Source organism: Schistocerca nitens, chromosome 3 (genome assembly GCF_023898315.1).
Source record: "Schistocerca nitens isolate TAMUIC-IGC-003100 chromosome 3, iqSchNite1.1, whole genome shotgun sequence".
NCBI classification, from domain to species: domain Eukaryota; kingdom Metazoa; phylum Arthropoda; class Insecta; order Orthoptera; family Acrididae; genus Schistocerca; species Schistocerca nitens.
In genome coordinates this window covers 164,333,163-164,405,251 of record NC_064616.1, presented here as the reverse complement: position 1 = coordinate 164,405,251, position 72,089 = coordinate 164,333,163, and the positions used below count along the sequence as shown (strand labels likewise).

Below are 72,089 nucleotides of genomic sequence, written 5' to 3'. Positions count from 1 at the left end.
ACTCGAGTGTGCAACAGAATTAGGTAAAATAGTTATTGCTGGAAAGGATACAATAGTTTTGGGATATAAAAGGATAACCTGAGTGTTTAATCGGCTGTCGATCGTTACTTTCAAACTTTTCTTTGGGAACACAGGTACGTAAGTATTTTTATATTTATGTATTTACTTAATTTTGACCTACCTGATAGGGCTGCTTACGCTGCTCCACGATACGTTGCATTCTCTTCATTTTTAAACGATTTTCGTTGTGTTTCTTTCAGACACTAGGAATTTAATTTTTGGTATGTTTTTGTAATTTTCTGGTAGCTAGATCACAACTAGACATCGCGCGGCTTTATTTAAGAGTGGTTCTGTTTTGTGTCCGCTCAGTTTAAAAAATCTTCCTCGATTTCATTAAAAACTTCGTATGTGCTAATACAAAAGTAAATCTATTGTATGAAACGGATGAAATGGTAATATTATTTATTCAAATGTAAGCAGAGCTATAAACTCTTTGGATTAGAGATACTCATATGGATGTATTACTTTTACACTGAAAAAATGTTGGGCGTCAAACTTGTGTACTCTTTGACTTCACAATGACTCATTCCGTCAACGACTCTTTTCCCAGCAGCCTGAGACAGCGTAAATGCACAGCTTCAATTGCTAAAGCCCGCCTACTTTGTTAATCCTGGTGCTAAGGAAAGCTGTTGCCCAATTAACGTGTTGGAAGCTGAATTTTAGCCAAACTATAGTTCTAAATTTTGATCCATACATCCTTCACCCATGTGTTTTTAACTGCTTTATCTCTGGGAGTGTTGTGTCCAGTGCTGGCCCTACAAAAAGCCACATCGTATGTGTTCTAGTAAGTTTCTGAATTACTTCGCGGGAACCATTACAAGGTTCCAATGCCCCATTTTAAGTCAGAGATTATTAATTCCTCGGATAATATATTTTAAATTAATGTTCAATGAGTACAAATCTTAATTTTATCCGCTCCAAAATTTAATTTATGCACTACGAAAAGATATGTTTTGGTTTCGGTCCGCCTTTGTAGCCACTGTGCAGGAGACGGTGAGATAAAACCAGTAATTTGATTACAGTTAATAAACTGTCAAACATAGTGCAACAGTTTTAATATCTGTGTTTTTTACTATTTCACTGACTGTATTGTAAATTATACAGTGTCATTTGTGAAATTGGGTGTTACTGGCATAAAGATGTGGATGTATCATATTAGATTTACAAGACAGTGTTTATTACAAACATGCCAGTATGAAATCTAGTCTATTTACAGTAATTATAATCACACTACGAAAATATGCGCCATGTCAGTACTTTTCTTGGTAGAAACAAGAATGTCCGCAAAATAAAGCGAGTATACTTTCTAGCAATTGTTACCGCAAATACATCGATGCTCATGTATCTTCTGTTGCTATTGCTTAGAACTGTTATTGACAATTTATCAACTTATACACTTTTCTAGCCGGCCCTGGTGGCCGAGCGGTTCTAGGCACTACAGTCCGGAACCGCGCGACCACTACGGTCGCAGGTTCGAATCCTGCCTCGGGCATTGATGTGTGTGATGTCCTTAGGTTAGTTAGGTTTAAGTAGTTCTAAGTTCTAGGGGACTGATGACCTCAGAAGTTAAGTCGCATAGTGCTCAGAGCCATTTGAACCATTTTTGAACACTTTTCTAATATTGTTGAGTACATTTCAGAAAGGTTACCCATGATTCTTGAGTTAACACCGTGCTATATCTGACTCGTATCTTTAGACCTGTTTCCTGTGTTGGTAATTAGTTTACGTTTCCTAAATCTTAAGGGTCAAATTCGAACTTCAGCATTGTATCTTGTGCTCCATAATGAACTTATTTTCTAGTGAATTACTGAGTTCTGAATTTATTTTGTATGTTTCTTCTGGAAAATATGAAGGAAAGAGATGGTCTTAACGTTTTCTTCGTGACTGAAGCTATTTTCATGTAATATGTCTCAAACAATTTCCTTATTTCTGTAATACCTTGGTGTTCACTTACTGATGTAGCCTTTGTTACAACATCTCTTCATATCATATCTTTTCATATCAGACTTTTGAACCACTTGAAATGTTAGAAGATTACATGTTATAATCAATGAATTGCAATAGCTAGGCTATTACAGTGCTGACCTTATTTTCTCCATCTGTGCAGTAGCAGTTTAGGCGACAGTCTAGTTATGTGTGCTAGTTCTCATGTTCTGGTGCGTTCACACAATTTTCGTGCAGTACGATCTTCAATGTTAGTAACAAAGTGAAGGGATGTATCGACTAACCAAATGATCAGTTCCATGAAGTCACATTAATTTTCGATAGGATTTGGACTTGCTGAGTTTGGAAATTACAGAGGCTGATAAGAGCCCTTCGAACCATTTCTAAACAGGACGCGTCTCATAGCTTGGCACATTTTTGTGTTGAAATGTGCACAAGTAGTCTGACGGATTCTTAACCTCGTGTGTTGGTAGCCAAACAATCACATACATACCCGAGACGTGATGTTGAAACTGTCATCTCACTCTAATGGACTATCCTCCAACGGGAACGTCTGTTGTATTCAAACGAGCGGTTATGGTGTGTAGCGTAGGATACTTTTGGCACCTCTATTTGCCCCCCCCCCCCTTTTTCACTTGTTCCATTCGTGAATGAATCATGGGAAAAATGATTGTCGGTAAACCGCCGTATTAGCTCTAACTGCACTGATTACAAGAAATTGTGGCACACATGGTCTTCAGGAATATGTTGTAGGGTTGACAGATAACGTACTAAATGGTAGCTACACAGTAGTGTTGTCTCCATTACGGGGACAGCCTTGATGTGTTGATACACATCTGAAATGACATGCGAAGAATTGTGCCAGTATCAGGACTTTTCATCATCTGTCGCCTTTGACCTTCGTTCGAGTACTGATCCTATAACGAATTTTTAGGTGTTAGTGCACCAAGGGTGGCCATCTTAAAACGTTTTGCCACTTCTGTGGTGTGTTTATAGCCTGGGACAGGAGTTTATTGAAGTCAACATGACGTAAACTTCAGTAATATAAAGCACTTCAACTTCTCGTTATAGACATTAGCTAATTTACTCCTTCTGTGGAATATCTGCAATTATGATTTTATGTAAACCATGTCAACATGTTCTTGGCGGTAATAACGCTACCAGTAACTAAATTAAAACCTCTGAAGGTCCCGCTGTATGGTGGTAAGACATGTAATGTGTGGTTCAAAAATGTTTCAAAGGGCTCTAAGCACTATGGGACAACATCTGAGGTCATCAGTCCCCTAGAACTTAGAACTACGTAAACCTAACTAACCTAAGGACATCACACGCATCCACGCCCGAGGCAGGATTCGGATCTGCGACCGTAACAGCAGCGCGGTTCCGGACTGAAGCGCCTAGAACAGCTCGGCCACAGAGGCCGGCGCAATGTGTGATTTTCATGAGCAATAAAAAGGGCGGAAATGATGTTTATGTTGATCTCTATTCCAATTTTCTGTACAGGTTCCGGCACTTTCGGAACCGAGATGATGCAAAACTTTTTTTTTATGTGTGTACTATTCTTCACATCCCAATATCCATGTTTCAGTACCATAGAAGACTACACTCCACACGAAATCCTACACCAAATTGTTTTCTTAGACGCATCTCTAAAGGCCCAAAGATTTTTTTATGGGAGTTTCCTTTGTAATTGGTATTTTTTATACCTGCTTCACATCTCAAATCATTGCTTATTCTACATTCCATATATTGACTATGGTTTTCCTAATTCTTGAATTTATCCATTTTTCCCCTAGCAATCAGCACTGCCTTCGTCTTCTTAACCTTTACCTAGATCCGAAATGAGAGCTTTTGTACCTCCTGAGAAGAGTGGTGAAATTTGAGTTGGATTGGATTATAAAATTTCAGTTTCTTGGTCAAATAATTTCTTATTAAAATTGATTAACGGTTTCGGTTTCGCAGCCATCATCAGATTTAACAATTTCGCTGCTACACGTAATCAGTACTGGTACCAACCACGCTCCTATAAGCTGCATCTAAATTTTTAGATTTGATAATGGCTGAAAAGCCGAAACTGGTAATTTTAATGAAACATTATGTGACCAAGACATTGACTTTCTGAGTGTTGTTCAAAGCTGCTGTCTCAGTTGCTTCAAGCAGAAAATAGTACATAAGCGGAAAAACTATCTGCTCTTAATACGTAACGTAGAAAAATTATACAGTGGTCAAAATAAATGTTGCCTATTGTCGAAAACTTAAAATTGAACGTTGTGATCTAGAAACACGTTATGATGACAATACATTGGTTTGTTTGTAATGTAACTCCAGCAGAAACATTCCATGTTTGCCGCGCGGAGTGACCACGTGGTTTGAGGCGCCACTGCACGGACTGCGCGGTCCCTCCCGCAACAACATTAACGATCGATCAGAGGTTCCGTATAAGTCACTTCTACGGGGCAGCGAATGAGTCAGGCGGACTTCGCAGTGATTGTCGCTGTAAGTCAGTTGAAGATCGTCACAGTAGTGGCCACAGAAGAAAAACGAACAGGTGCGCAGGACCGATGTCTGCGTAAAACAGCAAGCAGACACCTTTAACACAATGCGACACGTCTACAGTTTCAGTCAATTACAGAACTGCAGCTGTCATCAGAGATGATACGAAATAGGCTTCATGTGTAGGGATTACGCGCCAGAAGACTACTCAAAGCGCTCCTCCTCTAAACCGGGTCACGTGGACACGAAACCTCTCTGTGAACTAGGCAGCAGTGGGACATAACGCTCTTTTCTAATGAGACTGTTTCAGTTTCCACCATAACAATACAAATATTCATGTTTGGAGGCAACGAGGACAACATTCATACCCCAACCGTATCGCAAACCGCCACCCTTATCGTGGCGGTTTGGTCATGTTTTGGGGTGGAATTATGTGTGGCGGCAGGTCACCTCTTATACCAATACATGCGAAGATGACTGGTGTGAAATATCTGGTCGACATCCTTGCACGCATTCTGGCTCCGTTTGGTGAACATATTGGAGCGAGATTCACGTTGATGGAGGACAATGCACGTCCCCATCGTCACAATCTTAGCAAACAGTCTGATGGAATGGCTCTCATATTCTCCAGATCTCAACTGCATTGAAAAAGCATGGTCCATGCTAAAACGAGCGGTTGCCAATGGTCCTGTGCTCGCAGGGGCCACATATAGGCCGCTATGGAGGAATGGAGCAAAATCCCACTAGATTCTCTGGACAATTTGGTAAGGAGTATGTCTACTCACATTCAAAGGTATCTCCAGTTACGAAAAGGACCAGCTGTATCATAAACAATGTGTTATGTAAGATGACAAAGAGAAGGAACTGTAGTGTCTGCAGTGGAATCTTTTGTATGTTTTTTTTTACTTGTGTTTATCGAGTGGAAGTGTTTATCTTCTTTATTTTCGTTTTTTTGTGACTGTATGTGACAGAAGAAAACCCTTTTGTTCCTGTTATGTTCATTATCGATAATAAAGCAATGCGCAACATTTATTTTAACCACTGCATTTGCGTCGGCTACTGGTGGTGCTCAAAAAAGTTGATCGCGTAAGATCTGAGAGTTACTTGTTGAAAGAGTGACCTGTAACAGCCACCAGCATAGTACATATCTTAGACATGTTATACTAGACCTACTCAAGGAGCAGAAATCGCACGCGTTACTATCTCAGGAGCAGATTTGTCATGGGAGTCATGACGCCTTCTCTCCCCAAAGAACATTATACTAAAAGCGTTTATTTTTTACATACATCACTTTCCTAGTTTCTCAGCAGACATTCTGAAAAGAAGTCTATGGAAACTAAGACTCTAGTGGCCGAGTGGTTCTAGGCGCTTCAGTGCAGAACCGCGCTGCTGCTACAGTCGCAGATTCGAATCCTGCCTCGGGCATGGATGTGTGTCAGCTGGGATGTGTGTCAGCTGCTGAGAATTTTTCCGGGTTGTATGGCCGTGGTCCATGGAACTCTTCAATCCCTGACGTTTCGTTCAAGGCTACGTTGGACGAAACGTCAGGGATTGAAGAGTTCCATGGACCACGGCCATACAACCCGGAAAAATTCTCAGCAGCTGAAACATGCGGTCGTGAAACCCTTCATTGTATGATGGATGTGTGTAATGTCCTTAGGTTAGTTAGGTTTAAGTACGAGGGCCGTTCAGAAAGTAACCTCCGGTTGATTTAAAAAAATACACCAAGTTAAATACAAATATTTTAATATATACATCTCACAACTACATCTTTGCACTATTTTTCTACATAGTCTCCATAGCGATTGAGGCACTTATCGTATCTCTTCACAAGCTTTGAAATTCCTTCTGCATAAAAATCACCCGCTTGTGCCTGGAGCCAGCCTGTGACCGCATCTTGCTGTCACTATCTCGTACAAGAGAGTCTTAGAAATCTGTGGAAAACCAGTAGACAACTCCGACATTGAGAAACGTCGATTTTCACGAACTTTTGCATCAACTGTCTGAACGAGTTCGTCAGTCACCAATGATGGTCTACCACTCCTCTCATCATCAAGAACGTTTTCTCGTCCACTTTTAAATAAACGTACCCATTCACGGACAACTCCTTCACTCATAACTCTTGGTCCGTACACGGCACAAAGCTCACGATGAATAGCTGCTGCAGAATATCCTTTGGCTGTAAAAAACCTTATGACAGCACGCACTTCACATTTGGCGGGGTTTTCTATTGCAGCACACATTTCAAACTGCCACAAAAACTAAACTAGCGCAGGTACAACGTTCACTCGACCACGGCTTGATGCCGACTGACCTGTTGAGTGCGTGAACGCACAGATGGCGTCGCTACTCCCCCCACAACCCGCACTGTGACCAATCGGATGTTACTTTCTGAACCGCCCTCGTAGTTCTAAGTCTAGGGGACTGATGAACTCAGATGTTAGTGCTTAGAGCCATTTGAACTATGTGAAGACTCTAGAAAGTGGCAAGGAATTGTAGAAAATTCCAAGCTGTGTTTAACGCAAGATAGTTTCCTGTTGCTCGCCTGAGGGCTGCTCTCAGTGCATGAGGTTGTGGCCTGACTGCCTGCAAAGAATGTTCCAGGTATGTGAAGGCCTCCACTCACAGGCTGACCACACCTGCTCCAACAACAAGCGCGACACGTTTCGTTGGTCCACAGGATCATAATCAAATTGTTATTGTTGTGACCAGGTGAAACTACTTTCGTCTGGCCATAACTATGCGTTTCTTTGATTGCTCTAGGAGAAGGCTCATCAAATCACTACTCATGAAATATTGGTCGTTTCACTACACAAATGCATAAAATATTTTCTTAACTATAACGCAGTTCTTTTCCACGGATTTCCTTGATAATTTACAACAGGCATTGTCTATGAAAGCATCACTTGATGCACAGATTAACAGACTGTTCTCTTGTAGTACAAAACGTAACATGTATAAAAGAACATGTCCTCAGAAACTTGATCTGTCACTGTGCTACACGATGTTTTTGACTGCTGTAGCTGAGGTCTCGATCTGGGCAGAGTGCTTCCATGCTTGGCTCTATATTGACCTCCAGGGTGTGGGCGCCGCTGTACTGAGTGGGGAGGATGTTAAAATGATAGGCATCTGTGGTGGGTAAAAAGTAGGGGAATGGTGGCTAGTACGGGACATTTAAACCAAACCTGGTGTAATACCTTGTTGTCGTTTCGAAATGATGTGTAACTACACAAAACGTTTATTTGAACATTTTTTGCAGAGTAAATGATGACAAAAAGATTTCTTACCAATACGACACACACCTATAAAATGTTTTCTGCGACTTACAATTCGAAATGTTAATAAAAGTGTTGGGTAGTGTAAGCCATACAAAAATATAGGTTTTTAAATAAACAAAAATTCTGCTTAAAAACAAATGTAAACTGTTTAGGTGTCTAAAGTAAATATAGTAAAAAAATTAAAGTAAGAACATACAATAGAAACATAACTATTACTATGGAAAATATTATGGTTCTTTCACATGGTACAAGTTAGCTGAACAACACTAGTCTAATATACAAAGTTAAAAGTACAAAAAACTGTTTTCGTTGTAATACAATGAACCCTCAATGTCTGCAAAAAGTTCATGTGCACAGCCCTCACATCTTCCACATTCGATCCGGTTTTCTTCAAAAAATTCCCCACAAATAATGTTGGTTTAAACAATCCCATCTGAGGTCTAATAGATGTCTGATGATTCCCTGCAACGATTTCAGTTTCCTTTAAAGTGTACTTCTACGAACCTGAAAACGATCGACAGCAGCCCTTTCGGCTATTTTGCCTTTCAAAACACTTGAAGCCGCTTGCTTCATTGCAGTCTCAGACCACTCCCACCGACCTTCACTGCCAAGTTTCTTCTTAAAACTTGGCATCGTGCCATGGAAGCGAAACAGAAATTTTACGATATTATGAAAAAGATAAATTGCTACTCACTATATAGTGGAGATGTTGACTCATAGACAGGCACAAGAAAAAGACTGCTAAACAAGTAAGCTTTAGCGCAAAAGGCCTTCTTCTGAACTAGACAACACACACACACACATACACAAAACAATTCCATTATAGAGTACAATCTATATTAGACTACTTAAATATCAACACATTCACCCAACCGCAACTAAAACACGCATGACCACTGCCTGTCGAGGCCTGTCTTCAGCATGGCCCATACCCGACTGATATTCCACATTAAAATAGGGTGAAGACAGAAACCACTTCGAGCGAGCGAGATTCCATTATACAGTACAATCAATATTAGACTACTTAAATATTAACACTAATCTATCAATACTACATCTCACTTCAGCTGTATAAACCAATGTTGAAAATTCCACTGTTCACCACCTTCAGCACTCAAAAACGAATAAAATTTATTTGCGACACAAATTCAACAACTATGTCAATCAAGTTCTACTAACTGGCGGAGTGATATACAGGTATGTACTTTATTGCAAGCAGAGTATGCGTCGGCAGTCTAACGACCGGCCCGTAGTAACCGCTGGCCTGTAGCAACTGCCTTTCCTGAAACGGTGACAGAAAATTACACAGGCTAACAAACAAGTGAAGCACCCAGAAGACAAGGTCGGCTGTCAGTGGAGCTTTGTGCGCGAGGGGTATGTATCGGAGGGTATGTAAATGATTGGAGTTGCAATACCCTGTGAGAGGTAGATTGGCCATCAGAGTGTACTAGTGTTATTTGTGCTTAGTCTTATTACCAGCCCTGCTAGGGTACGTTACCGGAGAGGATGACACTAGAGATCTGAAAAGTCTGTGTACATTTCTTACGACCTCAATCGGCACACTATCTACTGTATGTGATCCTTCTTAATCAACCTTTGCCTATAACCTAGTGGACGTATCGCAGAACCTCTGACGTGGCATCGAGACAGAATGCGTTACAGTTACTGGAAAAATACATAGCGGCGGCATGAGGGAGTTGCAAATACCGGTTTCGTACCACGTTCCTTAGCCGAATCACTTTCTAAATTCGGTGATTTTATCACGAGGTTGCATCGTCGGCGACGTGTAACCGCACTGTTGGTCTCATAATACAGTATATACTCCGGCGATCACCGTTTATATTCAGTGTCGCGGTATCTGTTCGGAAAAACCACTTCATTAGGAGGTAATGCCATACCTCGATTTATAAAGCCAATATAGCTTTTAACATGAATACTTGTGTGCACCTGTAGAACCAGCATCGATTATGATAGTAATATGGTCGTGTTTTTAACATCTGGTGGTTTGCAAGGCGATTAAGCATCTCTTTCTAAGACATAGTGGTACCGCTCGCAGTTAAAACTTATGAGACATATCCACCCATCGGTGATTTTTGGTCAGTATTATTTCGTATCACCGATAATCAGTTAAGGCAAAGTATTATACTTAGTGGTAGGGGCTGCGTGATAGGTTCGCCATGAGCATCAGGCTTATAAAGTATGTGTGTGTGTCCTGTCATGTGGAAATGAAATGACTGTGTCCAGTGGTAAGGAAGGTATGGATTTGACGTGGAATACTATGATAGCAAAGGGAAAAGTACGTCAAGTCATAAGAATTGTACAGATATTACAATTTCCAGGGCCACAGCAATCAGCAGGGTTTCCGATACTTCGCTAACTGTCGAATGTTGTCGAATTGAGATCGCGATCGTAATATTTAATTGTAACTCTAGCGATCAGATATGTATGTGGCCAGTTTCCTAGTACGATTCTGTGTAGGGGTGCGTGGCGTGCGGCAATGGTGGTGGCTTGTGGCGGGAATGATTGACGTTTCCAGCTAACGGCAGGAGCCGTCCAAATGCAGAGGCCTGTTGGGATGCAGGAATGTAGCTGACTTAACCATGTCGTCCTCTAGACAGCCGAATAGCGAACTAATACTTAGTATGTGTTGGATAGCTTTAGTGATCGTGTGGAAATTAGAGAAGATTCAATATAGACGTGTGTTTGCGCTGAACCATTTTCCCACTCATGTAAATTGTCCAGTTGGCTGCATCTGCACATTTCGCGCCTTTATTTAGTTGAGGGAACATCGATTGTGGTGTGTGCATCTAGGAGGTGAAAGACGGGTGGAAGACACGTTTGCTGGTTCTCTAGATATGAGAAACACCTTAGCTGACTTCGTAAATTATAGGGATGATTTGGAATCTAAATAAATTGTTCCAAAATAAATAAATAATGTCCACTCCTTCATCTCTCCAGCAGCTGGACACAGGCTTTTCCTACCATCCTCCCCCCTCCCCCCCCCAGACCACCATGGGCCCACAGCATCCTCTGGTGGCAGTACTGTGTGCTAGGTCAGCTGGACTCCAGACCTCATGGTGAACACACTGGATGGAGCTACTGCCTCAAATTGTTTAAATAAAGACTGCATGCAAAATAAAGACTTATGTCCATCCTATCCAGCACAGGCTGTCCTTTTCCCACCAGTTCAAAGCAAGAGATGGCGGTCGGATGACTTAGGTTAGTGGAGGTAGTCCAAGTGCCCTTTTTTCCCCTCCAAAATTTGAACTTCTCGTTATTTTCTTGGGTAGAGGGGAGGGGAGGAGGTTAGGTTAGTGGAGGTAGCCCAATTGACCCATTTTCCCGCCAAAATTTGAACTTCCCGCCATGTCGTCATTGCAACATTCCTATATCTATTGTTACCACCTTGAATCTGCCTCTTGAATAAATTTGGCAACAATGCAACGTTGGGTGGTGTCCTTGTTGCCCTACTCCTTTCATTGTGGGCATCTACACTCCTGGAAATGGAAAAAAGAACACATTGACACCGGTGTGTCAGACCCACCATACTTGCTCCGGACACTGCGAGAGGGCTGTACAAGCAATGATCACACGCACGGCACAGCGGACACACCAGGAACCGCGGTGTTGGCCGTCGAATGGCGCTAGCTGCGCAGCATTTGTGCACCGCCGCCGTCAGTGTCAGCCAGTTTGCCGTGGCATACGGAGCTCCATCGCAGTCTTTAACACTGGTAGCATGCCGCGACAGCGTGGACGTGAACCGTATGTGCAGTTGACGGACTTTGAGCGAGGGCGTATAGTGGGCATGCGGGAGGCCGGGTGGACGTACCGCCGAATTGCTCAACACGTGGGGCGTGAGGTCTCCACAGTACATCGATGTTGTCGCCAGTGGTCGGCGGAAGGTGCACGTGCCCGTCGACCTGGGACCGGACCGCAGCGACGCACGGATGCACGCCAAGACCGTAGGTTCCTACGCAGGGCCGTAGGGGACCGCACCGCCACTTCCCAGCAAATTAGGGACACTATTGCTCCTGGGGTATCGGCGAGGACCATTCGCAACCGTCTCCATGAAGCTGGGCTACGGTCCCGCACACCGTTAGGCCGTCTTCCGCTCACGCCCCAACATCGTGCAGCCCGCCTCCAGTGGTGTCGCGACAGGCGTGAATGGAGGGACGAATGGAGACGTGTCGTCTTCAGCGATGAGAGTCGCTTCTGCCTTGGTGCCAATGATGGTCGTATGCGTGTTTGGCGCCGTGCAGGTGAGCGCCACAATCAGGACTGCATACGACCGAGGCACACAGGGCCAACACCCGGCATCATGGTGTGGGGAGCGATCTCCTACACTGGCCGTACACCACTGGTGATCGTCGAGGGGACACTGAATAGTGCACGGTACATCCAAACCGTCATCGAACCCATCGTTCTACCATTCCTAGACCGGCAAGGGAACTTGCTGTTCCAACAGGACAATGCACGTCCGCATGTATCCCGTGCCACCCAACGTGCTCTAGAAGGTGTACGTCAACTACCCTGTCCAGCAAGATCTCCGGATCTGTCCCCCATTGAGCATGTTTGGGACTGGATGAAGCGTCGTCTCACGCGGTCTGCACGTCCAGCACGAACGCTGGTCCAACTGAGGCGCCAGGTGGAAATGGCATGGCAAGCCGTTCCACAGGACTACATCCAGCATCTCTACGATCGTCTCCATGGGAGAATAGCAGCCTGCATTGCTGCGAAAGGTGGATATACACTGTACTAGTGCCGACATTGTGCATGCTCTGTTGCCTGTGTCCATGTGTCTGTGGTTCTGTCGGTGTGATCATGTGATGTATCTGACCCCAGGAATGTGTCAATAAAGTTTCCCCTTCCTGGGACAATGAATTCACGGTGTTCTTATTTCAATTTCCAGGAGTGTATTTGGTCAGCAGGTCAAGTTGTAAACTATACAAATTTGTGGGGCATTAACATGTGACAATGGCCTGATGTTGGACTGTATTAGAATGTGAGGTCAGGTGTACTCATCAAAGTTACAGTCAACCACGCCTAACCACCGCTAAGGATAATCGCTGTGTTGTGCAGCAAGCAAATTGTAACCACTGCACATCAATGCCTGCCATATGTGAAGAAGTAATGGACTCGCTGCAACATTCTGTGTCATTCCACAACAGTGGCCAGAGCCCAGCAGCAGCCAGACCAGGAAATAACCATCCTGTGCATAGATAGGCTGCTTATGCTGCTGCTAACTGCATAGTACAAATGACTTCATTTGGAGCGGTGCCTTGTCTGGGAAGCATATACTACTGATGAATGCCCTGAAACTGCGTTCAGATATGAATCGCGGTTTTGCACTACTCCAGGTGGGTATAACTTCATGTCATGACTGGTAGAGATTGAGGAAACTTTGTCGGCAGGGCTCTGAGCACTATGCGACTTAACTTCTGAGGTCATCAGTCGCCTAGAACTTAGAACTAATTAAACCTAACTAACCTAAAGACATCACACACATCCATGCCCGAGGCAGGATTCGAACGTGCGACCGGAGCGGTCGCTCGGCTCCAGACTGCAGCGCCCAGAACCGCACGGCCACTCCGGCCGTTTGTCGGCATGACAGTGTGTCACTTGCGTCCTCATGAGTTATATTTCATGCTCCAGTATCGTGGTGCCAATTTTCAATAGGACAATTCTTGTCCCCATTAGGTACTTGTATCTATGAACTGCCTGCATGAAACTGAGGTACTCCTATGGCCAAAAAGATCCCCAATCTGTCCCCAACAGAAAATGTGTGAGGCCAGCTAGGACATTAGCTCCATTCCAGTGCTAGCATCTAGGATATCAAGATCGTTTCTAAAAGTTGTGGGCCAGCTCACCTCAGGAGAGGATACTACGTCTTTATAACACTCTTCCCAACTAAATCAATGAATGCATTCAGGCCTGTGGAGGTGCAATATCATACCGATAAGTCGGGTAATAGTGCAAATTTCTTTGTAAATTTGACTCGATATTGTACTTACATACCTGTGAAGTTTCGTTTCGTTTCATCCTCCTCGTCTCCTTTTTTCTGGATTTTTTGTGTGTGTATGAGAGGGGGGAGGGAGGAAGTAGGAACCTGTGATCCCACCCAGAACCCAACTCTGGACCCCTGCCTGTAGTCCCTGGATTGCAGCCCTGCTGTATGGCGGGCCTGTAGCACATTAGACGGTCCATTTGAAGAATTGACAAAAATTTTGAGGTGTGACATTATTGTTTTAATATGTTTGTTAGCATAGCCATCTTACGTAGCAGTCGTTATAATAAAATATTTTTGGTTTTTCCGTCTTAAGCTTACTGCAACCAAAGAGTATTTCTCACCAGATGTGTTTCGCTTTTATTTTTGAAAGCATCTGCTGTGGTGGTTCTGGAAATATGGATACATAGTATATCTCTACTTTTTGCTATTTATAAATTAAAAACATTGTTTCTTTATAAAATTGGTGTACAGCTTATTCACGGTGTTTCCGCCCTAATTGGTATAACCTGCTTGTTCTTTCGTTGTCAGTGGAGGTTGAGGTCGAAAGACAGTTCCAGATTTACTTTTGGCGGTTTTTCGCCTTTTTTGAATCCACCTGCGTTTACACTGCACTGGGATTTTTTCCACGTCACCTAACTTATGAAAGACTTTACAAGAGAAGTAGCACTGTAGTTTCACGTGTTCTGCGCTCAGTACAGTGTTTAGGTTTATTCATTTGTTCTCTGTGTTGGCTGTGAGTGTTTACAACCTCAGAATGCAATTTTTTCATAGTCTTGTGGGTGTGAGCCTATCTGTATGTGTGTGTGTGTGTGTGTGTGTGTGTGTGTGTGTGTGTGTGTGACTACACAATTATGCAGCTCTACGCTGGAGGCCGCCTGGCGTGTGGCACCCTCTGTATTACATGATCCAGTCAGCCCTTTATGTATCCACACTCAGTATCTAGACGGTTCGCCACTTCCAGTTTCTAGGGAATCTAGTAGGAAACTGATCACACATACAAACAAAGCGATCGAAATGAGGTAACCCCCGAGAGGTATGCAACACACCTAATGTACAGCTAATGCGGTTACAGTCTTAGCTGACCTAAGCTACTAGCAAAACTACCGTAGTCTATGCTTGCTTACAATAGTCTATGGAAGCCCATAGTAATTTTACAACTCTATTCCACTACAAATAGACGGCTGCATTTATCAGTAGACATCTCTGAAACCACAGAAGTAGCAGACAGGGGCTACTTCATTCATCCGCCAGACGGTTTGCAAATGAACATTCTTCCGCCCATTTAATCAGCCCCACCGTTGCACTCGGGCAATACCTGTTGCAGTTATCAACGAGTTACCAGCAGTTATCAAAAATTATTTTCACGTTGTCGCAATCATCACCAAGTGTCGCAGTGTATATCTATTAACAGCCTGAAATAAGATAGTGGCTCCGACGACATTTCAGACTGAATTTCAGTTAGTTTAGTGAGTCATCGTTCTTTGAGTTACTTTAGACCAATGTTCATAACTTTTACTTCAGAGTCATCAAACTAAAGTTGACTTCATATTGTGCACATTATTTTAATAAATGATTGTTGATTGATTCTTATTTGTTGCCTACAGTGCCCTGTGATCAGACACATGCAGCGTGCAGGCATGCTACCTTTAGACAGCAGTTACTTTTTATGGTAGGATGTTCGTTTTCTGCTACGTTTATAGTAGGTGCCAACCTTATTTTTGAATACAACTATTCTTCATCGTGGCAATGTCAGCTGCCACATAACATGTTATACAGTTGACTAGTCGGAGTAGAAAAACATCGAATTAATGTTTCATTCGCCTGATTTATCGTATAACAACTTCTTTTTGTTCCACTGTGCCGAAAAGAATACGCATAGACAGTCGTTTTGTATTACCTCAAGAAGTGTTTAAATTTACCCAAATCATATGTAGAAGTACCAACATCTTATTGGAAAAAATGTTTCCAGAATTTGTTCCACACATGTAACAGTAAAAAATTTTAATTGCAAATGTCTTGAGGGAAAAGAGAACGATTTGTACCAAAATTTTTTCCTTGCCTTTTTTGTGTAAAAATTCTAAGTACGGCCCCTTTTCCAGTGTCTGTGTCTGTGATAATCGTTTGTGAGTGTGTCGTCTGCCAAGGCGAGCGATAAACAACAGGCAACGAATACAGGACCAAATCTGGGCATCGTGCTATGAAGAACCATAGTCTATAATTACTAAACAGCTTTTGTGTTTGATGATGGAACACTGAACATCGCACGATACATTCAGATCATAATCTTGTCCATTCTGTTGCCAATTTACATCGTCATGGTGATACGCCCCTCCAGCAGTACAACATGTGTACGCAAGTTTTTCGTGTTGCCCAATGCATTATCTGAGATTTCGCTGACATTGTGCCAGGACGTGTCTACTATTGAGCATATGGACGGCACCTGGTTTGGACTGCAAATCTGGTAACAGTCCTTGAGTAATTGTGACAACACTTGGAATTAGTGTGGAATACTGTCTTATCTCTGTCTTACGAGTTGACATATATCCCTATGACCATCTCTATGCACGACTGCAGGACTGTATTGAAGATAGGGGAAGCTTTACAAGATACTGAAACTGTTCCACATCCTCTGCCCATCGAACTATGACCCTGTGGTTATGATCGTATACAGCCTACAAAATGTGTAGAGCTCCAGTGATGTGGGACCTTCGATTCAAGATGTTGTTCTTCACTTCCCACAAGTATAATGCATATTTGGTAATCTAATTGCATTTTTGTAATATTGTAGGCAGTGCGACACATATCTTACTGCACATTGGTTAGTTTAAATGGCACTCATGTATGAACATCAACCACGTCTCTACTGGGTTCACAGGATGGAAGTATGCTACGATATAAAAATGTGAAACTGATTTTCGTAAATCGCTTAAGGAAAAGTGGGGAGATGATTCCTTTGAAATTTATATGGCCGATTTCCTTCGAAATCCTTCCTGAATCCGAGCTCTCGCTCCGTCTCGCCTGACCTAGTCGTTGACGGGAATTTAAACCCTTATCTTCCGTCCTTTCAGCGCAGGAGGTACTTATGCGTTGATCTTCGTAGCTCCTAATTTCGTCATTTTGGACTAGCATCCTGAATTAAACGCGTAATAGCTCCTTCTTTTTTTGCATGAAGACTGTCACAAATGACAATGATCAGTCCGTTAGACGTTGATTCAATGCGCTGTAGTTATGTTCTTGCATTCTGAAAAGTACCGTTACCGGTTTTCCTCCGTTTTATTTCCATTGTAATCAGGAAAAAAAAACCACTTTTGCCGTGTGGTCTTAAAATTCATCCACTTTAAGCACTTAACGCGTGTAAGGCACATTAAGTTACGTCCTAGAAAAGCAATAACTGCCCTGACACGACGCAAGCTGGAAAACTGTGGCCATTCAAGAGGCAATAACTCCGTTCTCTGGGGGTATACAGTTGCCAGATAATTGCACTTCCAGAAGACCTGATGGCGCATTACGTCGAAACAATAATTAACAGAAACCATAAAACGTAGCCGCAAGCCAAAGAAATGTGAGTAAATTTATGTTACTACACTTCGAACAACTATGGCCATAAGTGTCGAGATATGGAAATGTCGGAAAATAATTTGTGGTATGCTGCGAGTTCTCTCTCTCTCTCTCTCTCTCTCTCTCTCTCTTGTGTGTGTGTGTGGGGGGGGGGGGGGGCGGGGAGGAAGGGGGGAGCGTGGAAGGGAGGGACAGGAGGAAACCGTGCTTATTTCCGGGTTACAGAATCGGACGCAATTAAAAATTTGAAAAAGGGGATTGTAAAACAAGTTGATGAAGTATACATCTATATTCATGTCAGTTTAGATAAAAGTACATTCTTGGTATTTGTTGCCTATCACCACTGTTACTGTTTTCATTAATACTGAAAAATAAATCATCTTCCATCTCAGCTTTGCACGAAGACAGACCACTGAATTCTCCTTCCGCGACATTTGACTCACAACCTGCCTAATCTGGTTCAAATGGTTCTGAGCACTACGGGACTTAACATCTGAGGTCATCAGTCCCCTAAAACTTAGAACTACTTAAACCTAACTAACCTAAGGACATCACACACATCCATGCCCGAGGCAGGATTCGAACCTGCGACCGTAGCGGTCGCTCGGTTCCAAACTGAAGCGCCTAGAACCGCTCGGCCACACCGGCCGGCCTGCCTAATCTGGTTAATGCCTATATTATCAGTACTGTTTGATGGCCACGACTACAGTTTTTGCTTAGTCCTTGCAGTCAACGATCCTGTTTCATCACCATTGCTTTTTTGTTCCTCCACCCTGTCACGAATAACTTATTTTTCTTTTGAATTAATAGCGACATGATGTGGTTTTATTCTACCTTTGGGCATGGTTTCGACGGATGTAGCCCGTCTTCTTCAGAAATACATGTAACTAAAATTTCACGTTGGAAAAAAACACCAAATAATGGAGCAGTCTGTCATTTGTCCTCTCTCCTGTCTCTCTCAGCGCACGTTATTGTATCCATTATTATGATCAGAGGTTGTTAGGTAATAATAGTTAAAATTCGGAAATAAAGCCAATCAAATATAATGTCAGGTCATGAAGCTGCACGCCGACGATGACAATCCTTACTTGACAAGCCCTGATCATAGGGACCAGCATATTTAATATGTATACAATGATGTGCGCTGACAGCATATTTTCATTGGATAAATGTCAAATTGATTGTTTTTCCCGTTGGAAATTTTAGTTACGTATATTTCTGAAGAAGACGGGTTTACATCCGTCAAAACCATGGTCAAAGGTTGAATAAAACCAGGTCTTGTCGCAGCTACTTGGCAGCTTTGGATTCATTTACTGAGCTGTTACCGCTGCGCGAGGTAGCCGCGCGGTCTAGGGCGCCTTGTCACGGTTCGTCCTGCTCACCATGTCGGAGGTTCGAGTCCTCCCTCGGGCATGGGTGTGTGTGTGCTGTCCATAGCGTAAGTTAGTTTAAGTTGGGTTAAGTAGTGTGTAGGCTTAGGGACCGATGACCTCAGCAGTTTGGTCACATAAGACCTTACCACAAATTTTAAATTTGATCTGCAACCGTCGCTGAAGCGCAGACATGTTCAAAATATTGATATTTTTCCTTCTGGATGTCCATGAAAAGACACGGGTGAATGACGGAGTGATTTCGTCAGTAAAAGCACGGTCGATGTCTTCGTCAGTCTTTGTGTCAATAAAGTGGCGCTCCGTGTGTGAAAACCTCACTATCGACAGGAGATTAAACGGCATTTATAACGGCGAAAGAAGGAAAGCTAAATAAAGGCTGACATTTCATTGGTGAAGATGTCATAACAAAAGGCACGCACGATTCATCTGGTGAAGAAATGAACAAGAAATCAAACTTCCTGGCAGATTAAAACTGTGTGCCGGACCGAGACTCGAACTCGGGCAAAGGTCCCGAGTTCGAGTCTCGGTCCGGCACACAGTTTTAATCTGCCAGGAAGTTTCATATCAGCGCACACTCCGCTGCAGAGTGAAAATCTCATTCTGGGAACAAGAAATCAGCTACGACGATTTGACTGGAACTGTCGCAGAATTCACCCCAGGTAATTTAGGGGGAAAAAGAGAGAACCTAAAGATGCATGGCCAGAGGAGAATTTAAACACTTCTCCTACCAGTCGCAATTGCGCTGACTTAACCACTGCATCTTCCCATTAGATACGAAACGTCTAACTTCCAATTCTTCACCCGATTATGGGCAGCTCTTTAGTCTGTCCAGAAATTTCTTACCCTACCATGAGCTAGAGAAGAACGTCTTTATGTCAAATTTCAGTTCAGAGAGACAACACGCACGAGGTTGCTTCGATTAAAGTTCAATGATATTGGCAGCAGCCAAGTTTCCAAGTGACCATAAAACATTCATGTTCAATCAGTTATATCGATTGCAAGTTGGCAGGTAAGTTCCCCCCTGTGCTTCGATGAATAGACCGACTTTTTGAGCTTCGCCAGGTTGGAATATGGTGTCGGTACTGCGATGAAGAAAGGAGACAGCTTTATACACGCTCTTACAATAGTATCGGGCTTGTCTGCAGTTCGTAGCAGTTGTGAGGTAGTCATTAACGTCAAGTTATGACACATCATAGTACCATCCTTTATACGAGTGCAAGGAGCGAATTTACCGGTCGTCTACAGAGATAGTGTTGACATCAATTAATACTGTTTTTGTCATTTTTTAAGTGCTGCACAATAGCGTAAATAAAGTGATATCTTGATCTGCTAATTCTTTTTTAACGGTAAGGGTGTTATGTGTGTTTCTTGAAAATGGTTAGCTGGAAGTGCATGCAGTGACAAATTGTATGGATTACACAGTCTGCGTCTTCAGTTCAAACAGATAAGAAATTGGTGACTGAAGTGAAATGCAGCTGCAGCTCTGCTTAAGATGATCCACGTGATGGAGGCCCCGAACTTGCCAACCGAAACGAAAACATCGAGAAGTGCACAGAATGACACTGGACGATCGGCGATTAAAGGTGTATGAAATACGTTGGTCAAAATAAATGTTGCATATTGCAGAAACTTTAAAATTTAACGTTGTGATCCAGAAACACGTTATGATATCAGTGTATTGGTTTTTTTTGTAATGTAATCCTAGCGGAAACAGTCCATCCTTCTACCGTGAGGGGGCAGTGACAGCGAGAAAAATCTATAGTGTATCCAGTGGAATCCTTTGTAAGGTTTTGCTTTCGTTTATATTCATCAAGTGTAAATGTGTTTATCTTCTTTATCTTCGTTTTCTTGTGACTGTATCTCACAGAACAATACCAGTTTCGGTTCCCATTATGTTCAGTACTGACAATAAAGCCTCACGCAACATTTATTTTGACCACAGTAGGTGACACCATTGGCATATAAGAGGAAAGAGTACAGTTCATTTCACGTGAAGAATTAACTGTGCGTATCCTTTTTGTTAGGTGTTCGCTGAATTTCTTGAATGCTGATAAAAACAATCACATATGTGGAAACAAGTTCTTGGCAGTGTTTGGACCAGTTTAAAAAAGATGCAACTGAGTTTATGGCAATTTTTTTCCTATGGATAATGCTTGCTACCCCCACTTCACTGCAGAAGCTAAAAAGCAATGAAAACAGTGGGCGAAAATCTATGACCACTGCTAGCTTATAATGTCTTTGTGTAGAATACCGTGACCTTGACTTTGTGCTGTTTTGACTTTGGTAGTGAATTACGTGGCTGATAGTTTCTGCAAATTTCTCGCGCGCCTTTTCCACCCCCTAAGTAATATTGGATTATCGGTCGTTATTCTGGCGGAGGCACGTGTGAGCTGGCAGCCGGTAAAGGTTGATTAAGTCTGAAGTGGAATACCGACAGTAGATGTGTCGGAACGTGTTAATCATTATGTTAAGTATGGAGTGGTGAAGACAGATCGCGTAATCGAGTCAGCGTGCTAAGAGACTTATAAGTGGCCATTATTAAGTGATTGCATTCAATAAGTTGGATTAGGCAGGAGTAATAACTGTGAGATAGTGGAAGTAAGAGAAGAGTGAATGTGGAAATTGCATTACTGACAACACTCTGCAGACTTTAACTGTAAGGAAATTCATTGACAGTACTAATTTTATTTCATGAACTGGATCCGTTTAATAAGCGTGTTATTGTGCAAAGGTAAAGAAATAAATGTGTATAGATCGTAATTATATTTAATAGCTATATGAATTATGAACTCAGTGCACAATTTCGTCACTCAAATAAACAGAATAACAACTCTGTTCACAGAGAAACGAATTCTCCAGATCTAACAGACAGATTCTCTGCTGTGGCTCTCGCCAGCCACGTCTCTAGCTAGATCCCCGAAGAGAAGTATCTTTGGTTGATCCCTGTAGGGAAGTGCCTCTCCACGCCATGCACCCGCTTTCTCGTGGACATGCTGTGGGTCATGAATCTGCCCGCAAATCACTTGAAGCAGATGCTGCTTTCGTAAGATTTTCTGGAAGTTTCCATTTTCCCTCCTACATCCTTAGCACTCCACCAATGAAATACACGTATCTGCTTTTCAGTGAGCAGCATGTCCCGGTGCTTCCCACGAGAAGATTACTCGGATGTCAGCTTACAATAATGGTATGTGACTCTGCGTATTTCTTCACACTCATTCGCCAGTTATGCTATTCCGAATTTTTTTTCATTGCGGCAGAGTGCAACCTGGCGCCCGCACTGTCTTCATTAAGGGGATTCTGGACCTCCAGCGCTGTAAACGGCCTCCTCCTTGCTCTCCTCTCTCTCTCTCTGGGCACCTCACAGTCGGCTGCAGATTTCGAGTCCATTATTACACTGCTGGCTGTGAGACAGGCCCACCAGCTATTGGCATATGCTATATTCCATTGGAAAGCTGATAAATCTGTCTATTTAGTGGTATATAACACACTCGATTTTTTTTATTTTACGAGTTATAACCAATAGTCTTCACGGGTTTTCATCAACTGTTTAGTAGCAAGCAATGCTGTACCGTAAAAACTTTCTCTCAGACGAGGAAATCGAAAGTCTATTGAGTAAATGTGATATTGATGTTTCTGAAAGTAATTTTTGATAGTTCTGAGAATGAAGACAGTGAGGTAAAAGGTACTAGCAGTAATAATGAGGCAAATGAAACAGATAGTGACAGTGATGTTGCAGCATTACGTGAGTCTGTTGCTAAAAAATCTTCCAAAATTTCATTTTTTGGTTCTAGTGGCGTCAATTCTGGGGTTCAAAGACGACTCCGTGAACAACTCACCCCCTTAGATTTACACACCAAAATGGTTCATGTGTTTTTCTGGGAGGATGTAGCAGCAGAAACAAATAGATATGCAATAGAAGGTCATGCTTCGAAATCAAACAGTGCCTGGTTTCCTATTACATTTGATGAAATTCAAAAATATTTTGCTTTATTTATTATTATGACACAGATGAAGAAGCCAATACTTCAGACATACTCGTCCACGAAATAATAAATTCATAGTCCATTCTCTTCTAATAGAAGTTCCTTCATTTTGTAAACAATCAAAATGTTGATCCTGCAAACCATCTGAACAAGTTACAACCTGTTAATGACTATCTCCAATTTCCAGAGTGTTTATTATCATGAAGAAGATACTACAATGGATGAAATCCTCATGAAATTCAGATGTAGACTCTGCTGCATACAGTTCAATCCCCCAAGGAAAGGGACCTTTTGGAATAAAGTTCTTCAAAATTTGTCAGTCAAACAGTGTTTACTGTTCAGGATTATACAGGAAGAGTCAAGCAATAAAGAACCCCATTTAATGAAGCTGTTGTTATGGACCTCATGCAACCAGACCTGTTTCAAAAATATAAACTAAAAAAAGAGAGACTGTTGTGCTATTTTCACACAAGCTCATGACTCTAAAGTGGATGGATAAAAAAGAAGTAAATATTCTGTCCACTATCCATACAGATGTCAATACGACAGCTACAGGAAAGAGTGATAGGCAAACCAAAACCCCAGTCCAGAAGCCCCAAGCAATAATACAGTACAACAATTCAATAGTCCTACTAAACAAAGTGGCTGGAAAAGAGTTGAGGACATAATATAGCAGGTCACTCTACCAAACTACCTTAGACATGAATGGCCCCAGTATGGAATTTCCCCTGCTAGACTGCACGCAGAAAACTGGGCACATTTTGTTAGGTTTATCCCCCCAAATCCCGTCAAGAAAATACTCTCCACAAATTCTGTAGTGTGCAAAGCAAGGAAGGAAAAAAGTGACACGTGGTATGAGTGTGGGGAATATCTAGTGGTGGTGCACGTGCCTGAATGTTTTCGACTATTTCACAACAACAAAACTTTTAAATCAGTGTTATCTTCACTCCTCATCACTTCAATAAACAGTAAGGTAAGATTTATAAAGAATACCTATCAAAAATTACGTAATTTTTAGAAGAGTGTGTAAGAGAAAATATGCTGATTTTCTTAAATTTAAATGGTAAATATAGGGTCAACTATGGGGTAAAATATTAGTGAGTCAGCGGGTTAAGACCCAGACATGCAGTACTACAGAAATTATTAGTAGGTGGTGCTAGCGACTAACAGACAATGAAATGATTAATAATGTGTGTGTAGACAACGCTCTAATATAAATATAAATCGGGAAGAATTTACGGAATATTAAATTTATGTGGCAAAATCTTGCGGCCTTCCACACTACTCCAGACAATCTCCCCAGGGATGGTAGAGAAATTTGCATTATTTAAACACCACGTATGTGTAATTGTTTCCGACATTATGCGACCGAGCTGATGGATGGCGTAAAAGTAACTGTTATGTAATCTGGCATCCCACCACAGTACACCGGTTCTAACTCGCTGACGTACTCACCTGGTCACCTGCGGAGATCAGCTGGACGACTTTTTGCAGATAAGAGTTGCTAGCAGTTTAAGCCACAAGCGCTATCCTAAAACCCAACTTTCTCTCTGGTGCAACCATAACCCTGCTTTCAAAAGCAGCGATTATTCTTGGGTGGTGACAGTCCTTGTCAGCCAGAGCTCACAAGTGGACTTAAGATACGTAACACGTTATAAACTATTGCATAATTATTAGAGAACGTGTGACATTGCTAGAAGACAAGTAAAAAACTCGAGTTGGAGAGCCATCAACGCATCTATGACCACCCCATTGCTAATGTTAGTCTGGAGCTTCCCTCAAGCGTGGGCAGGAGTGTCGCAGTGGGACGAGACTACTACTTTTCTCCCACATTTAAAATATACTGGGTGTGGTGTCACCGCCAGACACCACACTTGCTAGGTGGTAGCCTTTAAATCGGCCGCGGTCCGGTAGTATACGTCGGACCCGCATGTCGCCACTATCAGTGATTGCAGACCGAGTGCCGCCACACGGCAGGTCTAGAGAGACTTCCTAGCACTCGCCCAGTTGTACAACCGACTTTGCTAGCGATTGTTCACTGACAAAATACGCTCTTATTGGCCGAGACGATAGTTGGTATAGCCTTCAGCTACGTCATTTGCTACGACCTAGCAAGGCGCCATGTTCAGTTACTATTGATATTGTAAATAATGTACAGACAAGAGCTACGTTCAACATTAATGGATTAAAGTTAAGTATTCCACCATCTGCGTCCGTTTTTCTAAGTTCTAATTTCCTTGTCCTGTTCCAGACCTCACGCCAGCCTGCGTGAGCTTAAACGCGTGTCTTTCGGCTTCCTCTAAAATTCGTGGGTTGGCTCTCCTGCCAGTCCACAACACTGGGCATATCGGGCAAAAAATAGCGACAAAATGTAAACCTGAAAGCACACTCACTGTGAATGAGATCTAGGGCTCCAGGGCAGAATAAAAACACATGTAGCCTATGCAATTTAAGTGCTTAACGTCACTATAAGACTCGTAAATAGCAAAGGCGTATATATACACGCCCACACCACCCAAATGAGATTCAGCGATCCTCAAAGCCGAGCAACAAATAAACTATTTCCACTTACCAAGTTGTCGACACAACACCTCCACTGCTATAGGATAAAATGCAGTCGTAGAGAGCTGCACCGTTCACGAGCTGTCTGTCGATAAGTTTCCGAAAAAAATTACGAGGAGATGCTGTACGTTTCTGTAAGCGCTGCGATTGCCACCGTCGCAGCAGCTGACTCAGGGGCCGTGGGTGTCGGCATAGGCACTATGAGCTCTGGAATACTGACCAGACTGCAGCCATCCAATACCTCTATGTGCGAGAATTATCGCACAATCAGCTTAACAGCTCATGCATCGAAGCTGCTTACAAGAATAATATACAGAAGAATGGAAAAGAAAATTGAGAATGCGCTAGGTGACGATCAGTTTGGCTTTAGGAAAAGTAAAGGGGCGAGAGAGGCAATTCTGACGTTACGGCTAATAATGGAAGCAAGGCTAAAGAAAAATCAAGACACTTTCATAGGATTTGTCGACCTGAAAAAGCGTTGGACAATATAAAATGGTGCAAGCTGTTCGAGATTCTGAAAAAAGTAGGGGTAAGCTATAGGGAGAGACGGGTCATATACAATATGTACAACAACCAAGAAGGAATAATAAGAGTGGACGATCAAGAACGAAGTGCCCGTATTAAGAAGGGTGTAAGACGAGGCTGTAGCCTTCCGCCCCTACTCTTCAATCTGTACATCCAGGAAGCAATGATGGAAATAAAAGAAAGGTTCAGGAGTGGAATTAAAATACAAGGTGAAAGGATATCAATGATACGATTCGCTGATGACATTGCTATCCTGAGTGAAAGTGAAGAAGAATTAAATGATCTGCTGAAAGGAATGAACAGTCTAATGAGTACACAGTATGGTTTGAGAGTAAATCGGAGAAAGACGAAGGTAATGAGAAGTAGTAGAAATGAGAACAGCGAGAAACTTAACATCAGGATTGATGGTCATGAAGTCAATGAAGTTAAGGAATTCTGCTACCTAGGCAGTAAAATAACCAATGACGGACGGAGCAAGGAGGACATCAAAAGCAGACTCGCTATGGCAAAAAAGGCATTTCTGGCCAAGAGAAGTCTACTAATATCAAATACCGGTCTTAATTTGAGGAAGAAATTTCTGAGGATGTACGTCTGGAGTACAGCATTGTATGGTAGTGAAACATGGACTGTGGGAAAACCGGAACAGAAGAGAATCGAAGCATTTGAGATATGGTGCTATAGACGAATGTTGAAAATTAGGTGGACTGATAATGTAAGGAATGAGGAGGCTCTACGCAGAATCGGAGAGGAAAGGAATATGTGGAAAACACTGATAAGAAGAAGGGACAGGACATCTGCTAAGACATGAGGAAATGACTTCCATGGTACTAGAGGTAGCTGTAGAGGGCAAAAACTGTAGAGGAAGACAGAGATTGGAATACGCCAAGCAAATAATTGAGGACGTAGGTTGCAAGTGCTACTCTGAGATGAAGAGGTTAGCACAGGAAAAAAATACACGGTCCCTACCCCAGGGAAATACCATCATCTCATTGGATCCAAGTGGCTTTTGACACTGTACCACACAAGCGGCTCGTAGTGAAATTGCGTGCTTATGGAATATCGTCTCAGTTATGTGACTGGATTTGTGATTTCCTGTCAGAGAGGTCACAGTTCGTAGTAACTGACGGGAAGTCATCGAGTAATACAGAAATGATTTCTGCCGTTCCCCAAGGTACTGTTATAGGCCCTTTGCTGTTCCTTATCTATATAAACGATTTGGGAGACAATCTGAGCAGCCGTCTTCGGTTGTTTGCACATGATGCCGACTAATAAATTAATCAGAAGATCAAAGCAGACTACAAAACGATTTAAAAGAAATATCTGGTTGGTGCGAAAAGCAGCAGTTGACCCTAAATAACGAAACGTGTGAGGTCATCCACATGAGTGCTAAAAGGAACTCGTTAAACTTCGGTTACACGATAAATCAGTCTAATCTAAAAGTCGTAAATTCAACTAAATACCTAGGTATTACAATTACGAACAACTTAAATTGGAAGGAACACATAGAAAATATTGTGGGGATGCCTAATCAAAGGCTGCGTTTTATTGGCACGACACTCAGAAAATGTAACAGACCTACTAAGGAGACTGCCTACACTACGCTTGTCCGTCCTCTTTTAGAATACTGCTGCGCGGTGTGGGATCTTTACCAGATAGGACTGACGGCGTACATCGAAAAAGTTCAAAGAAAGGCAGCACGTTTTGTATTATCGCGAAATATAGGAGAGAGTGTCACAGAAATGATACAGGATTTGGACTGGGCATCATTAAAAGAAAGACTTTTTCGTTGCGACGGAATCTTTTCACGAAATTCCAATCACCAACTTTCTCCTCCTAATGCGAAAATATTTTGTTGACACCGACCTACATAGGGAGGTACGATCACCACGATAAAATAAGGGAAATCAGAGCTCGTACGGAAAGATATAGGTGTTCATTATTTCCGCGCGCTATACGAGACTGGAATAATAGAGAATTGTGAAGGTGGTTCGATGAACCCTCTGCCAGGCACTTAAATGTGATTTGCAGAGTATCCATGTAGATGTAGAACAATGGGAAATCATCCTACACAAATTGATAAATGTGGGGACTCCCAAAGCTGTGTGTCCGTTTAGTTGATGATCCAGAATTCCTTTCAGTGGCACAAAACTTGAGCGACTGCTTTCGTCAGATAACTGCTCAGACTTAAGACGACCGCCGGATATGAGGACCCAAGCAGTTAGATAGCAGGCTCTCTGAAAGCATTATGAAGTTGTCATTAAGAAAGCGCTGAAATTATTTTTATTACATGGTGCATATGTGTTTTTGGACATTTCTGTGAGCTGCTTGGGTTTATCCATAAAGTCTTATTAACAAAAATTTATTATTTAGTAGCAAAAACGCCCCAACGTGTACTCAATACAATAATATGATCAGCTGTAAAGTGTTGGAAGTTAAGATTTTATCATGAATCCACCTCCCGTGGTTCTCATATATCATATCGTTAGAGCTCCGACAGTGCCCCATTTACTAAATTGTCATTGATGACAAAACGTAAATCACCTGATATTGGAGTCAAGTTCATGGCCTGATAGTGCTAAGAGGAGAAGCCTGTAGATAGAATATTATGACATCTTTTTTTTTTTTAATACTCTTTGAAGGTGGTAAGTGCGACAACTCATTTGGGAAATGCCAGTAATCTGTGCAAGTGATGTTTCATCTTCTAGGACTCTGTTGGGTAATTTTTTTAGGGACTGTACTCTTAAGATATGGTGCGTGATAATTAATTCCCACATATACACTCCTGGAAATTGAAATAAGAACACCGTGAATTCATTGTCCCAGGAAGGGGAAACTTTATTGACACATTCCTGGGGTCAGATACATCACATGATCACATTGACAGAACCACAGGCACATAGACACAGGCAACAGAGCATGCACAATGTCGGCACTAGTACAGTGTATATCCACCTTTCGCAGCAATGCAGGCTGCTATTCTCCCATGGAGACGATCGTAGATATGCTGGATGTAGTCCTGTGGAACGGCTTGCCATGCCATTTCCACCTGGCGCCTCAGTTGGACCAGCGTTCGTGCTGGACGTGCAGACCGCGTGAGACGACGCTTCATCCAGTCCCAAACATGCTCAATGGGGGACAGATCCGGAGATCTTGCTGGCCAGGGTAGTTGACTTACACCTTCTAGAGCACGTTGGGTGGCACGGGATACATGCGGACGTGCATTGTCCTGTTGGAACAGCAAGTTCCCTTGCCGGTCTAGGAATGGTAGAACGATGGGTTCGATGACGGTTTGGATGTACCGTGCACTATTCAGTGTCCCCTCGACGATCACCAGTGGTGTACGGCCAGTGTAGGAGATCGCTCCCCACACCATGATGCCGGGTGTTGGCCCTGTGTGCCTCGGTCGTATGTAGTCCTGATTGTGGCGCTCACCTGCACGGCGCCAAACACGCATACGACCATCATTGGCACCAAGGCAGAAGCGACTCTCATCGCTGAAGACGACACGTCTCCATTCGTCCCTCCATTCACGCCTGTCGCGACACCACTGGAGGCGGGCTGCACGATGTTGGGGCGTGAGCGGAAGACGGCCTAACGGTGTGCGGGACCGTAGCCCAGCTTCATGGAGACGGTAGCGAATGGTCCTCGCCGATACCCCAGGAGCAACAGTGTCCCTAATTTGCTGGGAAGTGGCGGTGCGGTCCCCTACGGCACTGCGTAGGATCCTACGGTCTTGGCGTGCATCCGTGCGTCGCTGCGGTCCGGTCCCAGGTCGACGGGCACGTGCACCTTCCGCCGACCACTGGCGACAACATCGATGTACTGTGGAGACCTCACGCCCCACGTGTGGAGCAATTCGGCGGTACGTCCACCCGGCCTCCCGCATGCCCACTATACGCCCTCGCTCAAAGTCCGTCAACTGCACATACGGTTCACGTCCACGCTGTCGCGGCATGCTACCAGTGTTAAAGACTGCGATGGAGCTCCGTATGCCACGGCAAACTGGCTGACACTGACGGCGGCGGTGCACAAATGCTGCGCAGCTAGCGTCATTCGACGGCCAACACCGCAGTTCCTGGTGTGTCCGCTGTGCCGTGCGTGTGATCATTGCTTGTACAGCCCTCTCGCAGTGTCCGGAGCAAGTATGGTGGGTCTGACACACCGGTGTCAATGTGTTCTTTTTTCCATTTCCAGGAGTGTATTAATCTAACATGGTATGAATCTGAGACTGACGAGCAAACCCCATTATGTAGTTTTATAAGGTTTCTCGCCACACTTCACTGCAGTGAATCTTCTGTTGCTTGCGGAAATGCACTAAACACGCCCCTTACTAAGTAGAAGCCTTCTTCTAAATCGAATAACGTAATGCTGGAGCTATTATTTAATCAATACACTCGAAACCGCTTTTGTGGACTGACATTTGCAACCAACATAAGGTAAGAGAATTTAGAACTCATACAGAAAGATATTTTCCTTTTCCTCTCTACAGCTCCGTTTTTGTGAGTGACACGTTGTACCGTATGAAATATGTGTTTTGTGTGTGTTTGTTTGTGTCTCTCTCTGTGTGTGTGTATGTGTGTGTGTGTGTGTGTGTGTGTGTGTGTGCGCGTGTGCGCCAGCGCGTTCTAAAAAAAATTAGGAAGTGACGTCATGATCGCGTGAACCTCTTATAAGCGACCTAAAGTCTGGACAAACATTAACAAAACCACAGCCCAGCCGCAACACAACTGGAAAGGCATACTGGGAAGTGCATACAGTAATAAAGCATGTTTCCAAGTCTCGGTTCTATAGGAAATCCACCGTTAGGTTGGCTGTATATCAGATGCCAGTTTTGCTGTTATGTGTAACCGTTTTGCATGTTAAAACTATAAGCATACAGCACATAGTTTTGTAATCCATTACAGGTATTGATTGTCTTTTTTAAGTAGAGTATCGAGGTATGGTATTTCAGCCTGCTATTACCGAATAATACGTTTAAACTACAGTCTTCCACGCCACGTACACATCCATCTAAAAATACAACACTTACGTTTTCTAATTTTAAGAGTCATAACAGTAAAATAACGTCATATCACGTGATCAATATTTTTAGCTTCTTATTACTTCCCCAGCAAAGAAATTGCAGAACGACATTAGGACTACATACAGGGTGTATCATAATTAATGGTGTAAACGCATACAGCTGAAAGTACACGATACTAGAAGGAAAAAAGTCTCAGTAAACATAGGGTCGAAAATGCATACCTTAAGAGCTACGAACAATTTTTCATCTTCGATAGTGTGAAACAAATCTCTTGTACTGCCAGTTCTTTGCTTTCCATATTTTAGGAAGTGGTAGTATGGACCAAAATAAGAAAAGAATGTCCAGCAAACATGTGCTCTAAAACGCATACCTTAAAAGTTACGAGCACTTGATCATTAGAAGAGTTGTGTTTCAAAATAGCAAAGATGAAAAAGTGCTCATAACTCTTAAAGAATGCACATGTTTACAGGCGTTTTTTTCTTGTTTTGGTCCATACTGCCAATTCCCAAAATATGGAAATCAAAGAACGTGCAGTAGAAGAGATTTGTTTCGCAGTATCGAAGATGAAAATTGCTCGTAGCTCTTAAGGTGTGCATTTTCGACCGTATGTTTACTGAAACTTTTTTGCTTCTAGTATCGTGTACTTTCAAATGTATGCGTTTACCCCCTTAATTATGATACACCCTGTATATAAAAATTTTAAAGGTAATGGTGTAAGTCTGCTCGACAAACATTTCCTCCCTTATATGACAGAAAATCGTAATTTGTTCTATATTGTTACCAGCAAGACAATAGGACCAACCTTTACTGCTTCAGAATTATTTTCACTCGATTTTTCCATATTCTTGACACACTAGCAAAATACTCTGCCAAAGGTCATGCATTTGACAGTCATAGTAACTGCAAATAATAGAGATGTTTTCCAGTCTTGATACTGTAGCATGTATCCGACACTTGCAATTAGCCTGACAAAAGGATTAGATGACTAGACTGTCACATCCTTTCACCATTAGCAAATGCTCCGTCAGAACAGTATTCTTTTAATGCATATGCACACTGTACTGATTTGCATATGACGAATTGACAGTCATCCAGCAGAACGACGCAGTATTCCACTGACAGACAGCCCATAGGACGACTGTCAGTATCACTGATTGTAGAATCAGTTTCCACATTAAAACAAAAAGCATACATTGCATTGTCGTTTTTAAGCAGATTATCGAGGTATGGTATTCCATCCTGCCATTACCGAATAGTCGATTAAAATTAAAGTTTTGCAAACATGTATACATCCGGCTAAAAAATGTAACACTCATGTTTTCTAATTTTAGGAGTCAGAGCGGAAAAGACTCGTGATCAGATGATCAACAATATATAAGCTAGCGTTACTTCCGCAGCAGACAAATTGCAGAACGATCTTAGGACCATGTATACGGAAACTTTAATAGGTAACGGTCTAAGTCTGCTCGACACACATAGCCTCCTTCACGTATCAGGAAGATACAGTTTGTTCTATATCTCGACCAGCAAGGCGTTCAGGTACTAAAGAGATGTATAGTTGTTATTTACATTCTCATATTTACTGTTCCTAGAATTTCCATATTCTTAACTTTATCAAAAACACCTCTGTGATGGTACTGTATCCCATACTGATTTGCTTACGATGAACAGACAGTAGAACTATCACCATTGCTGTTCGGTAACTCATGTAATAAATTTCCAGGTTAAATAATTAAAATTACAGACATATAGAGCGTAGCTTTATAACCACTTATTGGCCCCTGTTACCTGGAATGTATGTAAGTCAACAGATATAGGACAAACACAGGAATGCAGCTTAGAATAGAAATATGACAACCAACAGCAAAAATGCCTTCTATGTTGATGATTATTTAAACGAGTATCAAAATCCTTTGGGTAAAGGCTATGATGAAAACTCTACCAGTCACGCGATCTTCTGCTCATACCTTCTTAATGTGATTGGACTTACAGTCCAGTTACACTATTTAGTCTGTGATTTGATGTGGGTGGAAGTGGATCCAGCAATGACAAGCAACATGCACAGTGCTTCTCTGCACACCAAAATCGCATACTTAGCGTTATCCATTAAAGTATCAGCCCTGATACATTTTTAAAAAATGCGAGATTCCACTCCCAAACCTGACAACCTCTGGCATGGAGAGCAATCGTAATGTATGGATAACTTGATTTTAAGTAGATCTAAGACGTGTATTTTGATAAAACATACAATCTAGACTTAGTTCCACAATTCAGCGCTTTTGCAACCTGTGTAGTAGTAGTACTAATAGTAGTAGTAGTAGTAGTAATAGTAGTGAACATCTGAGAATACAGTAGTTTACATGAGCATACCGGCATGAGTTTGCATAATCGGATTGTACGTTAATTAATTAAAATTATATACACATAATATTTTGTATTAGACCACCACAGGTCAAATACAGTTCAGTTGACGATTCGTGCAAAAACATCTGCATAAAGAGCCCAGATGGCAACATTTTCGGCCATAACTTCTATGTGTGGATGTAATTACACACTATTTTCTCTGTGTGTGTGTGTGTGTGTGTGTGTGTGTGTGTGTGTGTGTGTGTGTGTGTGTACTGCCACGTGGATACCCCCTGGGCTAGGGGTGGAGTGGATGTATGGTGTTAACCAAAATGCATATTAATGGAGGAAAATTCACTTTAAAGACACCCAGGCCTCTTCATAGTAAGAGGGTAATTGGTTATTTAAATAAAAATAATAATATGTGATGGTAAAATATTAAATAGAGGGTGGTGACAGGAGGTTGCAGAATAGTAGACAGTCTATCTAACGACCCTGGCGATTCAGCTGAGACGCAAACTACCACAATGTGGCATTGAGATGTGAAACGGTACCTGCGTGATACCATCTTTGACAAGCCCTCGCCAGCATGTATTAACTCTTCTCCAAAACACTCAATGGTATATGTGTCGAAAGCAGTAAATTTCTCACAACTGGTGTCGCCAGAGAGCACACTCTAAGATATCGTTAAATGTAGGCTTCTAAAAATTAGACAAATGTCCAGCAATAGCATTAGATGCTAATCGAAGTCATGTAGATAAAATAAAAATACACGCTATGCATGTACACAGAGCTCCTTTTCTCATCTATCAGCAAACTTATAGTTATTTCAACTATACTGGTGTCAACATGTGATCCATATACAGGGTGTTACAAAAAGATACGGCCATACTTTCAGGAAACATTCCTCACACACAAATAAAGAAAAGATGTTATGTGGACATGTGTCCGGAAACGCTTAATTTCCATGTTAGAGCTCATTTTAGTTTCGTCAGTATGTACTGTACTTCCTCGATTCACCGCCATGATTTCATACGGGATACTCTACCTGTGCTGCTAGAACATGTGCCTTTACAAGTACGACACAACATGTGGTTCATGCACGATGGTGCTCCTGCACATTTCAGTCGACGTGTTCGTACGCTTCTCAACAACAGATTCGGTGACCGATGGATTGGTAGAGGCGGACCAATTCCATGGCCTCCATGCTCTCCTGACCTCAACCCTCTTGACTTTCATTTATGGGGGCATTTGAAAGCTCTTTTCTACGCAACCCCGGTACCAAATGTAGAGACTGTTCGTGCTCGTATTGTGGGCGGCTGTGATACAATACGCCATTTTCCAGGGCTGCATCAGCGTATCAGGGAGGACATTTTGAACATTTCCTGTAACAAAGTGTTTGAAGTCACGCTGGTACGTTCTGTTGCTGTGTGTTTCCATTCCATGATTAATGTGATTTGAAGAGAAGTAATAAAATGAGCTCTAACATGGAAAGTAAGCGTTTCCGGACACATGTCCACATAACATATTTTCTTTCTTTGTGTGTGAGGGATGTTTCCTGAAAGTTTGGCCGTACCTTTTTGTAACACCCTGTATACCATTTTACAATTTATCCAAATATATTTATAATTCCAAATATGGAGAATACCTCAACATTCAGTATAAAATAACATAACCATTTCATCATGCACACAGAATTAGTGGGAGTATGACGATGTCGTCTTCTGTCATTCTCTCTCTCTCTCTCTCTCTCTTTCTTTAGAATGCACCATCGCACCACTAATAAAGCATATGTGGTGTCACTCCCTTTCTTACATTAAGGCTTTACAACCTACGACTGCTCGACAGATTACCCCATCTGTACAATGCTATTTTTATCTCTAAGTGCACACATGATGTCATATCTCTTACCTTCCTCCCTCTGTATAAAGAAAACACACACACACATACACACACACACACACACACACACATACACACACACACACATATATACAAGGTGAGAGTCACCTACCGTTACCGCTGGATATATTTCGTAAACCACATCAAATACTGACGAACCGATTCCACAGACCGAACGTGAGGAGAGGGGCTAGTGTAATTGTTTAATACAAACCATACAAAAATGCACGGAAGTATGTTTTTTAACACAAACCTACGTTTTTTTAAACGTTAGTTTTGTTAGCACATCTGAACATATAAACAAATACGTAATCAGTGCCGTTTGTTGCATTGTAAAATGTTAATTACATCCGGAGATATTGTAACCTAAAGTTGACGCTTGAAACCTCCGACGTTCAGTTGCGTGTTGTAACAAACACGGGCCACGGTCGGCGAGCAGCAACTTCAGGGTCATGTTTACGATGACGACCGTGTTTACGAGTGTGGCTGTAGTGCACTGTTGTGGTTTGGTCTAGCTGTCGCAGTGTCCGCATGTAGCGCTTGCTGCTATTGTTATTCTGCATTCGTCTCCGCACGCAGACCAACTGTAGTACACCGTGTTACCAGACGTCTGTGATAGTGTAGTGTTGTAGGAACTGTGACCATGGTGTATTCGAACTCTGAAAAGGCGGAGATGATACTCATCTATGGCGAGTGTCGACGAAATGCAGCTGAAGCCTTCAGGGTGTATGCAGAACGGTACCCGGACAGAGAGCATCGAACGCGCCGCACATTGCAAAACATCTACCGCCAACTGTATGCAACAGGTATGGTCGTAGCACGCAAACGGGTCCGTAACAGGCCCGTCACAGGAGAAGCGGGTGCAGTTGGTGTGTCAGCTGCTGTTGCCATGAACCCACACATGAGTACACGGGACATTGCGAGAGCCGGTGGACTGAGTCAAAGTAGTGTCATGCGCATACTGCATCGTCACCGTTTTCACCCGTTTCATGTGTCGCTACGTCAGCAATTACATGGTGATGACTTTAATCATCGAGTGCAATTCTGTCAATGGGCATTAACAGAGAATGCGTTGCAGTTCTACCTGTTTACCGATGAAGCGGGTTTCACAAACCACGGGGCAGTGAATCCACGGAACATGCATTACTGGTCCGTGGACAATCCTCGCTGGCTCAGACAGGTAGAGCGACAGCGACCGTGGACTGTAAATGTATGGTGCGGAATCATTGGCGACCATCTCATTGGTCCTCACTTCATTGCAGGGGCCCAAACACCTGCTACATACATCGCGTTTCTACAGAATGATCTGCCAACGTTGCTCGAAAATGTCCCACTGGAAACGCGTCGACGTATATGGTATCAGCGTGATGGTGCACCTGCACATTCCGCAATTAACACTAGGCTGACCCTTGACAGGATGTTCGACGGGCGTTTCACAGGACGTGGAGAACGCATAAATTGGCCAGCCCGTTCTCCTGATCTTACACCTCTGGACTTCTTTCTGTGGGGTACGTTAAAGGAGAATGTGTACCGTGATGTGCCTACAACCCCAGAGGATATGAAACAACGTATTGTGGCAGCCTGGGGCGACATTACACCAGATGTACTGCGGCGTGTACGACATTCATTACGCCAGAGATTGCAATTGTGTGCAGCAAATGATGGCCACCACATTGAACATCTATTGGCCTGACATGTCGGGACACACTGTATTCCACTCCGTAATTGAAAACGGAAACCACGTGTGTACGTGTACCTCACCCCTCATGGTAATTTACATGTGCGTCAGTGAAAAAGACCAATAAAAAGGTGTTAGCATGTGGACGTAATGTGCTGTTCCAGTCTCTTCTGTACCTAAGGTCCATCGCCGTTCCCTTTGGATCCCTACGTAATTCGGTGCTCTCCGATACACACGATCGAACAGCGGAGGAGTGGTACTCAAGCGTCAACTTTAGGTTACAATATCTCCGGATGTAATTAACATTTTACAATGCAACAAACGGTACTGATTACGTATTTGTTTATATGTTCAGATGTGCTAACAAAACTAACGGGGTTCCATTTAAAAAAACGTAGTTTTGTGTTAAAAAACATACTTCCGTGCATTTTTTAATGGTTTGTATTAACCAATTACACTAGCCCCTCTCCTCACGTTCGGTCTGTGGAATCGATTCGTCAGTATTTCATGTGGTTTACGAAATATATCCAGCGGTAATGTTAGGTGACTCACCCTATATATATATCAGGAGGTCAGTTGAAGTTTTGCAGTGAGCGACAATGGCTATGTTTGAGTCAGTTGCTGTATGTACTGCCTGTAAGTGCGGTATGCCGTTCAAGGATCCTAATAGTATGAATGGGAAACACAAACAATGAGAGTGGGTCAAGATTGAAGTGGGACATGTACAGAGCGCACAGGACTGTTTCCTTCTGGCACTGCATCTCATCATCTTTATTGACAACACACGATGCCACACAGAAAAACGTGTGCAGGAGCTCCTGCATACTTGGGGTGGAAGGTACTGGAACATGCTCCATATTCACCCAATATGAGTCCATGTGATTATGACCTGTTCACTAAAATGAAGGAACTTCTTTGTGACACATGCTACAACCCAAGAGAAGATATCATCAGTGGCATAGGTCAGTTCTTTTGAGACATCGATGAAGTTGAATGCACTGATAGTATACAACACATTCCATATATGTGAAGGAAGGTGATCCAGATGTGGGTCGATTATAGTGAGGGCATGTAATATGCTGAATGTCTCTCTCAACAAAGTGTGGTATGAATTTTTTTTAACCATGTTGCCACTACTTCTTATCCCTCTCATCAACTCATGGGTCCAAAATTAAAGCAAGAAACGGAAATTTTGTAAGGTTGCGTTTATTTTGCCACAAAACAGTATAAACAGGTGATAGTAAAGTAGAAACAATGTAAAGCACACAGAACGGAATCAACTGCAATTTGCATAACAGTAGACAAAAATGTTCTTCCTTTTTTCCATGCACATTCTGACAACTGGTTAATGTGCCCAGTGTCGGGTGTGACAAACTCTGGCACCAGTACAGGCCTGACAAAGGCGGGACATGCTGTGAATGATGTCATCAATCTCATGTTGAGAGAATAACGCCCATTCTCCCTTCAGAGCTGCTCACAAGTCCTGGAAAGTGGTTTATGGATGCTGACTTGATGCAGCCCATCTCCCTAGTGCGTCCCAGACATGCCCCATGGGATTCATATCAGGAGAGCAAGCAGGCCACGTCATGTGTGCAACCTCTATCATTTCCAAAGAAACATCAACCACCGATGCTCTATGAGGTTGAGCATTATCGTCCATCAGTATGAAGTCTGGATCCACAACACCTCGCAACAACCTCGCACGATATCTCAGGATCTCCTCACAGTATCTGGTAGCTGTTAAATCTTGCTGATTCACCCATGCAATTTCATGAACAGGTGTTCGAGTGGTCAACATAATCCCTGCACACGCCATTAGGGGTCCTCCTTGGTATGGGTCTCTTTCCACAATGTTTGGATCCCTAAACCGTGTTCCACGTGTCCTTCAGATGCGAATCCGTCGAGAACTAGTCTCCAGACCAAATCTGGACTCGTCTGTGAAATGAATATTGGCCCACCGTTCGACCGTCCAGGTGGCATGTTGATGGCTCTGTTCTAGACGTTCCCTTCGATGAAGGCACGCCAGAGGTCAACAGACAGAAGGTCTCCAACAATAATGGCCACTCTGCTGAATCTTTCTGTACACCGTTTGCTTCGTTACAACACGTCCAGGGGATGCTGTAAGGTCAGATGCCAGTTGCGGTGCAGTACTAAGGCGGTACCGTCGTGTCCCTACAGCCAAATAACGGTCCACTCTTTCTGATGTCAGGCAACGGCCTTGCCGCAGTGGATACACCGGTTCCCGTCAGATCACCGAAGTTAAGCGCTGTCGGGCGTGGCCGGCACTTAGATGGGTGACCATCTGGGCTGCCACGCGCTGTTGCCATTTTCCGGGGTGCCCTCAGCCTCTTGATGTCAGTTGAGGAGCTACTCAACCGAATAGCAGCGGCTTCGGTCAAGAATACCATCGTAACGACCGGGAGAGCGGTGTGCTGACCCCACGTCCCTTCTATTCGCATCCTCCTCTGAGGATGACACGGCGGTCGGATGGTCCCGGTAGGCCACTCGTGGCCTGAAGACGGAGTGCTGCTAGTGCTTTCTGATGTCAGACCTGGTCGACCCTGTCCTGGTCTCCGGGATACAGTTTCGGTCTCTATAAATTGTCGCCTCACCTGAGCAACAACAGATCGATTCACATTAAGCCATTGAGCCACATTAGTTTGCGACTCTCCTGCTTCCATTCTTCCTATGGCCCTCCACAGCATTGAGTCTGCAGGCGTCTTCTCTGTGCCATACTGCACTGTCTGTGACTGTGTACACACCGATTGTGGAAGTGGGACTGCTCTGAAAACACTGCCCCGCTTGATAGGTGCCCTGACGTCATTGCTGGCTTCGTCGTTCATTGATCGGAATGCCATCTTTGGTGCAGAACACGATCGTAACGACATCTGGTAGGAAAGTAACCAAGAGATCTCCAGACAGTTATATATAGCGTTTATGTCATAAAATATTTCGGCTGTCTCCTAAATATAAATACAGCTCTCCTTTATGACCATTTAAAATCCAGATCTTACCGAATTTTTGACATTTTCTACATTTTCCCGTCTTCCTGATTTTTTTCCCCATGTTTCATCATAACATACCTCGAGATTCTACTGAAAAAAAGTCAATCAGGACTTATAATGGTTTATAAAACTATGTGCTTCATGCCTATAATTTTAGCGTGGAAATCTGCTACGGGAAACAACAAAACTGGCATTATCTTTTATCCGATCTAACGGTGGAATTTTTGTCCGTCCCATAATTTCCTTTAGAACCGAGGCTGGGAAATATGCTTTAATATGCACTCACAGCTATGTCTGGCAAAAACGTAGCCTTCCCAGACGTGTTGCGGTCGTCTTTTGTTAATGTTTGTGCAGACTCTAGGTCGCTTATATGAAGATCACGCGATCATGGTGTGATTCCTAATTTTTTTTAGAATACAGACATACACACATGTCATTAACAAAAATGGAGCTAGAGAGAGAGGAAAGTGTCTCTCTGTAAGAGTTCTAATTTCTATTATGTTATGTTTGCTGCAAATGTCATTTCACAGCAGTAGTTTTGAGCGTGTTGATTGAATATACTGATAACAACTCCAGCATTGCGTTATTCGTTTTATGAGAAGTCTTCTACGTAGTGAGGGGCGTGTTACAACATTCCTGCAAGCAACAGAAGATTCACTGCTAGAAACCTTATAAAACCACATTACGGGATATGCTCGTCAGTTTGAGACCCATACCACGTTGGATTAATAGATGTGGGACCTAATTATCATGCACCCTGTCTTAACAGTATGGTCCCTAAACAAATTACCGGGCAGAGTACTATAAGCTTAAAACATCACTTGCACGGATTATGGGCATTTCCAAATGAGTTGTCGCATTTACCACCTTGCAAGAGAAGAAAAAAAATATTATAATATCCTATCTACAGGTTTCTCTTCTTGGTAGCATCAGGCTCTGAACCTAACACCAATATCAGGTGATTTATGTTTTGTCATCAATGACAGCTTCGTAGATGGGGCACTGTCGGAGCTCTAACGATATGATATATGAGAACCAGGGGATGTGGATTCATGGTAAAATCGTAACTTCCAACTCTTTACGCCTGATGACGTTATTGAGTTGACTACATGTAGGGGTTGACAGAGCACTGAAAGACCTGAGTCGAAACAAGGCCCCGGGAGTAGACAACATTCCATTAGAAGTACTGACGGCCTTGGGAGAGCCAGTCCTGACAAAACTCTACCATCTGGTGAGGAAGATGTATGAGACAGGTGAAGTACCCATAGAATTCAAGAAGAATATTATAATTCCAATCCCAAAGAAAGCAGGTGTTTAAAGATGTGAAAATTACCGAACTATCAGTTTAATAAGTCACAGCTGCAAAATACTAACGCGAATTCTTTACAGACGAATGGAAAAACTGGTAGAAGCTGACATCGGGGAAGATCAGTTTGGATTCCGTAGAAATATTGGAACACGTGAGGCAATACTGTCCTTACGACTTATCTTAGAAGAAAGATTAAGGAAAGGCAAACCTACGTTTCTAGCATTTGTAGACTTAGAGAAAGCTTTTGACAATGTTGACTGGAATACTCTCTTCCAAATTCTAAAGGTGGCAGGGGTAAAATACAGGGAGCGAAAGGCTATTTACAATTTGTACAGAAACCAGATGGCAGTTATAAGAGTCGAGGGGCATGAAAGGAAAGCAGTGGTTGGGAAGGGAGTGAGACAGGGTTGTAGCCTCTCCCCGATGTTATTCAATCTGTATATTGAGTAAGCAGTAAAGGAAACAAAAGAAAAATTAGGAGTAGGTACTAAAATCCATGGAAAAGAAATAAAAACTTTGAGGTTCGCCGATGACATTGTAATTCTGTCAGAGACAGCAAAGGACTTGGAAGAGCAGTTGAACGGAATGGACAGTGTCTTGAAAGGAGGGTATAAGATGAACATCAACAAAAGCAAAACGAGGATAATGGAATGTAGCCGCATTAAGTCGGGTGATGCTGAGGGAATTAGATTAGGAAATGATACACTTCAAGTAGTAAAGGAGTTTTGCTATTTGGGGAGCAAAATAACTGATGATGGTCGAAGTAGAGAAGATATAAAATGTAGACTGGCAATGGCAAGGAAAGCGTTTCTGAAGAAGAGAAATTTGTTAACATCTAGTATAAATTTAAGTGTCAGGAAGTCGTTTCTGAATGTATTTGTATGGAGTGTAGCCATGTATGGAAGTGAAAAATGGGCGATAAATGGTTCGGACAGGAGGAGAATAGAAGCTTTCGAAATGTGGTGCTACAGAAGAATGCTGAAGATTAGATGGGTTGATCACGTAACTAATGAGGAGGTATTGAATAGAATTGGGGAGAAGAGGAGTTTGTGGCACAACTTGACGGGAAGAATGGACCGGTTGGTAGGACATGTTCTGAGGCATCAAGGGATCACAAATTTAGCACTGGAGGGCAGCGTGGAGGGTAAAAATCGTAGAAGGAGACCAAGAGATGAATACACTAAGCAGATTCAGAAGGATGTAGGTTGCAGTAGGTACTGGGAGATGAAGAAACTTGCACAGGATAGGGTAGCATGGAGAGCTGCATCAAACCAGTCTCAGGACTGAAGACCGCAACAACATGTAGGGGTGTTTTTACTACCACACTGAAGAGCCAAAGAAACTGGTACACCTGCCTCATACCGTGTAGAGCCCCTGCGAGTACGCAGATGTGCCGCAACACGACGTAGTATGTGCTCGATTAATGTATAAAGTAGTGTTGGAGGTAATGGGAACCATGAATCCTGCAGGGCTGTCCATAAATCCGTTAAGAGTACGAGAGGGTGGAGATCTCCTCTAAACAGCACGTTACAAGGCATCCCAGATAGGCTCCATAATGTTCATATCTGAGGGGTTTGGTGGCCAGAGGAAGTGTTTAAACCCAGAAAAGTGTTTCTGGAACCACTCTGTAGCAATTCCGGACGTGTGGGGTATCGCATTGTCCTGCTGGAACTGCCCAAGTCAGTCGGAATGCACAATGGACATGAATTGATACAGGTGATCAGATAGGATGCGTAAGTACGCGTCACCTGTCAGAGTCGTATCTAGATGTATCAGAGATCCTATATCACTCCTACTGCACACACACCATAGCATTGCAGTGCCTCCACCAGCTTTAATATTCCCCTGATGACATGCAGGGTTCATGGATTCACGTCCATCCGCTCGATACAATCTGAAAGAAGACTCGTCCGACCAGCCAACATATTTCCAATCATCAACATTCCAAAGTCGGTGTTGACAAACCCAGGCGAGGCGTAAAACTTTGTGTCGTGCTGTCATCGAGGGTACACGAGTGGGCCATCGGCTCCGATAGCCCATGTCGATGATGTTTCGTTGAATGGTTCGCGCGCTGACACTTGTTGATGGCCCAGTATGGAAATCTGCAGCGATTTGCGGAAGGGTTGCACTTCTGTCATGTTGAACGATTCTCTTCAGTTGTCATTGGTCCCGTTCTTGCAGGGTCTTCTTCCGGCCGCAACAATGTCGGAGACTGGATGTTTTACCGTATTCCTGTTATTCACAGTACACTCGTTAAATTGTCGTACGGGAAAATCCCCACTTCATCGCTACCTCGGAGATAATGTGTCCCACCGTTCGTGCGCCGACTATAACACCATGTTCAAATTCACTTAAATGTTAATAACCTACCATTGTAGCAGCATAACCGATGTAACAACTGCGCCATACACTTGTCTTATATATAGGCCTTATACATGGGCGTTGGCGACCGCAGCGCCTGTTTACGTATCTCTGTGTTTGAATACGCATCCCTATACCAGTTTCTTTGGCGCTTCAGTGTAAATAATGATAATGGTTCAAATGGTTCAAATGGCTCTGAGCACTATGGGACTCAACATCTGTGGTCATCAGTCCCCTAGAACTTAGAACTACTTAAACCTAACTAACCTAAGGACATCACACACATCCATGCCCGAGGCAGGATTCGAACCTGCGACCGTAGCGGTCACGCGGTTCCAGACTGACGCGCCTAGAACCGCAAGGCCACACCGGCCGGCAATGATAATGGTTTGCTCAATAAATCGCCTGTTGAACGTCGTCTTCCCAGATAAATATCTGTGGACCTGAAACGAAACTGAAAAAGTGTCTGTCTCCTGACGATCAGAGGATTAATTTGCTTGACGTATGTAAGGAACATGATTTAGCACACACTGCAAATCAAGAATACCAGAACCTCATGCTACAGATCGAAATTTAGCTAAAAAAAAGTAAATGTCGTGTGGCTAGGGCCTCCCGTCGGGTAGACCATTCACTGGGTGCAACTCTTTCGATTTGACGCCACTTCGGCGACTTGCGCGTCGATAGGGATGAAATGATGATGATTAGGACAACACAACACCCAGTCCCTGAGCGGAGAAAATCTCCGACCCAGCCAGGAATCGAACCCGGGCCCTTAGGATTGCCATTCTGTCGCGCTGACCACTCAGCTACATTTTTTTTATATTTTGTTCGTTGTTGATCGTTGTGTCGTTGTGTTCGGTCGTTGCCGACGTCACATGATATCCGTTAAAGTTCGTTTGTTGATCCTTTTACTCAGGGTTTTTTTTTTTTTTTTTTTTTCCAACCAGCTCTCTGACCGAACACGCTGAGCTACAGTGCCGGCTTTTAATCTCATTTTGTTCGTTTTAGTTCGTTGCATCTACGCGGGGCGGACGTCGCAAGACACCCGTTTCAGTTCGTCGTTGATCCATTAACTCAGTATTTGTATTACAGAGGGCAGCCAACCCTCTGACCGAACACGCCGAATACCGGGGGCGGACGAAATTTAGCTGATCATGCCTGTAGTGGACTGGCCAGACACCCAATCCACTATGACCGGTAGCCGAAAGGCACGCGTTAAGCTCACGCAGACTAGCGTGAGGTCTGGAACATTACAAGGTTCAAATGGTTCAAATGGCTCTGAGCGCTATGGGACTTAACAGCTGTGGTCATCAGTCCCCTAGAACTTAGAACTACACTCCTGGAAATGGAAAAAAGAACACATTGACACCGGTGTGTCAGACCCACCATACTTGCTCCGGACACTGCGAGAGGGCTGTACAAGCAATGATCACACGCACGGCACAGCGGACACACCAGGAACCGCGGTGTTGGCCGTCGAATGGCGCTAGCTGCGCAGCATTTGTGCACCGCCGCCGTCAGTGTCAGCCAGTTTGCCGTGGCATACGGAGCTCCATCGCAGTCTTTAACACTGGTAGCATGCCGCGACAGCGTGGACGTGAACCGTATGTGCAGTTGACGGACTTGGAGCGAGGGCGTATAGTGGGCATGCGGGAGGCCGGGTGGACGTACCGCCGAATTGCTCACCACGTGGGGCGTGAGGTCTCCACAGTACATCGATGTTGTCGCCAGTGGCCGGCGGAAGGTGCACGTGCCCGTCGACCTGGGACCGGACCGCAGCGACGCACGGATGCACGCCAAGACCGTAGGATCCTACGCAGTGCCGTAGGGGACCGCACCGCCACTTCCCAGCAAATTAGGGACACTGTTGCTCCTGGGGTATCGGCGAGGACCATTCGCAACCGTCTCCATGAAGCTGGGCTACGGTCCCGCACACCGTTAGGCCGTCTTCCGCTCACGCCCCAACGTTGTGCAGCCCGCCTCCAGTGGTGTCGCGACAGGCGTGAATGGAGGGACGAATGGAGACGTGTCGTCTTCAGCGATGAGAGTCGCTTCTGCCTTGGTGCCAATGATGGTCGTATGCGTGTTTGGCGCCGTGCAGGTGAGCGCCACAATCAGGACTGCATACGACCGAGGCACACAGGGCCAACACCCAGCATCATGGTGTGGGGAGCGATCTCCTACACTGGCCGTACACCACTGGTGATCGTCGAGGGGACACTGAATAGTGCACGGTACATCCAAACCGTCATCGAACCCATCGTTCTACCATTCCTAGACCGGCAAGGGAACTTGCTGTTCCAACAGGACAATGCACGTCCGCATGTATCCCGTGCCACCCAACGTGCTCTAGAAGGTGTAAGTCAACTACCCTGGCCAGCAAGATCTCCGGATCTGTCCCCCATTGAGCATGTTTGGGACTGGATGAAGCGTCGTCTCACGCGGTCTGCACGTCCAGCACGAACGCTGGTCCAACTGAGGCGCCAGGTGGAAATGGCATGGCAAGCCGTTCCACAGGACTACATCCAGCATCTCTACGATCGTCTCCATGGGAGAATAGCAGCCTGCATTGCTGCGAAAGGTGGATATACACTGTACTAGTGCCGACATTGTGCATGCTCTGTTTCCTGTGTCTATGTGCCTGTGGTTCTGTCAGTGTGATCATGTGATGTATCTGACCCCAGGAATGTGTCAATAAAGTTTCCCCTTCCTGGGACAATGAATTCACGGTGTTCTTATTTCAATTTCCAGGAGTGTACTTGAACCTAACTAACCTAAGGACATCACACACATCCATGCCCGAGGCAGGATTCGAACCTGCGACCGTAGCAGTCGCGCTATTACAAGGATATGAGAACTTAGAAAAACGGACGCAGTTGCTGTAATACTTAACTTTAATCCACAATTGGTGAACATTGGTCTGACGGTACAGGCATCACAATATATCTAGCAAAGGATTATGGCGCCTTGCTAGGTCGTAGCAAATGACGTAGCTGGAGGCTATGCTAACTATCGTCTCGGCAAATGAGAGCGTAATTGTCAGTGATCCCCTTCTGGCAAAGTCGTCTGTACAACTGGGGCGAGTGCTAGGACGTCTCTCTAGACCTGCCGTGTGGTGGCGCTCGGTCTGCAATTACTGACAGTGGCGACACGCGGGTCCGACGTGTACTAATGGACCGCGGCCAATTTAAAGGCTACCACCTAGCAAGTGTGGTGTCTGGCGGTGACACCACAATGCCAAGTAAATGCATCGAAGAAGCGACATAGGCACAGGACAACATATTGCCACATCTGCAGTTAATAAAGCGATGCGTACCAAACTGAAATTGGGTGCTGTATTAAATTTTAAACAAATAATGAACGCTGCTCATCGCACACTGAAGAAGAATAAACCGATGAGGTGTTTAAAAAATTGTATCCAGTCTGAAATGGTGGCAGCAAACAGCGTCTTGAGCACAAGACGAAGAAAAAAGGAGTAAGAATAAGCCATGTTTGTCTAGAGTTTTCCCAATACCTAACGCTTTTTGTGGAGTTGTTCCATTTCTAATTCCAGTGTTAGGGGGGCTGTCGGTAATTCGGTCGTTGGCGGGTGTAACTGCTGCCGTAGCCCGAACAGTTAAGAATGCACAAAACGCTCAGGAGCATCTACAGGAATCTAGAAGGCATAATAGGATGGTGAGGGCCATCACTGTCATTAGAGGGCTATACAAAAAAGGGCTAGGGCTCTTTATTTTAAGTAAGTCCCCTAACTATACTACCAAACAGATGGATTACCCATACTGATCTGCTTAAATTCGTAAAGAAACTCAAAAAAAAAACAAGATTTCATGTTCTGTTCATGTGGAATACTCTACTGAAGGCGATTTGGAAGCGCCTGGAATGTGAGATCGTACATTTAGACTTCGCAGGACGATCTGGAATGGACTGGGTTGCATATTTTAAAAGAAAACAAAATAACATGCTCTGGTTTGACTCATACAGCAATTTATACCCACCGGCAGAACTGAGCTGCTACTTCGCCAGTTACTGTATTCCTACAATTTTCGACGCTACCATGTCTTTGATTCGTACCTCTGTGGACATATCTGTCTACTGTTTCTCCGGAAGAATGTATAAAAACAAGCAGCATGCACATCACCACATCAGTTGAGCCGCAGATGTCATGTTCTACACTCTGTTTTTAAAAGAGCGCTCATCTGTATTAAGTTAAATTCCTCCCCCTCTCCCCCCCCCCCCTCCGATAGATCGAAGCAAGGGTGAGCGTAGTACTGCCTTGATTGATCTGCAAAATTATAACAGCATTCCAAACATTACCGAGGCGAACAATAAACATCACTTAGAAAGCAGTAAGGTTGTGGAGATTCATCCCGGCTCGCTCAATAATTGACAACTTAAATACAATTATTAGACGATTTGACTTATGCAATACTTTAATACATCTAAAACAGAGATAAAAACGGAAAAACATGCAGTCGAATGTAACTGGGAAGGCTCAATAGGATCAATACTGAAGTTTTGCCTAGTGGTATTGAGAAAATTTATGGGTTGGATCAACCAGTGGATATTCTGCCTGTTAATATGAGCCGTGTCGCGTGTATTATCACTACGAATTCATACATCAACGGCCTGTGTTTACATACTGTCTACGAATTCTTTCCTACAGTGGGATGGGGATACAAACTCGTTGATGTTCCCAGCAGTCCAATATATCTCGCAGTGACTGTGCAGACATTAGACCATCTCGAGTTGAGCATCGTTGACCAGGATGGGAAACTGGTTGATTATCGAGGAGAGGTAATCATGGTGAACCTTTATTTCAAGCAGCACTATGGGAATAAAGTATTGCAACAGCCCACACACCAGTCAGTACGCCACTGTGCAGTAGAAGGACCAGGCGATAACACGTCAGACTTAAGAGTTCCTCAAGGCAATAGGATTGAAACCTCGCAATAATGTCACTCGAAATAACAAAATAACACCAGTTCAATGTGACGAACAAATCCCTCATGAGGAATACATCTCTCACAAACCTTTTGTTTCGACAGCGCTCAGTAATAACGACGAAACGGGAACACTGATTCAACATCAAGATGATTTAAAACTGGAAGCAGCAGTTTCCTACACTTTTAAGGCACGTGTATGAAGAATGGTGGAGGCGCTCCAGCAGAAACTTTGCGACTTACGTGTAATACTTTCGCTTTCCTGCTTCAAGAAATACGATATGAACTTAATGGCATGAAAGTCGACTGCACAAAAAACATTGGAATCACATTAGCAGTCAAAACTTAGTATCGTACCTAAAATGTTCTACAAAATGCAGGATGGTCCATTGAGGGATCGGCAGGTAATCACTTTAGTTGTGCATCCCTCTCAGAATGGTTATTTAGAATAGTATAGAATTTCCAGGCCCGACGGACAATTAACAAACAATCACCAAGGAAAGTGCTGGGATGAAGAGGGACTACAGTATGAAGAAATGCTGACATCGCTCTGGATCTATGGTAATAAAAAAAACTTTGTTTACTTCAAAGGTCATGAAAAGGTTGTTTGGGACTGTGACATCTTCCAATGTTCGTCAATGAGGTACTTTGAAGATTATAAACGTCCTATTCGGAGACTCAGGAAAAAGAATGAACGGATAAGTGATTATATTTGTGCGTCAGAAAATACACAAATACTTTCAAGTTGGGTTATCAATAAATAATATTTTCTTTTTTGAAAACTGTGTCTTATTTATACAGGGTGTTTCAGAAATGACGGTCAATAATTGATACATGAAATGTACAGGTCAAAAGTAGCTAAAAAGCTCCAATAAACATTGGTCCGCAAATCAACCGTTGCCGAGGTATCGCATTAATTCGAGTTGGGAACCAACTGTAAACGCCCCTAGATTCCGCGATATTTACTTTGGTATCTCAAGATTTCGGATTGACTATCTGTTTGTTTACGCACGCGCAACTATTCTCTTTTCCTCTCCGTGCACTGTGCCGTACTGGCCTCACAATCAGTTACGAATGCGGAGGCACACTGGATAGAGGTTACACCATGTTCAAATGTTCAAATGTGTGTGAAATCCTAAGGGACCAAACTGCTGAGGTCATCGGTCCCTAGACTTACACACTACTTAAACTAACTTACGCTAAGGAAAACACACACACCCATGCCCGAGGGAGGACTCCGACCTCCGACGGGAGGGGCCGCACAATCCTCGCATGGTGTCTCAAACCACGCGGCCACTCCGCGCGGCATTACACCATGCACTTCATATATGGAAAAGCGAATGGCAGTACCCTTGATGGTGCACAATTGTATGAAGAAGCTTTTGCTCTCCGCAGGCAGTCCTAAAGGCGTACATTTGGCCGGGTTCATCAGCGCCTTACAGTAAACGGGATTTTCACACGCCATGTACGAGAGTGTCGACCCAGATCGAACACTCGATATTGAGGTAAGGGTGTTACGCATTGTACGCGAACGTCCGAGTACTTTAACATGGAGGATTGCTACCCAAGAGCGTGTCCTGAGCCATAGCAGTGTGTGGCGGATTTTAATCAGCAAATACTCTATCCATATCATCTCCAGAGAGTGTAAACCTTCAACAAACCAGACTTCCCTCCTAGAGAGAATATCTGCCAACGGGTACAACAGTCTACCCGGAATCCTCTGTTTGTAAGCAGTTTTCTGTTCACGAATGAGGCTGGATTTACCCGTGACGGTATTTTTAACTACCATAACTGTCAGATTTGTGACGATGTCAATCCTAATGCAATACACGTATCACATCAGCAGCGTTATTCGTTGAACGTCTCGGTAGGATTGCTCGGATACCACATTACTGGACCACACTTCCTACCACAGAGACTGATTGGACATCAGTGCATACTGTTTCTGTGGACTGTACTTCCAGATATACATGATGATGTCCCACTGAACCGACGCCTGAACATGTGGTTCATGCATGACGATGTTCCGGCACATTTTCATTTACGAGTGCGCCTATTTCTAATTCGGACGTGTGGTCAACATTGGATAGGTAGAGGAGGGCGCGGCTGTGGCCTCCAAGAACTCTAAGTTTAAATCCCACAGATTTCTGTGTGTGGGGTCATGTCAAAAGCCTGGTCTACGCTACTGAGGTCAACTCTATCTCCAGAGCGTAGGTGTTCACACATCCTGTGAGCCCTTGCTCGAGCATTAGTTCATGCGACACAACTCTGGTCAACGAGGAGAGAGTATGTGAATAACAGTTCTTTCTATTCTTCTCCTACTTCTGACAAAACTAACGCCCAAAACATACAATTGCATGCATTAGTTACTGGTATGATGTGTTATCGTTTGTTTGTAGGTGCACTCAGTGACATCAGCTAGGGGTCTGTTGATGTGCAGGCTGAGCAGGACTGAGTATTGCCGAAGATAGTGGCCAATAAGGTCCTGTGAACTGACTCAGACATGGAAAATCTTGAACGTTAGTAGAAATATTATATACACCAACATATACCCTTATTTTTTTTAAATTATACATGATACTTGATATCATTTCCTCCTGTCTGTGTAGTTGGCATGGAGGAGATTATCGGTGGCAGACTTGCACCTGCTGCTGATCCAATGACAATGGTGCATCAGCAGCCCATCACACCACCTGTGTCAATGTTCCAGCAGCCCGTTCCACTGCCCATTATGATGCAGTACACTCCACAGCCACCGATGCTGTTACAGCGTGATCTGTGGATTATATACCCTCAGACTGCTGTTCAGGAGTCTGGTTTTTGGATGTACCCTCAGCTAGCCATGCAGCAGCCCGGTCTGTGGATATACCCACAGCCAGCTGCACAGTAGCAACCTGGTACATAGATGTACCAGCAACCAGCCCAGCAGCAGCCCAGTCTGTGCATGTACTCACAGCCAACGCTGTAATAGTCCAGTCTGTGGATCTACCCACAGCTGGCTATGCAGCAGCTGCCTGGTTCATGAATGTACCAACAACTGGCGGTGCAGCTGCCCAATCTGCCGCCGCCCGTGGTGTACCAGCAGCTGCCTGTACAGCAGGAGCTAGGCTGAACATCATCTACGATGATGTACCTATTACCAGCAATGCAGCAGCTGGGTCTATCGACGTCTGTGGTTCAGCCCAGGCCATTGATGTCCCAGATCGGTCACTGGCATAGCATCACAACTCTAGCCCATTTTCTGTGTTGTGGGCAGTGCTGTCCATGCCCTGGGCCATCTCTCAAGCATCACCATCACATGAGATCGCCAACACAACATGTTGGGTCTAGCAGCAGCAGCATCCCCACCTGTGCTGTTACAGATTACCAAGTAAGTCCTGCAGCTGCATTTGACTACTCTGTGATTGCTGGCGCATTTAGGGACAGGATCTCTGTTGATAACTCGAATGCAAGCTACCAAGATTTGGCCAATTTCCTTAATGTTTGTGAAGCATTTCTGAAAAGGGAACTCTTGGGATATGTCAAAAATCTGCACTATTCCGCCATTAAGTGCATATCGGGTCTGTAGGTGAACTAACTCATCCCCCACCAGCACCACCACCACCACCACCACCAACACCACAAGAGGGCAACGATACAGGTGTCGAAGAGGAAAGCATCGTTCAAATTTGCGGGGCTATTGGTGTGATATCATGGCGTGTGTCAATCACAGAGTGGTTCAGAACATTTAGAAAGAGCGTCATATAGGGCAATTTTTCCGAAATGCAGGAAAGGGAATCTGGTAACGTACTCAGCCACGTATTCCATCTCAATATATACTTGAATGTCTTTGATGCACTTATTGGAAAGTCAAGTTTCATCTGTCTTCCGAAAGATATATTGCTGAAAGAGGGATGCATTGCTGTCCAGAAACTTGATGATAATTATTACTTTGCATGGTCACTTTTGACTAGCGACAGAAATTAACCTGAACATTAATATTATACAGTTAAATACAATGCATCTCATGCCCATAGGTATTATAATTTCCAAGTCATCGCATTCTTTGTAAATATAGGACATTCCAAAACTCTAGAGGCAGAACCCCAGTTCTTCGATTCATGTATACAACCTGGATGTTCGTAAGCCAGAAGATGAATACGACAATGAGCACACTGTAAAACAAAGAAGTATAAAGTAGTTAGACCCCTCTACTTTTCCAAACTATCCAGTAAGCACCCGAAGTAAAAAACAGTCCACAAGCCAAATTTTTGCCGTAGCTGTCTCAAATTCTTTACCAAGAGAGAGTACCTTGAAAGGCACCTCATACACTGCTCGAGCCAGGAACCTGTATGTGTGGAGATGCACGCCGAGGATAAAATTTATAAAAACTAAAGGACTTCCACCACCAGGAGCGATGCTCCTTCGTCATTTACACCAACTTCGAGTGTCTCCTATCTCCTATGGCGTGTTGTGAACGTGATCCCTGTGCCTTCTACCTTCACAGAACGGCATGTACCGTATGTGACAGCATATTAAATTGTATGCTCATATGACTCTAATAGCAACGAATTCTAATCATATGTTGGAGATAATCCTGAGAGATGGTTGCTCACTGAGCTCGAAAACTTACATGAGAAGTTGATGCAATTTATAGCGACAACGTCTCCACGACTCACTCGGAGCATAATGATGACTTGTATGAGCAGGCAGTTGATTGTCATATTTGGTCATATTTGTGAGCTGGCGTTGGACAGAGAAACGGCAACTCCACGTAGAGACCATTGTCATCTAACTAGAACGTTCTGTGGCGCAGCTCACAATGCATGCAACTTGAACTACCAACTACCATGGCCCCGTCTTTTCCATAATCTGAGGGGGTATGTTTCCCGTTTTCTAGTTTAGCATTTAGGTGATATCGGGTTGAAGGATGATAAGGTCCATGTCAAATCTGACACTGTTGAGACGTACATTTCTTTTTCGAAGATAATCACGCCAAGAACAACGCTACTCTTCCTGTAATCGCTTCACTTATGCACACGTGACTTCAAAATCTTGCTGCGATGATGAGTCCTAAAGATCTGCATATCACCACAGCCGCATATCCCGATGATGTACCGAGCGAGGTGGCGCAGTGGTTAGCACACTGGACTCGCATTCGGAAGGACGTCGGTTCAATCCCGCGTCCGGCCATCCTGATTTAGGTTTTCCGTAATTTCCCTAAATCGCTCCAGGCAAATGCCGGGATGGTTCCTTTGAAAGGGCACGGCCGACTTCCTTCCCCATCCTTCCCTAACCCTATGAGACCGATAACCTCGCTGTTTGGTCTCTTCCCCCAAACAACCAACCAACCAACCCGATGATGTAAAGTTCCAGTCAGTGAGGAAGAAGGAGTTCTTTCCATACGAATACATGGACTGAAACCACAATGTGTGACATAACCGCATTTTACTGTAAACTAACAGTCATAGCCATAACCGATGTGAAGTGTGAGTATGCGGTGAATGTTTGGCATGAGTTCGGCATCCATAATTTAAGAGATTATTCCAGATTATGCATGAACACTGACGTACACCCCCTCGTGGTGTTCCAGAGTGTATGCCTGGGGACATACTATATGGATCCTGCCTTGCATTCCACTGCGCCGTGGCTGTCGTCGGGTGGATTGTTAAAGAAGCATCGAACTATTGACCGATGGTGAGATGTTTCTCTTCTTTGAATGCGAGATTCGTAAGAAGCATTGCCAGTGTGTGCACAGGTACGCCAAGGCAAATGACCCACGAATGAGTCAGGAGGAGTAGAGGCCCTCTGACGATCTAAGGTATATCCCTTACCTGGAGTCCAACGACCTATACAGGTATGCCTTGCAACACAGTCTACCATTTGGAGGGTTCTGATGCCTGCCTGAGCAGGAAATCACTAGTTTGCAGGAAAATATCAAACATGTAACTGAGGATCCTGATGAGGGATATTTCCTCAAGGTAGAGCTGGAATACCCCACCCATTTGCAAGATGAGCACAACGACTTGCCTCTATGTCCAGGGTACCTACTTCCTCGAAATGGTTCCACCCCGAAGCTGTTAACAGTTCTGGGGAACAAACAGCGTTATATTATCCGTTACAGAAATATCCAATAGTGTCTCAGGTTGGGGATGGAACTTGTTAGTATCACCTGTGGAAACTCCTTCAACCAGCCTCACTGGCTGAAAGAGTGCTTTGGTTTAAATACCAAACATAGGTCTGTCACGTCATGTGATTTTGAAAAAGATTTTTACAATTTAATAAATAATTCAGTTATCGAAAAAAACTTGGAGAATGTTAGAGAACACCGCGAAATTAATTTGGCTTACTGGTATAATAGCTGTTCTGGTACAAGAGATTATGTTGTCAGTCCAAATTTCAAACGGGCCATCATCTTTAATGAAGCACATGTCGCTGTGGAGAGATGGCCAAATTTTCAGAATAGTTCACGAAGCCTGTCTGTATCAGTATGTGTGGTTGGGACCTCTCGAAGCTTCACATGTACCACTTTCACTATGAGTTTGCAAATCCAAACTTCGCCCTTCTCAAGTTGCTTTGTATGGATACAGATAGTTTCATCTACTGGGAGAAAGGCTGTGATCGATATGACGTAATTAGGTACAATTACGAAACACCCGATACGTCTGGATAAGCGGACGATAATCCTTTTGGAATAACACCTCAAAGCAAGAATGTTATCGGCCTGATGAAAGACGAGGCGAATAAGTCACAGGTTGTGTAATTTGAGGAGTTCAGACGAAAGATGTATGCATATTGTGTAGATGCACATGCCACCCACGGGCGGGTGAATGGTCCGTAGTGTGCTGCCTTAGATGCTCTCACGATCGGTGATTACAAGAAGTGCCTCCTCGAAGGTGTTGACACAGCTCCACATATGTTGCGCCAGGTAATCTTTTTATTGAGAGGCTATGAGGTACATACTGCACTGCAGCTGAAAGTATGGCTGTCGTATCATGACGAAAAATTGTTCATGTGTGGGAATCGGCACCCTACTGTACTCACATTGCGTATTACTTTATTAATAGTTGATGTGTGAATGTACGAGTGAGTGCAGAATAGTTAGATAAACTGCTTGTCATAGTTGTATGTGTGAGTATGAATGCCTTACTGTACATTATGTGTGCATATATTGTATATATTCTCCACACTGTATGTGTGTGTGCGCGTGTGTGTGCGCGTGCGCGTGCGTGTGCGTGTGCGCGTGTGTGCGCGCGTGCGTGTGAGCGTGCGTGTGCGCGTGCGTGTGCGTGTGCGCGTGCGCGTGCGTGTGCGCGTGCGTGTGCGCGTGTGTGTGCGTGTATAAATATAGTACATATATTTTGTGCATATGAGTGTGTGTGGTTTTTCTTCCACCTTTCGCTGCTTATATATCAGAAAGAATGTAATCATGTAAATAGAAAGAACTGATTGGCTGAAATGTAAATATGTAAATATAGTGAAAGAAAGACTAAATGTATTGAAAGTAGTGGTTATATGAGAAATGTAGATGTTCTTCTAGTTTTTAGCACAAATAGTACCTCACAGTATTTGTTTTAAAGGAAAAAATAATTTATTGTAAAAGGTAGCCTTGTAAATAAAACAGAAACTATTATCTTTAATAAATGTACGAAAAGTAGCTAACAAAGAGAAATTATCAATAAATCTGAAGTTATTTTTATCTCCGATTTTTTTATTTACAAGCGCTTTCACTACAGAGTCCAATTGACTTGGCTCATGCAGTAATTGAACTGTAGAGGAAAAATATTATTTTTGATATTCCAGAACCTAACGTGCTGTTGTTTGTGACAAACCACTCCTCCATGATGCACAGAATGCGAATGAAGAGGTCTACACGCAGTTGAACTAGTTACAATGGATAGTAATGAAGATGAGGGGGAGCTCGAATCTTACGAGTCCATTAGGTTTCCCACCATTTTATTGTACTCCCATTGGTCCAGGGATATCTCACCCAGTTTTATATCATACGACCACCATAGAGTTATGTGCCCACTTGCCCAAGGTGTGTGGGTAGAATCAAGTGACCGGTATCTAGTTATATCATGAATATTACTCAAACAATGGAATATGGCTTTTGGGTTTCCCCTGGGTGGCATTGATCAATCCTGGTGGCTCCCTAGGGGGAGCGGAATGGGGGAGTGGTGACCATTAATATAAGGAGCGCAACACTAGATGTGCAACCTGCCACGAGATGTGATAAGATCGTTATCTGGCCCCATAGCGACCTTGCCGTACTAATTACCTACTCAGTAAGACACCTTGGCAATGGGAAAACTGTCATATTAATTTTGAAGTACAAATTATTGGTGCTTTTATCCTTTTCAGCAAATTTTGCAACCTCTGACTTCCGCTTATTCACATACCTAAAGGCGTTTGTGTCAGGAAAAAATTTAAGTCAGTGAAGAGGCTATGACAGAGACACATGAATATCTCTCAGACCTTTCAGAATCGCGCTTCTGTAACAGAATGCACTGAAAAAACTTTGGATAAATTACATTGACCTAAAAGGAAGATATTTCGAAACATAACTGCATTTTGAGCCGAAAACGACAGGTCGGCCCTTACAATTTCGCTGCTGAGTCTAGGAATACTCTGTAGCCATCCACATACCACTCCTGCAAGGATATTGAAAATAAAATTAGACTCATTGCAGCTCATAATGACGCAGTCGTATCTTCCATGCTTCATCAGAAGAAGAAACGAATCCTGAAGTTTACGTTTTATCTACTTCGATCCGTTTACAGGCAGAACACTACCCCAAGTAGGCAAGAAATATGCTATAAATCGTACGTTGTCTTGTTTAAAGAACAATCCACCATTAGCACGAAGTGATGTAGCGAAACTATCGGAAATCTAGACCAGGATAATCGAAAAGCGTTTGAACCATACCATTCCGCAAATATTATTCAACTACGTAAACGAATGAGCCATCTTCCTCCATCATTCATCTTAGAGTGGAATGGGATTAATTCTTAACATTAGATACAATGAAACATTTTCTTCGCCAGGTTTGCGTGGAGTAAATCTAAATGCCGACATTGCACTGATGACTCAAACAGTCCATGGTTTTCATAATTCAAATTCATGTCGTTATTTCCTTTTCAGTCCACGCCAAATCGCTCTCCCACTTAGTCAGTGACAATAATCCGTCTATAGTGACATCATTATGGGCAGGATTTTCAAGCAGTGGAAAGAGCTTTAATGTTGAAGCTGATGAAACGAATTTCATGGAACTGTATGAAACCGTCCATGCAAAATGGTTGTAGTCAAAATAACGCAGGTTAATCAAGTATCAGACTGATTAGTTCGTTAGGATCTGTATTCCTTTTTTTAGTTTTATTTTGTGTTATTGTATTTTTCTCGTGGGTTACCTGTGTGTGAAAGAATTCCTTTCACAGTAGTGTAATAATATAGCAACGTGATAGGCGAGTGTACTTGATATATAGAAGACCATAACGCAGCGAAAATCGTTTACAATAACCAGTTCGTCAGTGAATGGCAAATTATGTAGTTACGAAAGTCGAGTTTCCGGCAAGAATTGCAGAACTACACTGCATCAAGCTTTCAGTCGGCAGCGCCAGGGACATTATTCATGAGCAAAATGTCGCAATCAGGCGTGTGGCACGAAATGCCGTAACAAATGTATTCCGTCATCGATCACTTAATGTTTCACCTTGCTAGTCAGACGTTTCGCTTGTATCTGTATCCTTCATTCTTCCGGTGCCACAGCCATAAAGATTCTGAAGCAGGCTACATTTAGAGGAATGTACAAGAACGTAGTTCGACAATTCTTTATTAATAACGCAAAACCCCGCGTGCATGTAAGTGAATTTAACTGAATCAGATTTAATCACGATACAGACACACCCTAGAAATCCAATGCTGAATTAATGTACGCTGATGGATCGATTAACGCTATAAAATATTGTGGCCCTAGCAACTTAAGGTGGGGAATTTGCATATTATTCCCTGCATGGGTATGTCAGGGCAGCCTTACTCGTTGTCGAATTTCCGAATGACCGCATCTGACCTACAAAAGGGAGGATCGCTGTACTGTGCAGCAAGCACGCCGTAATTCCTTCACATCAGTGCCTGCATCCAAGAACAAGTAGTGGGCTGCCTGATAGACTGTGTCATTCCACACCATACGTCGGACTCGAGAATAAGCGTCCCATGCGTAGGCTGCCGTTAGCTCCACAACACGAACGGATGCATTTGTTATGGTGCCGTGACAGGGAAACACGGAATGGTGATGAATGGCGTTGCATTGTGCTTAGAGATGAGACGCGTTCCTGCACTACCCCGAATGACCAATGTCGACGAGTATGTTGGTGACCTGGCGGCGGGGGGAGGGAGGGAGAGCATTCTTCCAATGTTTTGGAGAGGCATAGCGCTATTACTCCTGACGTCATGATACGGGAAATCCTCACGTATGACTTCAGGTTGACGTGTGGCGCCTTGTATCGCTCCTGTCTAGAGCCTGTGTATCGGGAGAATGACTCATGCGTGCACAGTGACACATGGTCTGAAGCGGGTGCATTCGAGTACGTAGTTCTAATTTTCATCTGCTAGAGGACAGCAGCGGACAGAGACATTCTAAAAACAGATCAAGAGATGTTTTTGTGAATTTTTCTGTCTATTTCTTGAAGGCTTTTATGTTTATTGATGTTTGTACAGTTTTGTATATGCTTCTAGTAGTGTGAATGATGCGTGAATGTGATGTAAAGTAAATATGCAGATCATTGTTTTACTCATAATCGCTGTACGAATTAGCGTGAGAAATTTTTGAGACAGTGTGAATGCAGACGACGGGCAATTTTGTATCATAATATGTTAAGTAAGTTTATGGTAAAAGGAAAGCTAATTCGAGTGCAAATGAAAATAGTTAACAAAGTAAAGTATAAACAAAATATCAGAATGTTAAATGTTTGTTTCGGGAAAAGTAGCCCGCATCTCGTGGTCGTGCGGTAGCGTTCTCGCTTCCCACGCCCGGGTTCCCGGGTTCGATTCCCGGCGGGGTCAGGGATTTTCTCTGCCTCGTGATGGCTGGGTGTTGTGTGCTGTCCTTAGGTTAGTTAGGTTTAAGTAGTTCTAAGTTCTAGGGGACTTATGACCACAGCAGTTGAGTCCCATAGTGCTCAGAGCCATTTTTGAACCATTTCGGGAAAAGTACAGTTCAAAAGAATGGTTAAATGGTTATAAGCACTATGGGACTCAACATCTGAGGTCATCAGTCCCCTAGACTTAGAACTACTTAAACCTAACTAACCTAAGGACATCACACACATCCATGCCCGAGGAAGGATTTGAACGTGCGACCGTAGCAGCAGCGCGGTTCCGGAGTGAAGCGACTACAACCGCTCGGCCACAGCGGACGGCAAGTACAGTTCGAAAGAGTGTTATTTGTTGATTGGTTAGTCGCCGGCCGGAATGGCCGTGCGGTTCTAGGCGCTACAGTCAGGTGCCGAGCGACCGCTACGGTCGCAGGTTCGAATCCTGCCTCGGGCATGGATGTGTGTGATGTCCTTAGGTTAGTTAGGTTTAATTAGTTCTAAGTTCTAGGCGACTGATGACCTCAGAAGTTAAGTCGCATAGTGCCCAGAGCCATTTGAACCATTTTTTTGATTGGTTAGTCATGAAAAGCGCGGACTAACGCGGGAGAATAATGTTTTCCTATTGACCTTAAAGAAAACTGACCAATCAGAACGGAGTATTCTTGGCGCTTCTTTTCCGTTGGAGATGCACACTGCTTACAGCAGTCTAACGAGTCGGAGACCAGCCTTTCAATGATACGGTCGTGTGTAGGATGAGCTCCAAAGGAAGTTATGAATTGCCGGTTTTAGTTGTGCTACATGTTCCAAAAGTGTTTTAAAGTGAAGGCATTTTATTCCTGTGTGTGTTTTTTGAAAGTACGGATTTTTTTAAGTGGTTTTGTGTATGAGAAAAGACAGTAATTCCTCGTGGCATATTGAGCAGATCTGGGACTAAAAACGTGAGTGCATTAGGCAGTGATAAACTTAATAGTATGGCGAGCATTTTCATTTAAGAGCAATCCGTGCTTAGTAGCTGTTCAGATTTCAGGAAATAAGTTACTATAAAGTTACTAACGTGAATGAAAGGGTTCGTGCATTACTATGTTAGGATAAGCGCGGGCTTAGTAGTGACGTGTAATTCTCCACTTCAGAGTATACCGAAGTTTCCCAGTATGTCCACCTTTCATTCAAAATTAAGACCTTTTCCCGATTCTTAGAATAGTTACGTTGTATGCAGCCTGGTGCGAGTTGCAGTACGGTAGGTTTCTGCTCGGCTTTCCTACCGGCGATCTGCTGCACCAGGTGGTTGTTGTTGTTGTGGTAAAAGGACGGAAGAAACCGCGCCGCCGCAAGGTCACGGCTAGTAGTGACTGAAATGGTTCAAATGGCTCTGAGCACTATGGGACTGAGCCGGCCGCGGTGGCCGTGCGGTTCTGGCGCTGCAGTCCGGAACAAAAATGGTTCAAATGGCTCTGAGCACTATGGGACTGAGCCGGCCGCGGTGGCCGTGCGGTTCTAGCGCTGCAGTCCGGAACCGCGGGATTGCTATGGTCGCAGGTTCGAATCCTGCCTCGGGCATGGGTGTGTGTGATGTCCTTAGGTTATATAGGTTTAAGTAGTTCTAAGTTCTAGGGGACTTATGACCTAAGATGATGAGTCCCATAGTGCTCAGAGCCACTATGGGACTGAACATCTTAGGTCATCAGTCTCCTATAACTTAGAACTACTTAAACCTAACTAACCTAAGGACATCACACACATCCATGCCCGAGGCAGGATTCGAACCTGCGACTGTAGCAGCAGCGCGGTTCCGGACTGAAGAGCCTAGAACCGCTCGGCCACAACGGCCGGCCCAGCAAATTCCCCAGATCTGTTCTCTATACAACATGTGTGGCACAGCTCAGGAGGTAATTCCGTACCAGCTCTGGTATCCATAATATCAAAGACCAGTTACAACAGTAATAAGCCAACTAGCCTCAGGAGATGATATAATGTCTTTATAACACCCTTCCTAAACGAATAAGTGAATGCATCCACGCCAGAAGAGGTGCAACGTCATACTGACAGTGGGTACATACCGACAATTTCTTTGTTAATTTGACTCTATTGTGTACACACTGTAACAAAATCACATATCGTCTCAATCTGTGGAGTTTCATTTGGTTCCTTCCTTCCCTTCTGGGCATTTCACCGTTTTTGTCAGACAGTATCACGAATCGTAGCGGTCTAATCACACGTCTTGCCAGAAACTGGCTTTGGCTGACCCTTAAACTGGTGCCCCAGGTTGGGATATGGTTCAAATGGCTCTGAGCACTACGGAAGTTAACATCTGAGGTCATCAGTCCCCTAGAACTTAGAACTACTTAAACCTAACAACCTAAGGTCATCACACACATCTATGCCCGAGGCAGGATTCGAAACTTGCGACCGTAGCGGTCGCGCGGTTGCAGACTGAAGAGCCTCGGCCACAGCGACCGGTCCAGGATGGGAAAGTTCCGTTTGCAGGAAGCACATTTCTCACCAACGACCACCGTTTAGCTGTCTGAAACGATAAGGAGAGTACTATGAAGGAACAACCAGCTGGTTCTATTTGTATTACAGTTACTATAAACACATGCCGTGGACAGGTAGCGTTCGAAGCAGAAAGATCCAGCCAATGACGCGTGATAATAATATACTGAATTAATTATTTCTTATATCAGGCCTTGCTATAAATAGACGGTCTTACATGAGATTAGTATTAGCTGTAGCATAAGTTTATCCTCATTACAATGGGTTTGGTTGGTATATGTGATTGGCTTAGGAAGTTTACAAGGCTTCAAACGTTTTTGTCTTAGTTAGAACAAAAACATGGACTCATGGTTTTTCTTGCACATATGTCTGTTCCAGAGCCATAGGTGCCAATCAAAGATTATTTATAGGATCTGCCATTGTCGGGCAAGGCAGACAGAGTGATATGTATTATTCATTATAAATTGTAATCCTCTTGATCACAACAAATTGTAATAACAACTTTCTGATTATCGGTTTAGTTTGACAAGCAGCCATCCTCAGATCATGTTTACAGTAGAATTCCTACTTATGCACAGTACTGACCACAACAACGAAGCGTATCTTGTCGGTGTTAAATGGTTGATCAAAGCATGACTGTTAGCGTATAAAAGCAACAGGAGACTGTGTTCTGTTGGTTTTATACATCAAAAGCCATGCTTTCATTAACCATTTAATATTGACAAGTTATGCTTAGTAGTGATGATGTCATGGTCAGCACTGTACTTAAGTACAAAATCTAGTGTAAACATGCTCTGGGAATGGTTGCCAGTCAACTGAAACCAGTTATCATAAAGTTGTAATCACTTCTTATTCCGACCAAGACTATTAAAATTTGCAATAAACATTATTTACACTATTTACACTCCGAAATCATTACGCTAAGGTCGTAAATATTATTATACACTGTAGCCACGCACCTAAGGGCCCTAAATCTACAAATATATACATGCATAGCCAAAATATATAAAATTTTGCTGGTAGTAGTACTTTTATTGTAACTAAAACAAACACTTAATTGTGAAAAACAATTTGCAAACATTTAAATCTTTTACTGTGTCATGCAGCAACTTCTCATCATGGTGAAAATTTCAAGTTCGTCGCATAAATTTATTTGATGTGCCTTGTCCATTCTCTCTAATACATCGAGTGGATATTTTATGTTCTAGAGTGGATGTATAGTGTCGCCAGTGTTGATGAGTAACGCAGATTTTTGGTGACGCATTCGTGTGCTCACTCTACCATGTCTACGAATCTCCTTCTGATTGGCCTACATAATTACCTCGCACATAAAAAAGAATTTTATATATCACTGATGGCATGAGCTTGTCTACCTGTGAGTGAATATTGTGTTTAGACATTGTTGTAGTTTTCATTTTGTTAACAAATAAATGTTGGTTTTGTGGTCTTAATATATATGAAGTTTTGAGGAGAATTTTCAACTAACGGTTTGCAGGCAGGCAGTGAAGGACTTTTCTGAGATGTTGTGGCAGTTAGCTTTTATTCAGTTTCATTGTCTTATTGAGATTGCGTATAAATGTGCTAGCACATACATTGGCTGTAGTTATTTGGAAACACAGTAGAAAGTAACATGAAAATTACTTCGAAATGCCACATATTGACGACATAATCACTTGTACATTGTTAACTAAGCCTCCTGGAAGCCAGCGAGGGCACTCCCAGATAGGAAATCAGAAACACAATGCAAAGAGCAGGCAAAAGTGGTAGCGTTTAGCTTACTGGGGATCAGCAGAAACGCTGCAGTCCTGAGAATTGCAGACGCTCTTGGCAGCTGTCCCAGTGGAGAAGTTTCACTTCAGAGAATTAACCGGTCACTTCATCCACCGCCTAGATGCTGTTGTAAGGCATCGTAGCAGAAGATGGTCACAAAAAAGCACGCCTTAGCAGATGGAGCAAACTTGATACTTGCCCCTGAGAATCGCAAAGTCAGTGGGTTTATACCGGTCAGAGTGCTACACCAGCGGACCCCACTCACGAAACGTCTCAGGGCGAGGCCAAGTGACGTAAAACATTTTTGTTGCTGGCCGTAAGAGGAAGGGCACTGATGTTCAGCTTTCAGCTGAACGCTGTTGTTACCAAACTTGGAGTTCGTTAATGTGAAGTCCAGAAGCATCCCTACCTACCAAATAGGAGAAGAGGAGGACTCTGAATGCGGTTGGCCAGAGGCACCAGGGAGGCGCGGAGTCACTCATCAGGTTGGCTGAAGCCTGTAAAGTGCCGGTGGATTGGTGGGCCGACTATAGGAAGGGAGATATAGCGCTCGGCTATAATCCTTTAAAAGCCGATGTTTTTGTATTCAGAGAGAGTCCTCAATCAGATTATTGGAGCGCCAACTCCGTCTCGCTCGTTGTCGGCGTCGGTAAGCTCCGATAAGTCTGTTTCTCTCACTTGGAGTGGTGCTCTCAAAGTTTGCAATTAAAAAGTGTTCGCTTCTTCTGTTAGCGCTCACCCCAGGGGCTCAGGGGCTCAGCCACTTACTTCTGTTGTGCAACCAGTTCCACCATTTGCTTTTTCTAATGTTTATAATTAGCCTTCAGTGTCATAATTAGTTTGATTGCAAATAGACACTGTTTATCAGATCCCAAAATACCCTTGAGTACCCTACTGCGAGCATCCTATAGAATCTTAAAATCCACGCCTGTCGTAGGTATCTTGTGAAGTGCTTGGTGCTACTGCAAAAAATCCACCTGTCTTCAAAGGAAGTTTGTCTTTCTGCATTTGCTCCTACCTGCTCAAAAATTTCAGACCAACCTATAGACTCCTCTCTTCCCCATATCCTCTAGTAGGACACGACAGAAAGTTTTTCTATAACAGAGTGCTTCTTTCAGTAATAGTGGGCGAACTTTGTGGCTACTCGTTCCTCCTTTTCATTATTACGGAATTTAATCTTTAATCATACCTGTCACAAATAAATATACATGTATAATAACATATGTGCCCATAGTATAGTATATTTATAGTCTAATTATATTTGACTGCCCCAGACAGTCCACAGACCAGTTTAAAATACAAATTTTAAGAGTAATGAAAACTGATGTTTCTGTCTTTACTTTTTTGTTCAGTTTGTGAGCAATGGATTACATAGTGTCATGATACATCAGTAAAAGGTAATTTCACAATTTGTAAATTATGAAAAGTGTAGGATGACACAAACTAATTTACATAATTTTTATGCTCAGAGGTGATAATACTTTAACACATATCCTAACTGGCACATCCAGTAAATGCATCATGGGCCAAAGAAGTGAATTACCACACCGAATAATGTATTATTAGCGAAGGGTCACTTGATAATAACAAGCTATCCTGTTTCTGTGAATAATAACGCCTGGCCGGCCGAAGTGGCCGTGCGGTTAAAGGCGCTGCAGTCTGGAACCGCAAGACCGCTACGGTCGCAGGTTCGAATCCTGCCTCGGGCATGGATGTTTGTGATGTCCTTAGGTTAGTTAGGTTTAACTAGTTCTAAGTTCTCGGGAACTAATGACCTCAGCAGTTGAGTCCCATAGTGCTCAGAGCCATTTGAACCATTTTTAATAACGCCTGAAGCAGAAAATGGATTTAAATTAGATGCAGTTCAGATAAAAATGTTGTGGTTGCAGTGAAGATCTGTGGAGAATGATTTTCTATAATGAAGTTATATTTGGTTCATCTGTTCACAGCCAACCATACATAGTACTGTCTTAAGTATAACTTAAAGCAGGATCGTAAAGATTTATTAATAAATGTTAATTGAATTAATGATTAAATACGGTGATTTGAAACAAGCATGGTCGCTGTAGACACCTTCATCAGCATGATCGCATAATTGCTGCTTAACACTGAAGAAATGTGTGAAAAATTGCTTTCTGCGATGACCAAAATGGCATTTAATAATTAATTTTAAATTGTAATGCTTTGTGGAGATCCAAAAATTGTTTAGTACTTATCACTTGAGAATTGCAACAACATGAATAATACATATAACTGGTATGTACTTTATACCGCAGATTAGGTTTATAACAATACTAGTGGATGACAAGAATGTGGCGCAGCATTTTTACAATGTTACTCAAGGATTCAAGAGAATGTCTCAAGAGTTTACATAAGACTGTTTGAATTTTTCCATCATATTCAAAAGGACCAAGGAGTTTCGTAGACTCACTCGAAAGGAAGAAGGAAGAAAGGAAGTTCAGCGTGTAACGAGTCGTGAACGTGGAGGTCATTGGAGACAGAACACTCAGCTGAAGGTTGCCCATTTACACCGCCTATGTTCGTCAGCTTCCAAAGACTACTCACAGACGGTAGGAGGCAGCACTAGCAGCGGAGGGTATTTAAAGCTTGTCGGGGGACGCGGAAAACAGTGCCGTAGTTGTAACGCGGAAACGGAGAGAATAATGTGACGTTCAAAAGGGCATGACCATCTGGCCAAGGGTGGAAGCATTTCCGAAATAGCTAAGTCTATGAACTGTTCGCGTGCTGCCGTGGTTAACGTGGATGGCAATATGGCGCTATCCAAAACCAGACTGTAGCGCCTAGAACCGCTCGGCCACCCCGACCGGCCTCGTGCGATTTATCATAGGATATTGCTCAAGTGTGTGCGACCCGTACCAAACAAGATCATCAGGGGATATTAAATGTAGCAAAGAAAGGTAGCACAGATGGTCACAGGTTTGTTCGGCCATACGACAGCACCTAGCAGGTGCTGAAAAACCTGAACTGGTTGGCGCAAACTATCCCGTCAAAGGCTGCTTCCAAAGTTTCAAGAAGCAACTTTAAGTTGGTAATCAAGAAATACACTACAACCCCCAATGTGTTGCTCCTGCAGGGATCGCGAAGACAAGATTAGAGTAAAAATAGCGTGTAGCGAGGCAGTAAGGGGGAACGACAGGGTGACGGACGAACATATTGCTCAAATTCAAAACTTTTTTGTCCGTACTGGAATGTAGTAGACAAATGGGGTTTCCTGCAATGAATAAATCATACATTGAAGTTTTTATTGGTATTTTTTTATTGAAAAATATTAATATTTTCCCTGTGTAATTTGGGTTTTCCCGAGACAGCTCTGAAAGGAGGTAGATCGACGGTTGTCGCTGTAACCCCGGTTGTGGTTATATGAAACATGAAATGAACATATCACTCTGATCCTTCCAGATTTAATTTTAGTTCATCGTAGGAATTTCCAAAAGAAAAAAAGTTGAAGTTACAGATATTTGAAAACAATGGCAACTTTTGCACCCCTCTGTTTTGGCTGAAAAAGAAGACAAATATCAACATAAAAAAAATCAACTACGATGAACTGAGTAGAATTCAATTTGCTTCAAGGGAGACCAAAAATCATTAAAATCGGATGAAAATTGTAGCGTGGGCGACGACAACCATGTCGAAAGATAAGAGAAAAACCATATCCCGTTTCTGAGTACAGCATCTCGATGGACATTTATGAGTAACGCAGCTCTGAGGAGAATTAATGTTGTCAGATTGCACTTGACAAGGCCATACGGGACCAACATCTGGCGTGATGTTATAGGTGCTGCTGGCTATACACTGCGATCACCTTTGGTTCGCATAGCCGATGATCTGGACAGTAGGTATTATATTTCTGGCGTGTTAAGGCCGGTGTCTGTACCCTATCCCTGTCGTGACGTTATCTTTCAACAAGACAATGCATGACCTCATGTTGCCCTTGTTGCTCTTATGTAGGTCTATACAGTGGATGTTAAACTATTGCCCCGGCCAATACGTTCCCCAGATCTCTCATCCATTGAAAACATATGGTAACCGTTTGCCGAGAGACTAGAATGCCACCACTCGCCGGCCACTACAATTGAAGAACTCTGACACACAACTGAAGCAGTGTGGAATGACGTATCCGTATCTGTTATCCAAACTGAACTGGAACCAATTCCCAGCTGGATTCGAGCCAAAAGTGGCAACGCTGTCTACTAAATTTCACACGCGGAGCTAATCTACAAAATTACTCGTGTACTCTTCTTACTATACTTTATAGACATGATAAGTACCGTTTCATTATTTGCTGTGCTTCCTTGTCCTGCAGTTTTAATTGCCACCAATCTTAAAGCATCATTTAGCGACGATCGTGACGTTAAGAATCAGCTCTTGAAAGTGATTCCCTAGTTACCCGGACGGCAGAAAATACGAGACTGACTTGGAGCGTGACGTAATTTGCACCAGGAATGCGGACTGCATTTCCCTTACCTCGACTGCCACGCATGACTGCCCCGGCAGCGAGTGAAGTGTGGCGCTGGCCTTGCCGGCATCCCACTTACGAGGCCAAGGTCGCTCTTAGCAGGCGGCGCTGCGGCGCTGTGCTCAGAGGTAGCTGGTTCGAGACACTGTGTTGGAAGTGTTGCAATGGGAGTGAGTGAGGCCATGTACAGTGACTCTACCATTTATACGACAATGTCTACATCTACAATCTTCAAATCGCTGTGAAGTGCATGGCAGAGGGCATTTCCCATTCTATTCACGTTCTATTCACGTCTGGATCGCGGGCAGCAAGATTGCCTTAAGGGGGAACGAAAGGGTGACGGACGAAAAAACTCGAACTTTTTTTATTACGGAATTCGAATTTATATAAAATGGTTCAAATGGCTCTGAGCACTATGGGACTTAACATCTGAGGTCATCAGTCCCCCAGAACTTAGAATTACTTAAACCTAACTAAGGACGTCACACACATATCCATGCCCGAGGCAGGATTCGAACCTGCGAACGTAACAGTCGCGCGGTTCCGGACTGAAGCGCCTAGAACCACTCGGCCACCGTGGCCGGCCGAATTTATATACATTGAAGAATTATTCACTGAACTATTATGTGCGAACTCCAAAAAGTAACGATTCTGTGAATGTTTGAAGCCGAGCGTGCACGGCACGCCTCGGCGTTAGAGAACCGGTTCCGCACTCACGCACCGTATTTACACTGATTTGAGTAAACCTGGTTTGCTGGAGCGTTGTTTGGGCGGTTTTACTCAAAATGTAAACGAAAGTTTGAAGTCTCATTTGGATATACGCTCCCAAAAAAACATCCAGCCGAACACTGCTTCAAATTTGGCCGTATGTCTATTCAGTGTAGGCCATACTGTGTTAATGCAGGTGGCAAATGCCTTTCAAATCAAAATCAGCGATGAAATGAGCCGATTCTGTGAAAATAGAGACGCCAACGGCGATACGCTCAGCGACGAAAAGGACTTTGAGGAAGAAAATGAGGCCTTATCAGGTCAGCCGGCCGGAGTGGCCGTGCGGTTCTAGGCGCTACAGTCCGGAACCGAATGACCGCTACGGTCGCAGGTTCGAATCCTGCCTCGGGCATGGATATGTGTGATGTCCTTAGGTTAGTTAGGTTTAATTAGTTCTAAGTTCTAGGCGACTGATGACCTCAGAAGTTAAGTCGCATAGTGCTTAGAGCCATTTGAATCTTATCAGGTCAAAGTACCAGGAAGCGGCCGTCCACTAGCGGGGGCGATAGTTATTATGTACCAGCCATCGATGATATCCCATAAATTTCACGCTTTGCTCCTTTTTTATATATGATAAATACTTGCCAGAAATATAATACCTGCTGTCCAGATCATCGGTTCAAATGGTTCAAATGGCTCTGAGCACTATGGGACTCATCATCTTAGGTCATAAGTCCTCTACAACGTAGAACTACTTAAACCTAACTAACCTAAGGACATCACACACATCCATGCCCGAGGCAGGATTCGAACCTGCGACCGTATCAGTCCCGCAGTTCCGGACTGAAGCGCCTAGAACTGCACAGCCACTTCGGCCGGCTCAGATCATCGGCTATGCGAACCAAAGGTGATCGCATTGTATACTCAGCAGGTGTTGGGCCTGTATGGCCTCGAAAAATGCAATCTCGCACCTCAGAGCTGCGTTACTCGTAAATGTCCATCGAGATGCTGTGCTCAGATACGGGAGTCTTCTGGAAAGACGATGCGGTGCCACTTCTCTCGCTGCCGCATTGAGGAAAGTCACAGCACTGGTCGCCATGCTGACAGCCTTTTCGTCGCACTGTCGATGGGGATACTTGCCTTACTACAAACAAGCATATTTTCTGGCTCAAAGTACGTGAAGCGTCCACGATCCATCAGCTCACGAAATCCGGCACATACACTACTGGCCTTTAAAATTGCTACACCACGAATCCGACGTGCTACAGACGCGAAATTTAACCGACAGGAAGAAGATGCTGTGATATGCAAATGATTAGATTTTGAGAGCATTCACACAAGGTTGGCGCCGGTGGCGACATCTACAACGTGCTGACATGAAGAAAGTTTCCAACTGATTTCTCATACACCGACAGCAGCTGACCGGCGTTGCCTGGTGAAACGTTGTTGTGATGCCTCGTGTAAGGAGGAGAAATGCGTACCATCATGTTTCCGACTTCGATAAAGGTCGGATTGTAGCCTATCTCCATTGCGGTTTATCGTATCGCGACATTGCTGCTCGCGTTAGTCGAGATCCAATGACTGTTAGCAGAATATGGAATCGGTGCGTTCAGGAGTGTAATACCCAACGCCATGTTGGATCCCAACGTCCTCGTATCGCTAGCAGTCGAGATGACAGGCATCTTATCCGTATAGCTGTAACGGATCGTTCAGCCACGTCTCGATCCCTGAGTCAACAGATGGGGACGTTTCCAAGACAACAACCATCTGCACGAACAGTTTGACGACGTTTGCAGCAGCACGGACTATCAGCTCGGAGACCGTGGCTGCGGTTACCCTTGACGCTGCATCACAGACAGGAGCGCCTGCGATGGTGTACTCAACGACGAACCTGGGTGCACGAATGGCAAAACGTAATTTTTTCGGATGAATCCAGGTTCTGTTTACAGCATCACGATGGTCGCATCCGTGTTTGGCGACATCGCGGTGAATGCATATTGGAAGCGTGTATTCGTCATCGCCAAACTGGCGTATCACCCGGCGTGATGGTATAGGGTGCCATTGGTTAAACGTCTCAGTCACCTCTTGTTTGCATTGACGGCACTTTGAACAGTGGACGTTACATTTCAGATGTGTTACGACCCATGGCTCTACCCTTCATTCGATCCTTGCGAAACCCTATATTTCAGCAGGATAATGCATGAACGCGTGTTGCAGGTCCTGTACGGGCCTTTCTGGATACAGAAAATGTCCGACTGCTGCCCTGGCCAGCACATCCTCCAGATCTCTCACCAATTGAAAACGTCTGGTCAATGGTGGCCGAGCAACTGTCTCGTCACAATACGCCAGTCACTGATCTTGATGAAGTGTGGTGTCGTGTTGAAGCTGCATGGGCAGCTGCACCTGTACGCGCCATCCAAGCTTTGTTTGACTCAATGACCAGGCGTGTCAAGGCCGTTATTACGGCCGGAGGTGGTTGTTCTGGGTACTGATTTCTCAGGATCTATGCACCCAAATTGCGTGAAAATGTAATCACATGTCAGTTCTAGTATAACATATTTGTCCAATGAATACCCGTTTATCTTCTGTATTTCTTCTTGGTGTAGCAATTTTAATGGCCAGTAGTGTACTAACAGATGTTTCTCATACTTAACACGAGGCATAACACAATCTTCCCACAAGCAGACAATACTCAGTTGATTCTGCTGTGCAAACTTCCCTTATTCTAGAATGTTAGGCTTGGTGATCTAGAGTTATAATAAAAACAAAAGTTTGATCTTGCCTTCATTGGTTGACATAGTGTTTAGCGCATCTGGGATTGTAAAACAGTTAAGATCCTTAGATGCCAGGAAGGCATCTGTTCCATACGGTATCCCCGTAAGATTTTATGTTGACTATGCTACAAATATTGCACCATTATTATCCATCATCTATCAGAGATCATTGGAACAGCGTAAAGTTCCAAGGGACTGGAAGAAGGCTCAGGTCATAGCAATCTATAAAAAGGGTAGAAAATCGGATGCACATAATTACCGGCCAATTTCACTGACATCGATTTGTTGTAGAATCATGGAACATATTTTGTGTTCAGACATAATGACCTATCTAGACTCTGAGATGCTCATCTGCAGAAACCAGCACAGTTGTAGGAGATAGTGGTCATGCGAGACACAGCTGACCCTCTTTGTGAATGATGTACAACAGGCTCTA

At 43.6% G+C, this 72,089-nt stretch overlaps 1 pseudogene; it reads left to right on the top strand.

Annotated features, from left to right (window-relative positions):
- The first annotated feature begins 38,955 nt into the window (after nucleotides 1-38,955).
- On the top strand, nucleotides 38,956-39,073 carry LOC126250046 (5S ribosomal RNA; annotated as a pseudogene).
- Nucleotides 39,074-72,089: the final 33,016 nt, after the last annotated feature.